The sequence below is a fragment of the Prinia subflava genome, chromosome 4, assembly GCF_021018805.1.
Source record: "Prinia subflava isolate CZ2003 ecotype Zambia chromosome 4, Cam_Psub_1.2, whole genome shotgun sequence".
In the NCBI taxonomy this organism is placed as follows: Eukaryota; Metazoa; Chordata; class Aves; order Passeriformes; family Cisticolidae; genus Prinia; species Prinia subflava.
Genome location: NC_086250.1, coordinates 26,725,426 through 26,780,918, shown reverse-complemented (window position 1 = coordinate 26,780,918; position 55,493 = coordinate 26,725,426). Strand labels below are relative to the sequence as shown.

The 55,493-nt window shown below is 37.3% G+C and overlaps 1 protein-coding gene across 1 annotated transcript; it reads right to left on the bottom strand.

Moving 5' to 3' along the window:
- Nucleotides 1-3,065: 3,065 nt before the first annotated feature.
- Nucleotides 3,066-54,167, bottom strand: BLTP3B (bridge-like lipid transfer protein family member 3B). The gene is made up of 21 exons (XM_063396240.1): nucleotides 53,604-54,167; nucleotides 40,506-40,668; nucleotides 39,289-39,327; nucleotides 36,700-36,791; nucleotides 35,041-35,230; nucleotides 31,996-32,136; nucleotides 31,316-31,486; nucleotides 29,879-30,059; nucleotides 28,448-28,531; nucleotides 26,130-26,312; nucleotides 25,909-26,027; nucleotides 20,201-20,342; nucleotides 19,276-19,469; nucleotides 15,897-17,389; nucleotides 15,231-15,406; nucleotides 13,800-13,936; nucleotides 12,991-13,141; nucleotides 9,121-9,377; nucleotides 6,853-6,961; nucleotides 5,790-5,959; nucleotides 3,066-5,091 (listed from the first exon to the last, which is right to left on the bottom strand). Exons 1-21 carry the CDS (start codon nucleotides 53,645-53,647, stop codon nucleotides 4,966-4,968), a joined length of 4,362 nt encoding a protein of 1,453 aa, XP_063252310.1. The 5' UTR covers nucleotides 53,648-54,167; the 3' UTR covers nucleotides 3,066-4,965.
- Nucleotides 54,168-55,493: the final 1,326 nt, after the last annotated feature.

Genomic DNA, 55,493 nt, shown 5'->3' with positions numbered 1-55,493 from the left:
AACCGACCAAAACCCAACGCCTTGATTTACAGTCATGTTAGGAACTGGAGCATCAGAAGCGGACGGAAGCTCCATCCAGGCTGTCCGGTGGCCCTTCCCGGTGCGGTGGCGCCCGTCCCGCCGCGCCCCCTGGCGGCAGCGCCGCTCAGCGCGGGGAGGCGCCGCCTCGCCCCGGCCTGCGCCGAAACACCCGCAGCTGAGCACGGCTGTTCTCACGGGCAGCAACACCGTCACTCTCCCTGCAAAAGCACTGTCCAGTGCTCAAAAACCCCACGGAACTACAACAACAGAATTACACTGACAGAAGTTGTTTCCGGCAGTTCCGGCACCGCCCGTGGAACGAGGTTTGCAGATTTGCCCCACAGGTAAGTTGCGTAGATGCTGCCTCTTTATTCAGAGCTTACTGCCTCAGACTACCACTTCCGAAGCGCTCATTTGTCCATGCCTCTGTCAAATGTTTAAAAGACTTACTAATTATGTAACTCAAATTAAATCATGGTGGTTTCAAACAGACTCTGTCCTAGGAAAACTGCATTAACCAGTTCATGCATTATGCTCCACACACTGCCGTCTTACAAAAAAGATAAAGCATAAGTTCATCTTATATTTATTTGCAAAACAATGCTCTCAGAGATTGTTAAGACAACATTAAGATTTAATACTGAGATTACATGGCAGAAAGCTTTAGGAAATAGATATATTCCAGTTCATCTCATACTAAAATGAGGGATGGCAACAAAAAGAAAGGCAGGAGATAGTGAAGGAATAATAAAATACGGATGCTTTAATGTAACTGCTTATGAATAACTTGGGCGTGGGCTAATGGCAGACAAAGCCAAAAAATGACCTTTTAAAAAAGTTATCTACCCATTTAATTAGGGGGCAATACAAAGATTCATCTCTTTGGGATGCAGAAGTTACCCCTTATTTTGGGAAAGAACAAGGCTATCAAGAGTTTAGTTGATTTTTGAAGATTTAAATCCTGCAACTTGTTTCAGCTAGCAAGTGGCATGACACATACTTGCAAGACATTCTACAGTATTTGAGAAGCTGAGAGTTGCAAAAAAGTTCTTGAAATAATAAAGTGTTCAAAAATATCTTCCATAAACTTTAAAATCAGAACAAGTTTAATTAAGTTTTTATATAAGCATGCTAAAAATACCTAAAACTGTAAACAACTGTAACTATAGAGCTTTTATTTACCAGCAATCTTTATGCTTTTTCCTAATTTTATTGAGAAACAAAGCTTTGCTCCTCCAGCAGAGACCACTATTCTATCCAAGTTCTGCATCCCTTAATGCAAATTAGCGATTAGCATGATCTTTGTGCTGCTTGTGCTCTCAGGTTTCCTGTTGTTACTAAGATGAGGAGGTCACTGCCAGAGAACTGAGTGTATTGAGCTGAGCATGCTGCTTAGTGCTGCACCACTGGGAGCCACTCATGAGCCTCAGCACTAGAGCTGTGCCTCAGCACTACAAAGCCTGCCACTGGGTTCACAATGAGGCACAGGAAATGTGGCTGCTATTCAAAAGCCAGTCAGCAGAAGTGAAGTAGCATGGGCTGGAATTAAAAAAAGATAAGGTTGTATTGCGGCTCTGTCAAAAAACTCATTTCCCTACTGGGAGGGGTGAATCAGTGGATTTCACAGCAAGTGCCCACAATTTCATTGCTACTTAACATATCAGCAAGGTGATGTTCTGTTACTACAGCAGAGAAAAAGACATTCATTTATTCCAGCTGAACTGGAATTTGATGTACTCTCTAAAATGTGCAGATGACAACAGTGAGCTGAAAATCCACTTGAAGCATTTTGTGATGAATGCTTTAAGAACTAGACCAATACGAGGCCATTATTTTATATAAAAACTATTGTGTCCATCTTTACTTACCTGAAATCTGGTCACTGTAGGGAGTTTGCTTCTGCAATACTTACATACATTTGGTACTCTTGGAACTGTAGATGCTTAATACAAGTTTTTACCTTTATTATCACATTATCCTTACATTTATTATAAAATTATTTTGAATAAAGGTATCCATTATCATGGCAGACATTGGAAGTTTTCTGCAGCTAGCAGTTACTCTTTAGAGATCACTTGTGATCCCAGATTAAGACACCCAAATAATTTCCTAAGTGAGACAGTGTACCAACAGACATGGCTAATGGAACTGGAAATAAAGGACTTGGGCAGAAGGGGCTCAAGCAGCTGTGACCTCTACAAAACTCCCTCTTCACCAGGCCTTTTATAAGTAATACTGTAGGGCCACAGAACTTTGATTTAAAACTGGTGCTTACCAACAAAGTTAGAGTTGCAGTAAGAACTGGAACAGCACACGCTAGAAAAGATTCAGTGACCAAGCCTGGGAAAGGGCACAGCCTCTTTCAGGTGAGCTGATGTGAAAGCTTGATTAGACATGAAACCAGCATTTCTAAACAAGATGAAGAGTGTTAAGCTAAACCATAGATCAGTTTAAATTTCCATAGAAAATGTAGAATAAAACATGGTAACAGTTTTCCTACCGGACTTCTGGAGTCAGTTTTCTATATGCAGTGAAGTTCTCCAAATTACCTTCCATATAGGTCTTTGCAGAATAAAAACAAGAAGCCCTACTGATAGTACAAACTTCCTGTCTAGGAGGTTATGGACACCAGCAGAGCCTTGAGGATAAATTAAGCCCTTTTTTTTAATTCTGAGGCTTTTCTTAACTATGTTTAGTATAACCTATTAGAGCTTAGTTTAACTTTGTACTTTCGAATATTAATAAGTGAACTCTCCCTCTGCAGTCTTTTTCCACAGCAAAACACATTTCAGAATACTCTCAGTATTGTCAAGCTCACAACCAAGCACATCTATCTCCTCTGAACTGTCCACAGGTGATGTTCATTACTGTACAACAGCCATGAAGCAGAAATGCTTTCAGTTATAATGAAGTGCTAGGAAGTGATACCCTGATTTTCAACAACTGTACTGAGAAGAGCTGGTTTGGATTGTTATTTTGGATTTGGTTTGCAACTGGTTTTTCTCAAAAAAAGGAAGTTTTAGTTTATGCAATAAAAAATCTCAGACATTTGATATTGCTATTTATTTCTTTTTAAAAATTAGATAATTCTCAATGTAATATTCTAGCAACATGCTACTAAGCACTCTATACATTCCTTCTTCAGAATACTTCCAACTAGATCTTCGCAAGGATAAACCAAATAAGAATTACTTTAATAGTACCAACTAGAGTTAAACCAAAGGAGAACTCCACCCCTGAATCTGACATTGTATTTATTGAAATTGCACCACTCATATTTAATACTGTGTTGTCTTCTATAACTATTCAAATACAAATGTTTCATTTCTCTAATAGAAACACTGTGTGTATATTTTTTCACCTAATTCAGAATAATAAAATAAAAATTTCCATAGGCATTAAGAAGTGTTTCAACTAGAATTTCATATGTCGGGCTTTAAAATAGTGCCTGAACCAGTTCTTCCACAGAGTTCTTGATTAAAATCTACACATTTTCAATAACTATTTCCAGCAGTGGAAATTATGTGTCCTCCAAAAAGTTTTAATGAAAACCATTTTAATTAAAACTGCTTTGACAACCTGAATATGCAAAGTCAAACTATAGGATACTAAATACTTTCTGAAATTTGTTTGTGTATCTACAAACAGAACTTCCCTCCAACATACCATGGAACAGAAACAATTGTGGCAGCAATTTAAAGACTTTCATTTGTCAGATTCAAGGTCACTAGTAAAATTATTCAGTCAGTTTTACTTCCAGCAACGACAATCTCTTACAGGCATGTATGGTTTTGTACGTTGTTTCCTAAGTTGTTTAGAAGCACACTTATAGTCACTATTTTACAGTGTTGTGCTTTTTTACTTTTTCATCTGTACCGGTTTTTAACTGAAAATTATTGTTCAATTTGTACAAATCACCCATAATTTAAACTGTATAATTACATTTCATGTAATCTCACAATTTCATTGGGTAATTAAGTGATTCTCTACAGCTTTTTTATCAAAAAAAAAGCAATATACAACTAATGAATCCCAGTAGGATTTTTCCCCCCTCAAAAGCACTGACGTTACTTATTTAAACACACTGAACCAAATCCTCGGGCATGTCTGATGAGTTGTGCAGGAATCAGACATGCATGCAAAATGACTCAAGGCTCACTTGTCACGAAGGGCCAGATCCTATATCAGGGCTATATCCTCTTTACAGAGAAAGGAAAAATAAAGTGAGAATGTCTAAATTACATCAGCTGTACAGATACAGTGGACCTTCACGCAGAAAGAAAGCCCAGTAGTATGCCCTCTTATTTAAATTCTCCAGCATTTACTGTTTTATTTTAGGAGTGCACATGGAAAGGATATATGGAACTCTATAGCACCAGAGGATTATACTTAAAATCCTCTCAGGGAAAATTACACTGAATTTAGGGCCAGTTTAGGGCTGGTATTTTAATTTTCAGTAGCTATACTATTCTAGAGGATCTAGCCTGTATCATCATAGTGCAAATGTAACCTCTTGTATAGATATGTTCTGGCAACAATCAAACATAACCTTAGAAAGAGAGGTACACCTTGTTAGTGAGGCATGGTACATGGACTCTGTTATGTACCCAGGCACCTTCTTTCATTGCTGAACCATCCACTTTTCAGAAAATATTTGAAAAATAACATTTCCTTTGATAATATTAAAAGCAGATGATTTTTTTCCTCAATAAATTAATAAAGTACAGCATAAACTGATTTTTCCAAAGTCATTTCAGTTTAAAATGGGTTGAGAAAAGTTACAGTGTTTAATGATAATTTCAGAATTTGGTTCACAGACTTTTTTTTTTGTAATGAGAAAACTTTGTCTGTAAGCAAGAAAATAACCACATTTTCAAGTGATTTACAGACAGTATTTTAGGTGCCACACCACCTGCAGCTATGATGATGATGCTCAGCACTGTCCTACGGATGATCAATGTTCATCTTCTTCATATGATGAAGCAGGGCATCTTTTTCCATTTGGACCTCAGCAAGAGCCATTTTGGCTTTGGCTAGTTCCTGTTTGAGACATTCATTTTCTTCAATAAGCTGAAATGATTGGATTAGAAAAGAAAGCTATTAGTATAACTCCACACTGATGACTTTTTCCATTACAGTAACTTTTAAAATACCAAATGCTCCCATTCATTCCTGGGCAGAGTAGGAATTTTTTTTGCTGAGGCTGAGTCTATTGCAACTGATTCTCAGTCAGTGAGTGTAGAACACAGACAGAGTATGATGCAATTAGCTCAGAAGGTGGGATAGCCAGGGTTTCAGCTATGCCCTTTCCATTCTGGAGTGGAATGGAAAGGAACCAGGATTCTGAGCTCTAGGCACAGATGCTTACCCAGTGATAAAAACAGCCAAACTGGGTTCTGTCATCACCCATTCAAAATCTGGATATGACTGATAGATCAGTAAGGGTCTGACCGAACAGTCAAGTCCCTTGTCTTTGGCAGTTGTGTTGTACAGGAATGAGGGAGATGGGGAGAAGAAAACTCCCTTATAAAACTCCCTCTGACATAAAGGAAAAGAATCAGTATGTAGTGTATTATTACATTATTGAGAAAGCAGTATTAAATTGCTGAACCACACTAAAATATCCACAATCCATATTTTCCATCTCAAACAGATTGCTAAACAGAAGTGTATCACAGGCTCACCCCCAGAGCCTGACAATTATGTTTAATAATTATTGTAACATAATTTTGAGGGGGTAAGGTGAAGTCAAAATGAGTTCTTAATACCTCATTTTTAAGGAAGTCAGATGAATCCCTGCTTGATTTAGAAGGTCTGGGCGTTTCCCAAGTAGTCTGAGTGGCTTGGTCCTGTGTTTTACAGTCAACAGATCCCACTGCTTGCTGCAATGTACCGCTTGAATTCTTCATCTTTGGCACATCATTTACTTTTTGATTGTCTGCATTACAGAAATAGTGTTTTTTCAAAATTTCTTAAAGCTTTTTTCTTATCAGTACAAAATTAAACCCACCAAAAACAAATATAATATTAAGTACATTGATATTTGCCTCTCAAAATTAAATTTAAGAATAAAAATTAATTAAAACTCAACCTTTTAGAGGAAGAAAGAAACAAAATGTAACTTCCAGCCTGAAGAAAATAAACACATTTTTATACCGACCTGTATCATCACCACAGAATATACACTCTGAATAATCAGAAAATTGAGAACTATTAATATTGCTATTAACATACTGTCTCTAGGTCTCTCTGAAGACTGCATTTACATTTAAAGACATAGTGAGATAAACCTGCAGAACCAAGATTTAAATTAGAAAATAACTTTAATTACTTGGCATTAAAGAAACTTTCTAGCATTTGTAACTGAAGTGCACTATAGCATTTGCTAAAATATACTGTTGTACATCAAGGGAAGAAGTCAGGGTCACGATTTTACAGTAATTTCTACTACTACTTGCAACACAAACCTACAAAGATGGTAACCACCTTGGTAATCTGTAAAGAAAGACAATTTTTTTGTTTGCTTTGTAGCAACAAAGGAACTCTAAACTTATCATGATGAAGTGATATGCACTGATGAAGCATATCCTGATGACATTATAAGCCTATTTTTACTTCTCCAGGTTGATTCAACTGTGGGTTGTCACAGCCAATACATTATTCAAAAATGTAATCTTCCATTTTGTAACTGCACTTAGAATTATGGCATATGGCAACACAGCTTACACAAATTGCCATCAGTTATCTTTTCATGATTAGTCACATGTACACACAAAGGAAAAAACAACAGGATTATAGAACTGAGATACCAAGGTGCAGGAACATACAAACCTCTAATGAGAAAAGTGCCATCATCATTTCTTTCTATCCAGAGTATGTCAATATGCAGTTTTATGGGTACCAGTTCAGACACCTTAACATTTTCACGTGGACTGTCATCCTAATAACACATAATAAAAAATTAGTTTACAAGGAAATCAAAATAGATAATTAGGATGTTATGTTAAACATAAGTGGATTTAATGAAACTTGAAAGGGAATGCTTCAGAGCAGAATTTCCTAACAGGATCTCCACTAAACTTTGGCTCCATTTTTTTACCCCCAGGGATCGTATTAAAGGCTCAAAATTATCTCTGAAGTAAGTCTGCTGAACTCGATATATAGTCCAACTAAAATACTTCAAAGTGTTTTTACAGACATCTCAATAAGATTATACCCCAACTCAAGACATTTGCTAGCTCAGGAGCTTTCTGAGTCACAGATAAGAAGCCTGTGCTATATAGTATCTGATTTTCTCTTGAACTATTTAAAGATTGAATGGGTAGAGCTATCATTCTTGAGCAGATTTTGTCTTTTCAGAATTTAGTTTGGGATGACATCAGCTGCAGTTTAGTTATACTACTGTATTAAACAGAAGAGAAACTTCACAAATTATTTCTTTGGGGTCTCTCCAGGAAGTCTTTATAGTTCATTATTCCTGTCAAACAGCATAACACAGCCAGTATAATCAGGAACTATACATATCAGCATTAAACTTGTACCAAGAAAACTGTTGAGATATAGCTTCCAAAGTTTCTTGAAACAGCATTGAGATTGCAGCAGAAAATGCAAACAATAAAATAATCTTTCTTCAATTCCTCCCTTGCCATGATACACACTGCACCAAATCTCATGCAGAAGAAATAAAAGAACATACTGCATTGAATAGGCAATGCAGCACACATTTGAACCACATCTTCTCACTCTATAATACCCAACAGCTCTATAGAAATGAACCGTCTCTATGTGAAATTTGCAGTTTGTCAACCATCATGAGTAACTTCACCATGACTTGTGTGCACTGCTGAGCGAGCACTTTGGTGCTTTTGCTGCCAAGTAGAATCTTGCTGCCAGTTTATTATTGTACATTCCCCATCTCAAGCAGCTGCTTTCTCAAGAACATTTTGCTTAAGTCTGCCTTCTTGCCAATAAACCAGCACAATCCTGGTTTTAAATGCAAATGACTGTACGTAAAGACTTTGCTATTTGCATTTGGGCGTCCATGTTTCTGATCCACTGAAATCTGAGGAACAGATCCACAGCTCTTACAGAAAATGCTTGTGCTAACCCTGTAGAGAAGGCACTTGAAAAAGTGCCCAAAGATGCTCAGGGGATATATAAGGGCTGTATCACTGAGGGAAAAATACTGATGCATTTTGAGTAGGACACAAGACAATTGCCTTTCCAATCAATAATGATCTTGGCAGAATTAAGACCTTAGCCCCAGATGTAGAACTGGAGCTGCACTTTCAATCCTCACATTGTTCAAAGTTTGTATGGGTGGATATTACTAACCAAAGCAATGTAATAATTATCTTTCTTTGTTTTTCTGTTGTTCTACACCCCTCAAAAGTGTCCTTATCTTTATATTCAGTGGTTGTGCAGCACAGAACTCACCATCTTCTTTAAATGTCTGAAAGAAAGTCCCCGAGGAGACTTGAGAAGAAGTGTCCTCTTAATGTTTTATTATTAATATTTTAAGATATGGTGGTGAAAAATGCTTGCATTGTTTAGTATCTGGTTCTAGTAGTAGAGCAGAAAATGAAATTTGGGTTGTAAGAAACAGTGTTCAAGTGGTTTGTACTGGAATTCAGTAACCTTTTCCTTATTTTGTACAGAACTTTCATTACAAGAACTATCCTCCAACTAGGAGAGATAAATAACCTTTAAAATTCGTGGTTTGTAATTAAAAAAACCCATATCTTTTGCTAAGCAAAAATGCCCAACCAGAAAAACCTGTATTGTGCCTCTAGAAGCTTGATCTGCCTTACATATAAAACTCCCAGACACTGTCACTCTACAAGATTTGGGAAAGAAGGAAAAAGCATAAAACATTAATTCATACAAATAGCTTGGTCATACAGATAATTTCCCTCTAGGCATACCACAGAGCTAACCAAATCTATGGATTTTAAAACTATTTTAGTGTTATCTAAAGACCTTTCAGAGTATGATAGAAGTTTCTTTGAACTTAACTGTATCCATATTAGTAGTTTATCATCAAAGAAACAAGAACACAGTCTTTTTTTAGAGCAGCCAAGTATCTCATTGTTAACATACTTTTAAATTAATCCTTGCATTAGAAACTTTTATCTTCATAGGCATCACTTCTGCAACAGTTTCATCTTCTAGAAAATGCTGAATGTTTGTGAGAGAAGATGTTAGAAATTCAGCACTGAAGTTCTCCACATGACACTGAAGAAACCCATTTTTTACAGCTAGCAGGGAATGTACAACAGCACTAGGCCCGCTTTCCCATCTCAGACTGATCTCAGGTGATGAATTAACAGGTCCAGCCACAGATTTACAGTCAGAACCTGTTGCAAAAAAGAAAACAAATTTGCTTTAAAGTTTTGCAGTGTACAAAAAAAATCAATCATGATGTAATTATTTCCACCTCTATTGTCCAACTGATTTTCCAAAAAGTACCATAGAGTTATTATTGATAAAAGGTAGTGTTGCAAATACAGAACTTCAGAGTAAATTTCTAAGTATCACTTCAAAGTACAAAATTAAAGAGTACATATAACGACTAGTACCTCACTGTGACAAGAGAAAGGACAACGCAGAAGTATCATCCACAAAAAAACAAACAAAAAAACCCCCACCAAAAAACCAACAAACAAAACAAAAAACCCCCACCAAAACAACAAAAAACCCCCAAAACAACAAAAAAACCAAAAAAACCCCAACAAACACCAAAAAAACCCACAAAAACCAAACAAACCAAACAAAACCAAACAAAAAAAACAACCACCAAAAAAAAACCAAAACAAACAAAACACAACCAAAAAACCCCGTGTTTCCTTGGTGCCTTGACAATGGAAAACCAATTCTTTTGCATACTTTTCCTCTAAGTCCTTGAATTTCAATTCAGAAAAACATTTAAGTCACTTCACTCTCTCAGGAGAGCAGGTATTTTCTTGGAAAGGCTGAAGTTCCCAACTTAGGAACCATGAACAGCAATGCAGTAAGATAAAGAGTATGACCACATATGCATTACTTGAGTACCAATAGACTTGAACATTAAAAAAATTCTGGCACTTTGTTGCTAATTTCAATATCTTTAATCAGAAAGGACAATGGCAACATTCAACCTAAAAAGTTCTAAAAACCATAATAAACTAAACTAAAGTAAACTAAAATAAAAATTTAAGGTAACCAGTTGGGGGATGGGGGGTTGACCAGTATCTATTTCTTGTACAAAATAGTTACCCCATGGGATTCTCAAGTCATCTCATCACTATGATGACTGACCTACAGAAACTATCTCTATGACAAGAAGCACAATCACAAGTAACTACAGAAAAAACAAGCACTGAAGCTTGAAAGATACCTCAAGAAAGAAACTCAAGAAAAATCAACCGAATTATGTCAATTCATCATGTAACAGACACTGCCTAGAGCTACAGCAGCCTGACAATGTAATTGCTTTGCTTTCCTATTTGTACATTAATTGGGTTCCTCTTCCTCTATAGTGTGCCACTTCATGGATGAGCTGGCTCAGGAGCAGTCAGGTCTTACGCAGTTACCTGCTGGCGCTAGAGTCAGGGTAAATGGACGCACTGTCGATCTGGGCCGACAAAGACCAATGGCAAGATGAACATGAGAATCTTCAGCCTCTGCTGAAGTACCAGAATCTCTTCCTTTTTTACCTTTGTGAATAGAGGTTTCCACAACAACAACAGCCATGACTCAAATCTTTCCCATGTTTAAGAAGTGCTACATCTCACGTTCCCTTTCCCCACAAAAACCTACCCCAAAAACCAAGCAACCAACCAAAACCATACTGCAAGTATCAACTATCTTTTTAGGCTCAATCCAGACAGAAGTGAATAAACTACCAGCAGCCCAGGAGAGAAGAGACACTCCAGTTGGAAAAACAATGACCACTCTGTTCAATTAATCTCTGCAACTGGTTCAGGAAACTTTTCTTCCCTCAAGGATCCATATACTTCCCACACATACAGATAAAGAAATAAGCAGTAGGTGCCCTAAGTATTTTTGCACCTGGAAAGAGTGTCTTCATCATTGCTGGAAGAATCCAAAGTACAGAAAAAGAGCAGAGGGAAAGACCACACATTTAGTCTCAGCCTTGAGTTAATTTTAGTTATCTTCCAGATACCTGGAAGGTGCAGTGTCAAGGGAAGATGGAGTAAAAATGCATTAAAAAATTTGGAACCTGCTGTGAGCTGCTGTTGCTGTCTCTCAAGCACGTTCAGCTTGGTAAGATCTCAGTAAAAGCACAGCCTTCCCACAAAACCTCTGCCATAAATTCACGCCGCCTTCTTTTGGTTTTGCTGACAGGCAAGATTGGATAAAGTTGCAGTCCTGCATCCAGCCCTGCAGGGAATTGCACAGCTATCATGTAGCCTTCAAGTTAGTCCAGCTTTTAGCCACATTCTTCCCTTTTTACATCTACTGCATTAACACTAGAGTAGATTTTAAATGGTTATTTTCATCCAGAACATCTTGTAGACTGTAATTACAACTTGAGTATTCACTGTGTTGCATGGTTCCTCAGGTTACTGGTTTCAACTGTTAATGTAGCACTTGAGAAAGTTTTTTGTAGATACACACAAGAGCAGGAAGGTGGCATGTTCATATTATTTACTCCCTCCAGCTTTTACATAGGATATGGCAGATAACCAGAAATCAATCTGCCTGCTGTAGGAACTAAAGGTCAGCCATGAGTCCTCCCTGCTGGACCTTCTCCTAGCCTTCAGATGCTTGAATACAACATCATGCAACAGCTGCTCAGGCAGCAGCTGCTGGCAACGGCTCAGCTTACCAGTACATGGGTTCTTTGGCCAGGGCATCAGAGGCTGTACCACCTCTGAAGCTGAAGCACCTCCTGAACAAAAGCCATGCTGATAGATGGCTGGAATACAAAAACGGCAATCAACAACTACTATAACTATTTCCTGGGAAAGGAGATGAACCAGAAGCAGGTGCATTAGGTATCTGCCCCAAAAATCCTACAGTGCAACAGAGCTTACAGCCAGCAATCCATGTAGAAGACAGAGGGGAGCAAAGCAGACTGTGACATGAGCTGCCACGCCAATACATCATGCCAAGGAAAACACCTCATCCATAAGAATTCGGTTTTCTGGCAAAGAATGTATACATTGTATTCATGCCTAAGAACAGCTCTGACAAGATACTGGTTGATCTAGCTGTGCAAATATCTGGCATGAAATGATACTCTTTGTATTAAGCTTACAAAAACCAAAAATCCACCAACCAACAAACCCCCCCAAAAAAACAAAACAAAAAACCCAACCCAAAACCAGTTGTCTGTCTTTAAAGCTCGTATTTACTGACAGAGGAAATTTATATAGTTTTCTTAAACCACCTATTATAAGCCTGTTTAAACTGTATGTGTCATTTAATCTAGAGAAACTGATCTTGAAAAAAAGAAATATTTCCTCAAAAGAAGGTACATTAAAGCAAAGTACTATTAGAGTCATCCACCCCACCAGCAGCCAGACCCCACGCAGTCTCTCTTGCTCACTCCCCCACCAGCGGGATAGGGGAGAGAACTGAAAGGGTAAAAGCCAGAAAACTCACGGCTTAAGATAAAGACAGTTTGACAAGAAAAACAAAATCCAAAAACATAGCCCCGTACTGTCACTATGAAGATAATAAATTCTACCCCAGAAAAAAAAACAGTACATAATGCAGCTTATTTCATTTTCAAAAAGCAACTAATGACCAGAATTCAATGCAATGCACCTTTTTACCCACATGATCATACCCAGTTCCATTTTTAATTCTTCCTTTTTAATGTATGGCAATGAAGAAAGAAATCAGAGTTCTAAACCAGCATAGAGGGGTGCTTGTCTAACATAAAACTGTGTTTGCATTTTTATTTACTTAGAACAAATATGTCTAGCTCCAATTTCACCACACTGAATTGCTAGTTCTTACCAACAGTTCTGTTGCACAGATAGTGTCGAACACCAATATTTCCTAGTTGGTTTGGTATCACTTGGTTGACCTGTAAGCATATTTCTGTGTCTTCTCCTCTGATGTCAATTTCACCATTAACACCAAATACTTGAAAAACCACAACAGACATCTGTCAACAAAACCCAGATAAAACAATGTAAGATTTTAAAATTAATTTACAGTGATTATTGTTTATAAGGTATGTCTCAACCTTTTCCATCACAAAAGGAAAAACCCCTTTGTATCCAAAATGCTTGCTCACAGAGAAGCACGAAGTTCTCTCATTTTCCCCTTCTTTTCTTTTTGTACGCATTGGCTTTATAATGGATTGCTCAACAGCCTGTCCAAAGACACTTACACCTCACTAACACCAATTCAGAACTGTCTAGAAAAGCCATGGAAGTGAGACAGAGTTTCCTTACTCTGAGAGAGAAGCACATGACCTATGTGATACCTGAAATATCAGGTATCAGACATTGCCTATAACTGCACTTGCAGTGCTGAATCAGACCATGTTAAAAAGATAGAATAGGCTACTAAACTTTGGCTATCTGCATAGCAGTCAGCCCTTTTTCTCTATTTACTGGGTTGAAGTATTTTTTAAAAAGAAGTAGAAGCCAGTTTTAAGTCAGCTTTGGTGACAGAAGATGTGTGTCTATCATCATTACTACTATTTTAGGTTCATTTTTCTATGACTTCAAAAATCACCTCTAAAAGGAGCCATTTTAGTTGTGTTTTAAGGTTTAATTTACAGAATCATGTATTTTAATGGAATACAATAATATTACCATTTCTTCACTACTCTCATGGGCATTTTCTGAAGCAGCACTCATGGCATCTGGAGATGAGCCATCGCAATTTTCAATCACTGTGCCTCCCTCGTGGACATTTTCCGATGGGCTTTGATAGTTTGTGGCTGTAATACCTTCCATATATACATCAGGAAAAATGCAAAGTTAGCACAGCATAACCTGAATCACTCCTACATTAACAATAAAGTCAGTGTCATTTTTTAACATGAGTTGAGTGGCTTATTAAAGAAATATTTATGATTGAACTGCCAAATCCATTCCTCTTGCAGAGGGTTCAAAGTTCTAGATGCTAATCAAAAGTAAAGCAGGAGACAGTAACAAAACCAAAACAGCACACTATACGCATTGTTAAAAAAAAACTGTGAAGGTATTTTTTAGTCTTCCAAATAAAATAATATAAATGTGATCTACCCAGAAAAAAAAATTCCAAGTTGTGTATCTAAAATACTGCATAGTGCATTTAGAGCAGATGCTTGTATGTTTAGAGAACTAAGCTACATATGTTTTCATTAGAGCAATCACGATAGTGTTTCCTTGACAACTGGAAAGCATAGATAGTTAACCTGCAGGTAAATACTGTTTACACATGCTAAAAAGACATATAAAGGTTATTCAAAATGGAAGATATATTTTATGGCATACACAAGCACATGAAGGAATACTCCTACAATTCAAATATATAACAGGCTTGCAAGTGAAGTAGTCTTCTCATTGTTGCTCTAGACTGAAGAGAAATCCTACCGAAAAAAATAGTCTTTATACAAATTAGGATTATCAGAAAAGAGGAAGCAGTAAGGTCTTCTTACTCTATTTCCTGACATGAGAAAATTATTTCATCAGTATATGCACAGATGTGCAAAAATTGGACAAATACTGGCATTAAGACAGTCGACAGCTGGGAACCACTCCTTAAGGGATGAGCTGCAAGGAGACTACCAAACCTATCTGCCTGGTAATTAGCACAATGAGCATTAGTGAAAACTCGTTTCTTTTTCATACACTTCTAAAATGAAAGCTTCTTTACCACTTCAAGTGTGTCACTGATTCAGGCTACAACCTCTAAGTACGTGCAGCCAAAGCAATTGCTTTTAAGCACAGCAAGGAACAAATTCTGCTTAATTCAGATTTGCAACACAGCACTTCAATGCTCTTATTTTCCTTAAGAGAGGAAAATTAAGCAGTGTTAAAATTAAATAGTGTTGCTTAAGTAGCGCACGTTATTGCTTTCCCCTGAAATGATATAGGGTGAATACATTTGGTATTACTGGTAATATTTGGTATTACTGGTAACAGAAATAGTCTTCTCAAGTATCCAGGATTTGCTGGACTAGGATCCTTTTGAGCACGATCTTAATAACAAACAACACTTCATGTATTGCTTAAAAATATTTTGTTAAACTTAGTTACCTTTCTCCAGAAAGCTTTGACTATCACTTCCATCACTCTCTATCAAATGATCCTCTAGCATCATACTATCAATAGAGATGGTATCCAGAGAGACTTGTGAAGGACTTCTTTTCATATTTTTGTAAGAAACAGAGAATGCAGGGAGGTTCGATGAGCAGCGTTCCTTAGGCTTAGCACTTTTAAAATATAAAGATATGAGGACATTATTATTTAAAATTAAAGGAAATACATAGAAGTTACTTTAAAAAATACTCTAAATACTCTAAACCAGGCAAGATATAAAAGAAAAAATCTGATTGTTCAATAATCCTTTGATAAGAAAAAGAGGTAAATGTAGAAACAATATACATTCATCTAGGTATTGGTGTCAATACTTCTCTCAATACGTATTTCCTAACATTTAAACTAAAAGTAAGTAGTCTAAATCAATTAACTAATACTTCATTTTAACTTTCACTGAATGCTAGATACTGCATAACTTCTTACATGCTTTAAAAATTTTCATCTACTGGAAGACAGAATCACACAACAGCCCGAGTTGGAAGGATCATCAAGTCTAACTCCTAAGATGTTTCCTTCCTGACTGCTAAATATTTTAGCATTTAAAAAGATTGCTAAATATTTTCAAAGAGTAGGAAAACTGATTTAGTATTAAATCTTCTATACCTTGAAGAAGATTGGGATGCAAACATTTTAAGTGAAGTCACTTTGTTGATTTCAAGCTCTTCAGATTCTAAGGCAGTTTCTGTTTCCATGTCAGCAACTTGGTTAGGACAGCCTTCAGTTGTGCCTTCCTGTTCATTTAACTTATTTGAGAATATGTTTCTGTCATCCTCTTTATCAATGAAAAATTCAGTAGAATCTTCTCTCTTATTTAGAATGGATACTGAATCCCTAGGATTCAAACTACTTTTCTCACTTAGAGGTCCACAGACCTCTTCTGAATCACTTCTACTAAAAAGTCCACTGCTTCCTCCTTCACTTGTATCTCCCAAACCTTTATCTGATGCATCATCGGAAAATGACAATGCTTTCTGAAAATCTGTATTACTGTCTGACTTAAACAAAAGAGGATCTATTAAAATTCCTTTATTAACTTCAGCACTCAGAGGCTTGCAGTCATTTACAAAACTAAAATTAGTAATACCAGCTTCCACTATCTTACTACCAACTAATTTACTCTCTGAAGTAAGAGTTTCCCTATTTCCCACAGGAGAGAGTTCTGATGCCATGGGACTTTCTTCCTCCTCAACAGGAGATTTACAAGGGTTATCCTGAGTCACTGGATGGAGCAATAAGGCTACTTCTGCACTTTTCAGTAGGAGCCCAATGCAGACATCTGTTTGCTTTGCAGGTTTTCCTGTCACTGCCTCTACGTCATTCCTTAAGTTTTCCAGGAGCAATACAAGAGATTCATGGAGAAACAGCAAAAAAAGATACTGGTAGTGATTGATCTGCACTCTTACATGTTTTTGAACATGGACAAGAACATGTACATCTGCATCAGAGGAAGAGCTTTCAGAAAGCACTCCGGAAGTCTCAGACAATTGAATGCCATTGGTTGAGGGCTCGGTCTCAGTGCTGTAGTACTCCTTTAGAAGTTTCTTACGTTGCAATCTATTAGAGAGATCACTAGATTCACTTTTTGGAATGTTCAAGCCTGTCTGATTATGGGATAGCAGCTCTTTTTGTGACTTTGCAAATCTTACTGGCTGGCAAATCCAAAGTGAAAGTGGGAAAGAGTCCACAAAGCTTATTGGTCGGCCTTTCCCACTTTTCGTTCCTTCGTAATCTATCCAAAACTGGGAAAAATGCATGGCCCAAACATCAGTTGCTGCAGATGTTTTTAATGCATATTTATTCAGTTCTGGGATGATATAACCTTTATAAACATCGTGCATTTTGGTATCTTGTTCATGAGCGTGTCTCTGGAAGATTGGATGTAAAAGATTAAAATTTTTAGGGGACTTAGGAAAATTGGTGAAAGTTCTACTGAAAAATTCGGAGTCCTTGAAGTTCTGGAACAAAGCTTCTAGATCAGAGTGTCTGCAGTTTGGTGAGCATCTGGTATTTGTAGCAATCATCTCTGAACTTTGAATTGAAAGTGCACGAGGTTGATCTTTATGAATTTCAGGTTTGTTTTCAAATGGGATAATGATCTGCAAGAAGAAATACATTTTTTCTAGTTAAAAATATGTAGATTAAGAAGGTATATAATTAAAGAAACAAAATAATAGCCATGACAGCTGATACAAAGGAATATAATTATAGTTTTATGAGAAATCAAGTACAGTGACACAATAGGGATAAGTCGGGCTCACAGACTATGATTTATGTTCCCTCTCATTTTTAGGATGGATGCTGTGGCATCAATATTTGTACAAAAACGTAAGGGTCTCAGGCTTTTCTTATCTGAAGGTCTTAAATTCAGTTCAGCTGTATTAGGCTGAAGTGGCTCATTTCTTCAACTCAAGCAGTTTGGTAGAACATTTCTTAGAGTGTTTCCAAAATTTACAGCTTTGAAAAACAGAGAATTATAGTTTCGAGTTCAATCTGGCATGTCAGATAGGGTTTTCATCATACCTAGTACTACAGTATTTTATTTCTATGTTAAGATACAAGCAAACAGATGTGCTAATGCAGCTAATATTCTTAACATTGCAGAATATAGATCAGGTATTTTTGATTATCTGATAATCATAATATGCTTGTTTTATCAGGAAAATAACAATATAGTTTGCATGCTGTATTTAACTTGCATATTTTTAGTGCACATTTTAAAGTAAACATATTTTATGCCAAATCCTGAATCTTAAATTGTTAACATGAACCTTGGCCACTCTAGTTTTGCTAATATTAGTGACACTGCCTTCTATCACAATATCTCCATTCTAGATCTAGAAAGTAGGAGTAAAAAAATCATCCTTAAAGACAGTTAAAAATAGGGGTAATGAAGCTCCTTCATTTAAATACCAGGATTCAGCAAAAAACTAACCAAATAAAATAATCAACTAAATGATATATAAATATCAATTATTTGCTAGAATAAAAATAATGCTGTTACTACAGGGGTGACATAACCAGTATGAATTAAGGTTTGAGGGATGTAAGAATACTTTTATCCTCTCATAGTTCAGTAGGCTATTCACATTTAATAATTCAATACCAGATCAATCTATATTTGCACATTTCCAGTTGTTTGCTCTTCATAACTATTTTTATTTAGTACAAACCAAGTCCTTGTGAAGTTCCACTAAGAATATAGCAAGAGCTTAGAAAGACAACCATCTCTCCATATGCTGACTTTTAGAACTCTTGAAACCTCCTGAGGGCACCACTGAAAAGACTCAATTTTGTTCACCTCTGAACCTTGGAAACCATACAATGAAATGCCCAGTGCAAACAGAGGATGGGTGGGAAATTTATCTGCTCAATAATCATTTTTTACAAAGAGGGAGAAGACAAGGGAAGCAAAAATTTGATGTTCAGCTGCATTAACAAGCACCACTCCTCTGGAATAAGCATACAGAGAAGTCATATACCTGAACTACACCAACAGCCAGCATGAAACAAATTGGTGAAAATGGGTTTTGGAGAAGGAAATAAACCTTCAGATGAACCGTTTACTTTACTCTAGGGCATTCACCAACAAGACAAAAGAGTTTCGATATAATACAACCAGAGAAACAAGGGAGGGCCCTTGCAATAATATAGAGTACAAACATTAATTTTTCACTAGTTATTTCTACTTTAGTGCTCAATTTCTTTTTAGTTCTGCTATGTCAAGTTCACCTTCCACAGGAAAATAATTTGTTAGTACTCCCATTCAGGTCTTCAATACAAAACCAAAATACCCTACCACCCAAACCAAAATACCAGGACACAGATGAAGGAATACAGGAAACAAGATGTCTGTCTTCAAACAATCATATTCTGCAGAGTTTTTTAGAGAAGTGTTTTGTCATTCATTTAGGTATTTGTAAGAGAATAACAGAAGAAACAGTCTTCCAAGGAATTACAAAACCCCTACTCAATGACAGTTTACCTTTAACATTAGTCCATCCACTCTCACATCAACATGTTCATCTGATTTTGAATTGTCATTTAACTTGTACATGGCCATGAACTGAATGAGACTCTGTTTCAAATCCAGCACAAACTGGTTTAGCCAAAGAATACTTCTCTGATCCAGGGTGAACTGTAAAGCATTCAGCTGGCCATACAAATTTGGACATGGAACTAAAAGAGAAAAGAAAACGAAACCATGAGAATAAGTAAAATGTTCATGGGTTGAGTTTTCTTTGTTTTTTAAACGATTGCAAATTTACATTTTCACCAGTACTTTTCATGTGAGAAAGAACAGAAACCTGGTCCTTTAGTCTCAAGGAAGAATTATTTGTTAGGGGATACATGAAGAGATGCTTCTTTCTCTCAGTCCAAGCAAGTAACTGAATTTTTGAGTGTAAAAAAACAAAGAATAGAATTAAGTCTGAAGAAATGGGAAGAATATTCTCATTACAAAGGAAGGGCAAGACCACAGAAATTTGCTGTTCTCAAGTTCCATCCCCAAAAAATCCACTAACATTTATGTATATTAAACAAGGCCAGTCACAGAACACATTCCTACAAATAACTCCAGCAGCTCTCCATTGCATTTTAGGTATTACTGCAATAGTTTGATTAGCTTTTATCTAGTCAAGACAGTGAAATGGAGAAACAATATGTGGATGTTGGAAAATGAATAATTCATGTGCCAGTAAAAATGCTGCAAGTGTTTTCAGACTAAAAAAACATGTTTTTAAAAAACAGTATTAATAAGAGTTTGCCAGGAGCAAGCGCTGTGGAAATGGAAGACTCTTGTGCTCTATCCATTTTAGAAAGCCATTACCTATTTCTGAGCTTTAAGCTTCATAAAGGTGAAAGTAACACACAAAATTTATGCTTCAGTACAGGAAAAAAAAAAGTCTTACTAGGAAAGTCCTTTCCATCTGGGTAGTAATATTCAGTGAATTCAATATGAATAGCTGGCATTTCTGGTGGAAGATAAAGTGACTTTTTATTGCAAGAGATCAGAGCTTTAGGGGAAGAACGACACTGGTCTGCTGTTGAAACCTGCAAATGATAAAAGATTATTTCACTAACACATTACATTTTTATTAATGATTAAGCATTTTTAGTTGCATGGTACTGTCCCTAGTAAGGTAACATTCCACTGTTCTTGGGTATAGGCTCCCAAACAACACAAGACAAAAGTACAAGACAAAGTGCTGACAAACAGTGGCAAACACTTAACTGCCTTGTAGCAGAAATAATCGCATAGAACAGTTTCAGAAGAAAACTGTTTTAAAGGTACCAAATCTCCTTCCTTCATACGAGGCAAGAGGCAGCAGGTCACTTCCAAAGGTGTTCAACAGAAGCCTAGAATGATCTGATTTTTTATTGCAAATACTACAGCTCCTTTTTAAGCATTTTGTAGCAGGAGCAGGATGTCTTATAAGGTAGAGCTATCCCAAACTGGACCTCAGACCAGGCCTTAGACCTGGGCCTGCTAGGCCTCAAACGTTTAACCTACGTAGGTCTAGATAAGCTTGGAGTGCTGTAGAAGCTGGGTTAAGGTATATCTATCCACAGAATAGAGTAATTACACTGAAACTCCGTAGCTGCCTTAACTCTAGATTGTTTGCATATTTCTTTACTCTCACTGCCTATCAGAATGCACCTGTTCTTGTAAACTATGCTGTCTGTATTTGACCCGCCATCTCAAGGAATAAAGCGAAGAACGTGTGATATACCCACATTGGGTCAGACCCCGTTCTTCAGTCCCCGATCTTTATCTGCTCCCAGCTACATATGGTGCCTCAACTGGGACAGTTTTTTTCTCTTCAATGAGGTTTTTGGGTTTTTTTCTCTTCAATGAGGTTTTTTATCGCTTAAATGCGTGGTTTTTGCTTAGATGCAGGAAGTCCTTGTGTTTGGAAAGTGAATTGTGTGCTTGCACACTCCTGTTCTGAACTAGCAAGGCAGATTGGGGAGCGGTTGCTGACTGGTTTCATTTGAAAGGTCTGCGGTGTCCCCCACTGCTGACGGAAAGAAGGTAAGCAGCGATCGCAGAAGGAGACAAAAAAGACTTTAAAAAGAAACGATGGCAAGAGATTACCCTGCTGTTTTTCAGCGTGTAGCCATCGGTGCCTCCCAGAGGGGCGAAAAGATAAGAACTAATATGGGACAGTTAACCCTATGGGTTCAAAAAAAACAAAGGCTAAATCAGCCATCGCTTCTTTTCAGTGAAGCAGGGTGGAAAGAGAAAGGTAGATTGTTATGGGACGTTGTAGTTTTACAAGGAGAAAGAGCAAAGAATCGTTCAGAGTTAAGTGTAATTTGGAAAAAAGCAATAAATACCTTGCAAATATTCGCTGCAAAATGCAAAGCTGCAATTTTAGCCACAGAAAAGACGTCTCCCATCTTTCTGGTTCAAAAACGTCCCTCTTCGAGCCAAAAGAGATGAAAAAGCTATCTAAAATAATGAGGTTCTTTGGTCTACATTCCGTGCATTCCGCGCATTCTGAGAGTGAGAACACAGCTTCCCTTTGTTTATCCCATGCGGGCAGAGCGCAGGAAATGCTCTCTGTAGCTCTCGGGGATAATGAAGGCAACCAGGAAGTGGCTCGGCCACCAGACCCGGGGGACATGGTGAAAAACAAGAAGGCAGGCGGGGCCGAAGGCAGAGCAGGGAGAGCGCAAGTGATGCACAAGGAGGCGGATCTCAGGGCAGTGCTGGAAGCAGGGCGGTGTTAGATTCCTCCTCACAGGAAAAGGAGCTGATGTCATCACACGTGATCACAACAAAGATGGCTGTGCCCATGCCAGCCCCTGAGAAACCGGACCCAGCTCGATTGAAAGCTCCCGCACTCCTGCCGTCTGCATCAACGAAATCTATCACTCTATCACTACTTTTCGACACGGGTGTGAGCAATCCTACTATAAATCAACTGCACTGGCCGACGGACTGGTGTTTGAGATCTCCTTACCCCCCTTCAGTGAGTGCAGAACCTGTCAGTATCGTCTTTGAAGACAAACAAAGCATCATAACTTGACTCTATGTCATGCCAATGCCCAAGGAGCTTCCAGGATTGTTAGGCAGAGATAGTGAAAACATACAATAAGTGAACATTGCAAGAAAACACCTGAAGAAGAAAAAATAGTCATCTGTTCCTCTGTTGTGAAGCAATCCATCATTATGTGAGAAATGCAATGTGAGAAAGGGACATCCTACCATAATGCAGATAAAATAGGAAGTTTAAATGTGTTGAGAATTGATTTTTGTGTGATTTGAGTTTGAGTTAATTATTGTTAAACATATAATTTTAAAGTTTATTTTTAAGATTTGGGCCCCGATAAGTTTAAGTTCAGTTTAAGTTTATATTTAAGTTTTAAGAAGTTTAATTAGTAATGAATTTATATTGATTTACTACATATAGATTTTATAAGGTTAATTCAAGTTGTAGTGTTTGTTAAGAGTTACTTATGATGGATTTAAGAGTTAGTTGATTTAAAGAGTGTTTCATAATTTATAAAAAGTATGGTTGTTTAATTTGTAAAGTTTAGATATAAAAAAAAAAGAGAGAGAGAAAGGAAGGAAACAGTTTTAACTGAAATGATGATGGTAGAACATTGATAAATAAGATTTAAGAAGATACAATCTGTCAGATCCTTGATTTTATTGTTAGTTGTTGTGAATTGTTCTAGTGTATGAGTTTTAAAATATAATTTGTTGACAGGTTAAGTACTGATATATTGATTTCATAGTATGAAAATATATGCATGCAAATTGATAGCATTTGTAATTTGATATTACAGTTAAGTTTTTATGCTTTGTCACTTGTTTAAAAGGTTTTCCAACAAGCATTTGTCATTTTAAATGATTCTATATATTTTTTAGCCATTTAAGTATTTTATAAATGTTTCTGTTAGAAAATGTAGCTGTATTGTTAAGTGCAGGTCAGTCATTTTTAGTACTTCTCTTATGTAATGATATTATGACAGTTGGTTGTATTTTAGGCATTTTGTGTTTATTGTTGTTAGAGATTGTCTTTAAAAGGTATATTAAAGAACATCACTCCAACTTAAGGTTTGAGTTCTGGCCAAACTCTAATTTTAACTTGGATGGATGTTGTTTGTCAACGAAGCCCAGAGGTTTCTGCTCCAAAAATAATATGCAAGTTATCTTAACTTGACAATTTGATCCAATTAGAATGACAGCTGAATCAGGTTTGAGGTGAAACTTGGTATCCCTGCCTGGGAAAGGGTATCAAGATTTTCACTAAAGAAAAGCGTTTCAGCAGTTTGCAGTCTCTGGGGTGACAGCAGAAATGATTTGATAATCACTTTTCACCTTCATTAGTATGCAAAAGTATCTATTTGCTCCCTTGCTGTTAAGAATGCCAACTCACATACCAGAGCTGTTTTAATGTTCTTTCTGCAAGCTGTAGAAATCAATAAGATACTAACGAAAGCTGCCAAAGCTGAACCAGACAACGAGACAGCAACACAGACGCATCATTGCAGCTGCGTCGACAGAAGTAACCCTGGCTACCCAGTAACAACAGAGAAGTCTGCAGCCATGATACATCACCAGGCAGTGAAGAAGAAGAGACTGCAAATGATTTTAAGACTTCAAATTCAGAATCTGTGTATGAATGAAGGGCAAGGACTGAATATAATGTGCTTTCATATTTTTGCTGTTAGTAGCTAAGATCTTAAGATTTTTCTGGGTAACTCAAGTAGTGCTTTGCTTGTAACAGTATATGCAAAAGTAGCCATCCGTGTCACAGACCCAGTTTGGATAGCTCTAAAGAAAAGAGGGGATTTGTAGCGGGAGCAGGATGTCTTATAAGGTAGAGCTATCCCAAACTGGACCTCAGACCAGGCCTTAGACCTGGGCCTGCTAGGCCTCAAACGTTTAACCTACGTAGGTCTAGATAAGCTTGGAGTGCTGTAGAAGCTGGGTTAAGGTATATCTATCCACAGAATAGAGTAATTACACTGAAACTCCGTAGCTGCCTTAACTCTAGATTGTTTGCATATTTCTTTACTCTCACTGCCTATCAGAATGCACCTGTTCTTGTAAACTATGCTGTCTGTATTTAACCCGCCATCTCAAGGAATAAAGGAAAGAACGTGTGATATACCCACATTGGGTCAGACCCCGTTCTTTAGTCCCCGATCTTTATCTGCTCCCAGCTACAGCATTTTGCTTGGATGGAGTGTATTGCCATACAGTCTGATCTAGATAAGGGATAGATAAGCTAGATAAGTTCATTATACACATTAGGTAGCTCTTGTGTTGTCTTAAGAACAAATTCCAGTACACAAGTCAACTCCCAAACTGTGAAGCAGTTACTTGTGAAGCAAGGTGTTCAGCATGCACCTAGCAGAGCTGTGTATGCTTGGATGTGCCTGAAGGTCTGCTTCACAGGAGAATCAAGATACTGTGGAACAGTAATCTCCATTTCAGTTTCCTTAGAATGAAAATTATGCAAGAAATAAGAAATCAACATTTGATATATATTTGACTTGAAATTTCATTGATTGTGTCCTGGTTTAAAAAGTATGTTGCCAAAACAAAGCTTTTCCATTCAACAGTTAGTAGGTCAAACCGCCAGCTTGAAATTACCCAATGTATTAATATTGAATATATGATGATGTCTACTAGAATGAGTTTCACTGGAAATAATGAATACATGACCTTTATAAGCCTGCTTCACTCTATGTAGCTGTTTTCAGGAGGCAAACATATCTGCATTAACACACACAAAAATTCAAGTAAAATGATCTATTGAGAAAAATAGCTTTTAGGAAATTGCATAGAAATAATGACAATTTTAAAACTAAAAATGTATTTGTGTACAGAGGAAGAGACAAGTGCAGAAGGCAAATGGAAACATGAACAGTACAAAACAATAGTATAAAACCACTTCAGATCCAGATGAAGGCTCCCAGCAGCAATCTGCAATTTCCCACAACACCAGAAGTGATATGGTAGAAAAGTGTTGGAAATTGGAAAAAAAGCAAGAAGAAATCCCAGTGATAAAGAACACACACTAAACATTTCTGTTAGGACCTGGAATTCAGAGTAGATCCTCCCATATCACTACCATTCTGCTAATGGAGAAACATTCCTTCTCTATTTCACTTGCCTCAAAACAGTCAATCCCGACCACAACCAGCCACTAAACTACTCATTCTAACAAAGGGGTGGGGAATGGAAATGTAAAAGCATCTGCTCAAAATATCACTGCAGAGAGAGTGGCTGGAAAAAAATTTTAAAAACTTAATAAAACCTCTTAACAGTTTTTAATGTACTTTGAAAAATATAACAACAAGAAAAGCATGATATACAAACCCACATATTAAAATACTGGGCACATAGCTTAGTACAATGAAAAGATTAAATTTTAATTCCAAATTCATAATTCAGAGAGCAATAGAACTTATATCCAACACATAACTGTGATAGAATCACAATTTTAACAGAGCAGAAGCAGGTCCATAAAGGTCTAATCCAATAATGAATGGAAAGACTCATTAATTTCAATGGGCTTCATACTATCCCTTAAAAACCACAGTCATACAGTCAAGGGTGGAGTAGCCCCAGTTTTACTAACTTACAGAAATGTACCTGATATATGTTGAAGTCTGCAAGTCTAACGACAATAGGACTAGACATCAGTTTGCCCTTTGGTTGTTGGGAAGATACAGAGGAAGCCCTAGATGTTCCTTTCAGCATCTGTTCCTTGCCTGTAAGAAAGAATAGTGATGGAATCATTGAAAAGAACAGTCGTTTTTTTCATAGTTTTAGTATTTCATGGAAGCAGAGAATTAATGATGTAAACAAAATACCTGTTTGTAGGTTCTGAGGAGATACAGCAGGTGGTGATTTGGGAGGAGAATCTATGACCTGATCCTTCACAGCCTGCTTAAGTAATTCAACGTTGCTTTTGAATTCATTTAATAATTCTTTGGCCCATCCACTTCTGGTTTTAGTGGCATCACTATAATACATCCAGTGATCACAGCTGTCTCCTGCAAATAAGAGAAATGGAGAAAATATTAGCCCATTTAAAATTTTGCTTTTAACAGGATAACAAGTTTCCACTATTTCACAAGTATTTTTTGAACTATAAGCTCATTGCATGCTGTAATTAGAGAACAACAGCAGTCATACCAGATATTAAAACAGAAGTTATATATTCCATAAACCAAATCTCAGCACTTCACGAAATCACTCAGAGTATCGCATTACCAGCTGCCTTGTAACACCACTAACACTCAAAACATCGTTGAGTATTTTCAGTTCAGAGAAATCTTATGACACATTAATGTCATATGTGAGAACATGCAAAAAAATGTTCAATTGAAAAAAAAAAGTGAGAGCAAGTAACAGAATGATGTTCTCATGCTCACTTTTTCCAAGCTTATCTTTCCTGCCAGAACTGTGTCCTAAGACGTTCCTGGTCCCTTTCCAGAAATGTATTCTTTCTGTCTTGGTTCTCTAGCACCTTTATGGCACACAAACAACAAGGTAAGTTCAAGAAGTGCTGCAGTACACACAGCCTTAAAAATCAATCCCACTGGAAATTCTTCCATCCTGTTTTCAATTCCAACATGTTTCTGTTGGTCAAGCACTCAAACCTCTGAAAGAAGTTGCAATATCTTCAAGTAGTCCCTGTAAAGACATGCTACTAACCTGTGCAATAATAAGGATACAATAACGAATAACTTCTATCATTTGGTACATCACTCTTTAAATACTACCATGTGAAAATCTACTTTATTTGGGACTTAATGAGTTTTTGGATACTTATAATGGGGATGAGCAACTATGTTTGCTATTAAAATAGGAAAATGATTTTGGAAAAAAATGCAATTTCAAGTCCAAATGCAAATATTGCAGAATTAAAGAAATTATTAGGGTGGGGCTTATCACAAGAGATGACATTTTTCCCCACCCTTCTTCTTCACAGTTATCTTTGGTGGTTATTCATATTTTTATAGCTAAGGAAGAAGATAAAGGAACAGGGAAGAAACCAGAAAGAGAACAAAAGGACAAAGATGCATGAGACTGAAGCCCATGAAACTGGGATTCTCCAAAACAGGGCTAACATGGGGTTCCTCCAAGCATATGCACACAGACTCTGAAGGACCTACTGGACTTTGTTAGTAACACCCTAGGGAAAGCTCTAACACCCCTTCTGGGAACACAGTTTGGGCAGCTGTCTCTCTGAAGCACGGGAACACTAACACATGCAGCAACAAATGGAAGCAGGGCAACCACAGCCCTGTATGCAGCTGCAAGGCTGTGATCTCATTAGGATCCCAGAGATGTGGTGAGGCAGCACACACAGGAAATGCTGCGAGGGATGAACGTGGGCTTTTGGGGAGCACAAGGGGGCACGCAGGGTGAGACTAGTGGGAACAGATGGAGCTCAGCCTTGGGATGGATCATCAACCAACTGCGTGTTCACAGGTTTGGAGTAGAGGACAGATCAATATGGATGATAATGGTGTGGATTTCTGCTCCAGATCATCTGATTAGGAAGATGATCAGACCCTTTTTCTTGTCACATGCTTTATAATGTATGCTCTTCTAAATTTTTTAGATTTCTACTAGAAATTATTTATGATAAATGTTTTCTTTGTAAAAAAAATTTCTTTGGAAGTTGCTAACATTTTTTAAATAACATTTCTTAACAAAAGGCTATGCAATTGAATATCAACACACTAAGATTCTTGTTCAGCAAAATAACATAAAAAGCAAAACACTGATTGGAAATAGACATAAAGTGATAGATTTCTATATATGAAACAAATCTAACAGATGGATTCTTGCACATATCCAATTACTGAATTTTAAATATGCAATACTGCCTTCCTCTGTCAACACAAAATTCTCTTCATGTTAGAAATGTGTAAACACTCTTTGGTTGACCAAACAAAACAGTGAAAAGCATTTGGCCTAAAACAGCTCATTTGCAGAAATTCAGTTGGTTCCTGGGTTGTTGCTTTTGTTGTTTTTGCATATAGAAGGAAGTAAAAAGATGCATTTCAAATGGCTTGAGCACAATTATCCAAGCTGTATACACATACACACAATTTTTTTAGCATTTAAGGAAGATATTTACAGTCACAGGTAATTCATAAAATGCTCACTTTCATACCTGCTTTGTGAAACGGATAATAGTCCACTGTTAAATAGCTGAAGGAAAGCTGCATGGCCCCTCCTGTGACACGTCTGTTTGGGTCTGTAAAACAAAACAATGCTTGGCTCTGTGGACATTGCATTTATCATGTTAATTCTCATGTTGCTGTAATCCTTTAAACACCTAACAGCTACTACTTTCCTCCCATTTACTATCTCTCCTTACAAACTCATTGTCTTCCCTCAAAAATTTAATTCAAATAGTCTTCTCTGGTTTTGAAACCAGAAATTTTGCAGAATTTTGCACTCAGTCACAAATTGCACATTGTTTTCAATGCTATTAAAAAGACAACACTTCGAAAACATATTACTGCAGTTTTTCTGAAACAAACTTTTTACACTGAATATATGATTATGATGAATCTTTGATGTCAGCATTTACTTTCAAGAATACTATACAATATAATTTTATTTGACAAATATTGCAGGAAAGGGGTCTTCTGAGAATCTTCTCTTCTGACTTTTTCCACTGTTGAATTTAAACTTCATGGCCAAAAATAAAGGACCAATAAAAAGATCTCACTAGCAGTGATAAATTCCAACAGCCATAGATACAGTCCATGTAAGGAAATATGTCTCTAGCCAGTGAACCTTATGCTCTCCTGCTCTGAAAGTGTCTTCCCCAATCAAGGAAATACATTTGATAAACCCTATGTTTTTCATATTCTTCTTCAGCAGACACTGTACGTTTCCATAAATTTTTCAGTGACTAGCCAGCTTCTTGGATATACACTAACATCTAAGTCTCCTATGATCACTTTTAAAAGGCATGAAAAAAGTGCCCTCATTTGTCTCCTTTTTTTACTGATTCTAAATGTGACTACATGCAATAGGCTTTTGTTAAAAAGAAGCAGTACAAGATTTACACACAAAATTTTAAGGTCACAGGACACTTGTTCCATTCTTTCCATGTGCTGCAGACCATACCAAATTGTCTAAATTAGTAACACAAAGAGGTCTGCTCTTTTATTACTCTGTATTTATAAGACTATTAAAGAAGCAGATTGTATAGTGACCCCTTCAAGCCACAAACATGTTGTCACTGCATTCTTCATAACCCAGTTAACTTATAAAAGAAAAAAACCCAATAGTAACAATCAGACTGGTAGAATCAATTCCTAGAAACAGAAAAAGCACAGAAGGTACTAGCACTTTTAGGCTTTGCACTTATTCTAAAATAATTATATTTAATAATGAAATGTTGTCCTAACAGAGCCACCTAAATAGTTTTACATGAGTCCACAGACACTGGAGACAATTCTAACTATTCCTCTGAACTAAAGTCTCTTAACTTTGTTGTATTATTATTGTCTCATTATTGTATTCCTCAAAACATCTCCCTTAAAGATAATTGTGATTCACAGACATGTTACTTGAAAAAAAAATTTACCTTTCTCTTTAGAATGAATATCATCACATATATGTAGGTCCAAGTGGGAAATTACTAAGTGATAAGATGTTTCCTTAACATCAAAATCATTAAACAATTTTACTATTGCATCGTTTTGATCAGGTGCTGCTGCTGTCTGGTGCGCTTTCACCTGCTGGGAGCTGGGTGCAGGGGCAGAGCTCTGAAAAAACATTTAGTAATCACTTCAATTTATAATGTTTATTGTTTCTTTCAATAAGTATCCATCTATTTATACAAAACAGGCATTTGAAACAAGGAAAATCTGCACGACATGCATTCCCCCTTGGATCATTACTGAGATTTAAGTGTACTGTTTTAGCATAAAGCTAAGCTGAGCTAATGGATGTGTGTGCTGTACTGCAGGGCCAGTGCATCTCCCATTCTCCCCATTCCTCATACTTCCTTACACTCCTGTCATTTCCAGCACTGGTATTTTTCTGACTTTTGTTGCAAGTTGTTCAGGGAACTAAGCCAACAGTGGGCTCCTTTCTGCTAATTTAGCTCCTCAAGCTACATCATGATAAGGTCAAACATGAGTTTGCCATTGTCAGAGAACAGGTGAGATGCAAGAACAGGGCACTGAAGAATCAGAACCTCCCTGCTCAAGAGCACGTAACCATTAGATTGCAGTGGCTAAACCTTCACACCACAGCATAAGGCATCAGGGCCAGCACAAGAACTGAACTCTCCATTACAGTACACTGGCTTTACTCTAAGAGATTCTTTATAATTAACTGTACTCAGTAAAAAATCACATTTTATTTTATAGCACTTATCTTCTATCAGTGTACTTGTCCTGCTTCTTTACAGACAAGAAGAGGTGCCTCCCCTCAACACCTACAAAGCCCAGTTGGTCTAGCCTGATCTATGTGCTGAAGAACACCAATATTAATGTGCAGCATCAACAGCAGATATGCCAGCAGAAATATATTTAAAGTAGAATTGGTTTTCGTTATATATTCCAACGAGAGCCGCATGAAGGTAAGCTCTTAATAAAACCTAATTTTTCAGTACCATGAGAACAAACTGGACAAGCACTTTAAATTATTATAGTAAGCATATCTACCCACACAGTAAATGTGCCTTAATTATTTAAATTCATAGCCAGAAAATATTTGGAGAACAAATTTACTAAATAGTCAATAAAGAGTTAAACAAATACAGAAGTCCAAACAGTCTGTACATGGATAAAGAAATAAAACTTCTTTTATTTTCTGCAGTTAACATCAAATACACAAAATCTTGCAAAATAAAGATTATTTAAAACTACGATTCATTCCCAGTGTAATTTAAGATATATAGCTGAATGAAAATGAGTAACTGAACACTCTCTAAAATAAATTGACACAACTAACCACACTGTGTTGTATTGTAGAATACCTGATAATGATACAGTGAGACAATCAAGTCTCATACCTGGGCTGTTTCAGAAGCCAAGCTTTTCCTCTGTTCTGCTGATTTCTCTATGGCTTCACTAAGAGATTTGGCATACTGCACCATGGCTTTCAATTGGGAATCAGTCAAAACCCACAGCAAATCATCCAGAATCAGAACCAGTTTGGATGCCACAACATTACAGTCTTTTAACTGTAAAAGAAAAATTTAACGTTGAACTAAGGACTTATATTTCTTATATTAAATACAAGGGGTAAAAAAAAGCTGCATGCAAAAAGCAATAACATGCATTTTTTATTTTAAATTTTATTCCTCTCATTAACTAAGAAGTACATAAGATACAGTATATTTATGCCTCATGCTATGTATTTGGCATGCACCAGATATTAAACTCCTGCATTTCTCTACATGTAAGTAGTGTAAATATTACCTGAATCTAGAGAGATAAAACAACAAACATCATCATAAACAAAGCTCTGCAGATCAAGCCATTTTATTAATAGGACCTGTGTAAGGTGTTCATTTTCAAAGTCTGCCTGTAGTATTTCTTGTAAACAGTTACATGTTATTATAAATTTAGTTCAGGGAATTCTACATTTATTATGGCCCAAATTAAAAATTTTTGCTATGTGCACGTATGCATTAAGAGCATGAGTTACAAATTAGAAAATAAAATAAGATTTCAAACTTTTCAAGTTTACCCTTCTTTTAAGTGTGACCCTAATTTTTGATTGGTTAGTAATCAGTCGAACTGGAGCACTCATAATTTCATGCTTAGAACTCTGGATTGCGTCAGCTTCTATTCTGATCATCTGCCAGTTGATCTCTTTAAAAGTCAAAACCTTTAAAGACAGAAAAAAAGAGAAAAAAACACCTTGATGCAATATATTGCACCAAAACCTGTGCATGTGTATGTATAAATTTATATATATGTACACACAAAGTCACGTGAGCCAAACAGAAAAAACACAACTCACTTGTTATTCCACCTAAAGGTGTCAGGAAGCCCTCGCCCTGCTTGTCACAGAAACATTAAGCTACTTCCAAGCAGGTTGAGGTAACAAGCAGCATTTAAAGTATTCAGAAGAAAATAAAGGTCACAACTATTGCATACTAGGCTGCTTTTGGGAGAGGAAAAAAGTGATTGTGTAGTTTAGTTTCAAAATGTTAAATAAGAAAAAAGCAGAGAGGGGAGCAAAGCTACAGGATAGGAGAGGGTTTTTTGGAATGTTTTATTTCTATTAAAAGATAAACATTGAGCACACTGTATGCCATGTAGACCCCACAAGCGTTGAATCTACTACATGGATTTCTAGAAGACACAGCAAGCAAATGTTAGAATATCAATGATAACAAGAGCATCAAGTACAGCTGGACATTGAAAATCAAATATGGAAAAATGAGTGACTGTCCAGCAGGAACATCATGGAGAACATCAAATAAACAGGATATCAATAGGGAAAAACAGTAATTCTAGTTTACCTCAAACTCCTTCCTACATGATTTGGATGATGGGATCAAATTCCCCTAGTAAGTTCACAGACAACACTAAGCTGTGACAGTACTGATCTGCTGGAGGGCAGGAAGATGCTGAAGAGGGATCTGGACTGTTTGGATTGATGGCCCAAGGGCAATTTTATGATGTTCAACAAGGACAATTTTATGATGTTCAACAACTGGGATCACAACAACTGCTGGTAGCACCACAGGCTGGGGGCAGAATGGCTGTTCAGTTCTGGGCCCCTCACTTCAGCACAGATAGAGAGGTGGCTGGAGCATGTCCAGAGAAAGTGAAGGGTCTGGAGCATAAGCCTTTTGAGGAGCATCTGAGGGAGATAGATGTGTTTAGCCTGGAGAAAAGGAGGAGACTGCAGAAAGGGGATTGCCTCAGGGGAGATTGCAGAAAGATGGCGGTTGGTCTCTTCTCCTAGACAGGAGACAAGACTAGCAACAGGACAAGAGGAAAGGGCCTCAAGCTGCACCAGGGGATGTTAAGGTAGGGGAATAAGGAAGAATTTATTCACTAGAAGGGTGGTTAATCATTGGAATGGGCTGCCTAGGGAAGCGGTAGAGTCACCATCCCTGGAGAGTTTCAAGAAATGACTGGACACGGCACTTAGTGCTATGGTTTAGTGGGCATGGCAACGTTTGGTCAAAAGTCAGACTCAAGAATCTTGCATCAACATTAGTGATTCCATGATTCTATGATTACTCTCTGAAGAAACCAGGATCAGCCATAAATAAAGAGCAAGATGGAAGAATTTGGTATGTGTCTTACTCTTCTTGTGTCATTCTCCTCTTGCCAATTTGAAAACCTTACAGCATATGTCCTTAGAACATCTGCAGAGAGTTAGGTAAAATATACTCAGGGTGGCTGGAAAGGAGGTACTCTCTGTCAGATGAGCAGTGCAAGATGGAAAGTGCAGTGCAAAGCATCCTGAAACGCTATTTGCAGAAAAGCAGAGTACCTATCCTCCTCATACAGGAGATGCAGTGTGATCGAAAGCTTCTAAAAGTATTCTAAAGAGACTCCTTATTATATTAAGAACATAGCTACAGCACAAAGCCAAATAATTATGCCCTAAATACATGGTTCAGCACACGTTATCTTCAAAGTACAGCACTGCTTTTGGTTTTTCACGTTTTCATGCAATTTGCTGCTAACAAATCATTCACTGTAATTTCTAGACATTTGTTTCTGTATTAATTGCACTAAAAGGAACACTCTCCCAAGGAAAGGACAGTTCACAATCAAATTCTTCCTAAAACCACAAAAAATCTACCAATAGAAAACTCTACCTAGTCAAACTTTAATTCTTCCCATCCAGATTTCATTAACATGGGAACATAAACATACAGATAAAGCTGAAGGAAAGGAAAACTGTAAGAAAAATAGTTTTCAGCTTCTTACTTTTGTGGTATTTTTTAACTGATATTTTCTTGGAGTTTCTTTCCCTACATAAATATCAACTACCAGACTCTTTAACTCTGGAGTAAGCTAGCCAGATTTATGATGCAAAAATAAGTCTTCTTGAATACAACATTTAGAATCAACCTTGCACTCAGTATACATTTAACTACTGTTAGCTGGGAGAAGGCAAATGAACGGTGTACATCAAACTAGCACTTCCATGTGCTATTCTCCGGGATAGTAGAAATATATACACTTTACTGCTATTACTTTTTTATATGTACATATTATTTAGGTATTCCATGAAAATAATTGCTCAATAACTTAACTAAATTTTATTTAAAACTGCTTTAGAAAAAGAAAATCCTTATCAGTCAAACCCTCACAACCAAATAAATAACCAGTTAAAACTTTGAAAAATATAATTCTCATCATTGTTGTTATTATTATTACTAATGACAACAACAATAACAAAACCAGCACAACTTCTTATCCTTCCATATTTAATATACTGTTCTTTGTTCTTTCAGTACTCTTCAAGTCTGGCTCACTTTTCATTTTAGAATAGTCACCCACTTGGAGAACGTAAGAGGGAAACCATACACCTGCTTGCCCTGGGCTTTGTTCTTGCCTAAGCATCCACGTTGGGCATTTGATGTGACTCACACCCACTAATTTTACATACTTGGGTTCCTAGAGGACAACTGAAATTACTGAGCAGAGAACCTCTTCATTCTTAGTAATGGCATGTTCTCTACCCTGTAAAAGGTTGCAATTCAACTTCCACCTTTACCACAAAAACACGGGAAAAAAGTTAGTAAAAGGTATTATTTACCTCTCCACGTTGAGCTTCTTGTATTCTGGTAAATCTAAGGTCAGCATGTTCCCAATTTGCATTTACACTATATATTCTCAGCTGGGAAAGTTCAAATGAAGCATTAAAGGCTTTTGCACCAATCCTTATTATAATGGAGTTCACAGAAACTGAAATGCCTTCTACCACTTTTTCAGCAAAGCCATATTCACTAAAAAGTGAAATGCCAACATATTAAATATAAACCGAGTGAAAAGGCACAAAATTTAACAGATGAAATATATTATGAAACAGACGTTAAAATAAATGAAGTTGCTAATGTATTCTACAGTTAGCAACTTTTGCTCAAAATATTTCATGTAGTTTACAATAATTTTCACTCTGTGATCCTCATCTCTACATAGTTAAAGAACATATATTTGACCAAGATCAACCTATACAAAGTATAACAGTTAATGCAACCCTTCCACGTTAAATTATATGGATGTACATATTACATGCTTTTTATACATACATTAAAAAAGCAGTCGACATCATTATGCAGAAAGTTTACTATACTTTATGCATACATAAGGAGTAATTCATGTCAAATTAATTACTTGACAATCCAGTCTTGTTAGTATTTATGTCTATAAGCCAAATTATTTTTGTCCATTAGAAATAGTAACTTCCAGATATTTAAAATAGTATAAAGTATTTTCTTTATTTCTTTCTGTAAAGAAAGGCATCCTAAATGGTGGCTACACTTCTACAGCAAATCAACATGCATTCCAGTATTTTAAAAGATTAGGCTGCTACAAATAATTTTTAAATAAAATTTTTATATGTTCTGAATGTTTTAGATTAGCGTATGGAAAATTGCATATTAAATATTATCTTAACATCTAAAAATTTCCACCCTTTTGTTTCCTTGGGTTTTTTCCTGCTTGTTTTAAACAAAAAACTTGTATGGTTTGTCATTGCTTTTCCAACTATCATTCTACACAAAATCTCTATGGCAGTGGTTTTTAAACTGTACCTTAGGAGAGACAGAGGCCCATGGACTACTTCTGCATATTGTGCAGAAGTAACAACAAGAAAAAAAAATGGTATCATCAAATTTATTTCTCTGTACATAGGTTCCTGCGACCACGGAAAAATGTTTTGAGTCCATGTAAAGGAAATGATTGAGGTGTGGAAAGATGAAAATCACTGATGTAATGTTGTACTGTTCCACCAAATGGCTTAAGTTTTGGGCTACACAGTGTGCATGAAATCTCTCAGTAACAATCAGCTCATTAAATTAAGCAAATAGAACTTTAAACTCTTTAGACAAAACAAATAAAGAAGAAAAAACTTTAAAAAGCCCATATGAACAATATATGTATTTTCCAAAAAGGATGAAGACAAGATATCATTTTTAAAAAACTTAGTATCAATTAAACTCAGTAAATATCTGACATAGCAATTGCACCCCTGTGAAATGAACCTTGCAAGCTCCATACCTAGTCCACATGTTCTCTTCAGGCATGGGTCTGGATAGCTCCATTATCACTACACTACTTCACACACAAGCAACAAAAAATTTTGGAGGTGATGGGAATGGCAAGCTGCAACCCTATATACTTCTGAAAATTTGCAATCTGTATTATATAATTTCAAACCTTTTTTGACCAATTATATGTAAGCACCATCACTGACCTCTGCCCGGATGCAGTTGCTATAGGAGAGGGTCCATTAGGGGCACGTGGCTCTTCACATGTGCTCATTTCCATTACAACTTTATCCAAGGACTTGAGAAGCAAAACAAAACGAAAAAAATTGGAGACCTTAGCGATAACAAATTAAATAGACTACATATGACGAACAAAAATCCAAATGAAAAAAGGTCACCTGAGAAGTTTTTCTGAAATATACACGAAACATTTCTTACCATGCCAATTTTCCCATAAACTTTTGTAACATACTAGAATTTTTTTAAAATGTTTTTCTTTTTTTTTAATTTTGTGAGTTCTAACACACATTTCCAGTCAAATATTGTATCACGAAATTCTTGACCCTGAATATTATTTATCCAACACATAAATTTTCAAAAATTGCATTTCAAAATGGAAATGCTTTAATGTGAAGTTACCTGAATTTTCTTTCTATATGGCTGTTCTTTCAATTAAATACTTAGTGCAAGTAAGCATGATTCAGAGCATGGGGGTTAAGATTTTTTTCCCTGTCTATCACCACTCCCGAATTCCCCGATTTATGCTCTTAAGTCAGACAATCACCAAAACCCCTTTGTCCTCAATTTTAGATTTTACATGATTCAACCTGCCTTAGCTACTAGATTATTATCATATTGTGTTAATCATGCCTGTTGTCATAATCTGCTTGCTCCACATTTTTCTGTGCTACTCTTATCCACGAAAACCTGACTACAACCAAAAATTAACGAACTGTCTAGTCTGGATTTATTTATACTTCACTGTATTTTGATGCTTAAAGGGAAGCAATAGCTGGTAACAGTAAATATGGACATTTTAAAATTATTTTTTAGCTGTGTCAAAGATTATCTTGCCTTGAAAACAACAGAGAAAAAAAGCCAAGAAAAACCCAATCCCTTAGTTTGAAGATGGTGGGGGGAAGCCAAGATTTCTCCTAATTATCCTAGCAGTTTTGGATGTTTGACCACTCTTTTAATAATTCCCTTTGCTATATGACCAGTGCACACAACAGTAGAACAGTGATTCCAAGAGATTGCACAGTATAAAAAAGTAGTAACAAAAAATGGAGCTGGATGCAGATCTATGTCTTTGCTCACTAGCAACTACTGTACTTGGATAGAGCAAAAACTGCTGCAGATTACCCTTGGGGTCCAAAATCACTCCTCAAAACTATCTTGTTTATCACATAAAACCAGAACTGGGTGAACAAAGATAACAGTATGTGCCACTGTGTTAACAGACTGATTCTTACAAAGGGCAACTCAGCTCCATGAAAGGCCCTTTGGCTAGACAAGTGGGTTCTACTTACCCAGTAAACTGTGCTAACAGAGGATGCTATTCCAACTTAATTCAACTCTCAGTAGCAAAAATATCCCTCCTCCCGTCCCTGCCAAAATACCAGAAGTTCAGTGATGTAATGAAGGGCTAAGGTTTGGCACTTGGGCCACTGAATTCACTTTCCTTTAGAAATCAAAAATGCTGTTGTACAATCCACCATTGAATAGTGAACTTATTGTTACCTATTTAATGCATTTGTTCAAGAAAACTTTTATGTATGAAAGGTAACCCTGAAAGTTGTCTTAGCCTCAAAAAGTGCTAATATAAGTTAAACAGGAGCAGAGCAAACAGTGCCTTGCTACCGTAGGTCAAAGTGTGTCATGTTTAAGAATAGCACAGCTTAAACTGATTTCCTAATTTGGCAGTTGTATCTCACAGCCAAGAGGTTGAATCATCCCACCTCGGCATTACCAGACTTTAAGTTCTGGGTATCAGGAAGAAGCAGTACAGACATCAGTACATTCCAACTGGGTCACTAGCAAATGCATCAATTATTTAAAACAACATGTCTTTCCCAAGTCTGACTCAGAACGAAGGAATTACAAGCACATTCACTGCAAGACTGGGAAACATGACAGCTACAGGAATATTCACTCTTAAGAAATGCAATTGAGAAAGTTTACTCGTCATCAAATAAGCTACTTCTGGTGCTACCGCAATTGTAGCATATTTAATAATATTTAAAAATAAATATTTAAAAATACAGAACAAAGGAAAACAAATGCAAGAATTAACATGACTTCTAATTGTTGTTGAGTCCTATTTACACATTTTACCTCTTATTTATATCCAGGCTGAATCCTAGCCAGTTACAAGAACCCTATAAATGCTATGTGTGTCAAACTTGCTATAACTGAGATTACTCTGTAAAAATGTAGAACTGAAAAGTCCCAGAAAAGACTGCTCCAAAAGAAAAGCAGGAACTTGTAAAAGGTGTTAGTTGGACAAATAACTACCCTTCAGGTAAACCCAAATGAACATGTAATGAATGACTAAAAACTTGACAGAAATGAGCTAACAGTCAAACATTACAGTGATTATACCACAGATGAAGAAAACAAACCTACCAAGAAAAACATTAAGGCATTTTGCCTTGATCTACTGCTACCCAGAGGATACTTAGTAAAGGCCTGTTGATGTTTCAGTTATTTCTAGAATCACATCAAGAAAACGATATAAATATTTCATATAGATTCTATTACACACAGTACATTTCAGAGTTTATTTTAGAACTCACCAAAGAGATGGGATGTGTTTTCAATTTTGTCCATGGTATCTGCAAGAGAAAACACTATTCTAAAGCAAATTAAATATTAAAAATACAGTAAAATAAATCACACAGAATGTGTTTTAGGCATACAAATTATATTTCTAACTTCTGAACTCAGCACAGTATTATTTTCAAAATATTAAGTTTATCTGAACATATATATGGTAACTTTATGCACACACTAGCTGTTAAAAACCTTGAACTTCAAAATCTACTCATCACTGAGCAAAAGAAACAGATAAACAAAGTAGAATCTGTCTCTTTAACATTGAGTTGTCAAGTATCAGAAAAAGCATCACTGCCTTACACATTCTTTCCTTTAAAAGGAAAAAAAATCTACATTTCCTTTATTGACCTAAAACTGATTGGATGCATGCAACAAAACATCAAGTTCACTGCATTCAGAAAAATCAGGACAATCTCCCATAGTGGAGGAAAAAAGCAAAGAAAGAACACCAAAAAACCATAAACAAAGCCCACAAAAAACAAAAACAAAACCAAACCAAAACAAAAAAAAAACAACCACCAAAAAAACACCCACCAACAACCACCAAAACCAAGAAAACCCCACCAGGTGCTAATGTTTAATCACACTGTTAACTTCAGTCAAGAACAAGCCAGCCTTCATTTCTTAATCCCACATTCTTAAAAATGTGGTACAGATGATATACCTTGTTTCAATTATTAGCAGCCACAATGACCAAAACCACAGTATCTACTAGATTTACTGTGTTTCCCACATTTCCCACAGTGATCAGAATCCCTCAGAAAGGTATTTTTGGAAATGGGAACACAAGAAGGAAAACAATAAATGAAGAGGAGCAAAGAGAGAACAAACAAAGAGAATAATAAATAATTATGATAGACTAATTACCATGGACAAATACAAACTTTTATTTCTACCTCATTTTCAAAACATGCAGGAATGAATTCTACTCCGAAAGAAAAAAAAATTAAAATATTTACTCTTATTTTCATTACTTTCAGATGCATTTTATGTCATCACATGAGAAACAAAAATAAGGAAGAAATTATTGCTGATAAAATCTCTGTTGTTCTTTAAAATTTAATCAAGCACTTATCACAATTTCCTGCTAATACAAAGTTGCTTGAAAGTTTACAAAGATAGAATGAAAAGAAAAAAGATTTGGTTTATTACCATTCCAGCACAACAAAACACTCACCCTAATGGATGCTTTATTACAAAACACCTTGTTTATAGCCAGCCATGTTGGAAGATCCAGCATATTCTGGAGTACCTCTTGATCCAGCTCTAAATTGGTCAGCTGACCTTCGCCCTTTAAGGTGCTCAGGTTGATCTTGTCAGGTGACAGATTTTTGGTGAACCTAAAAACAAACACATCTTAAGTAAACATATATAAAGCAATCAAAGCTATCCTGAATATCAGTGACAATTTAACTTAAAGCAATGGTCTGGGGGTTAAGAAATCTTAGATAAATTTCACCCTAGAAAGAAATGGTATAATGGAATTGATTTGTAATTTTCTCATCTCAGTAGCTTAATTTATAAACACATAAACAAAAATATATTGTGATATGTCTTCTAATTTTTGTGTCACCCAGAATACCAAACAATCCCTGACTCAAACTATTAATTTTAAACTATATAAAGTAGAATTGAATCTATTTCATGCTTTGAAATTTGACACATTTCATGTTTTGAAAGGAGAAAAAATCCCAAACCCTTAAAATTACTGTCATAAGAGTACCTTTCTATATATTTAGTTAAAATCTCACAATATAAAAGTTTTATTACAACATTAATTAAATTTAGTCATAGAATTTAATGACAAATTAGAAATACACATACACACACATAGCAGCAGGAGGTATATAAAATACTGGCTGAAAACTTGAAAGCTGAATACGATATCCATGTGGTAAAAAGTGTAACTATTTAAAAACATACATATAAATTATTTATATTTCCAATGCACTAGAATTTGCTGATACAATGAAACAATCTGTTGGACTGTGTCAAACGCTTCACCTCCTTGTACAAAAACATGACAGAGCCCACAGTTCTCCACCTTCAAAACAACAGCTGCAACATTCTATTTACCATAAGCTAAGAACAGGCTAAGCTTTACCACACTTTCACTAGGAAAAATTGTTTCTGCTCCTGAATTGATTCTAGTCTTACAAGATAAGGTAGTATAAAATACTGCTGTTGGCATTCTGCTTTGTGACTTTTCCTACCAAAATCTCCTGTGCTGCTATTCTCCAGGCAGAGAGCAAAGGGGTTCGTCTGTCCTCAACGATGCAACATCGAACTGAAGCAATGTCCCAGAAGGTGCAATTCCAGCATTTCCTTTGCATTCAAGAAACCAACTTCTAACTGAACTACAAGGTCCTCATTATATAATTGAGAGGGAGATGGTGGAAGATGAAGAAGGTCAGCAAGCTCTCTTAACAGTTAGCAAGTACAGCTTGAAAGAGAGCAGGCAGTTTTTGAGTCCAACTGCCCTACTCCATTTACGGGATGGTTAGCTTTGAAAATGCATTTACCTAGCCTGACAAAATGCAAGTAGTACATATTTGCAAATATTACTAGACAAGTTTCTTATGAAATGCTGCAGTTGTTACTGTATTGCTTTCAGTCATAAATTATCCTCAAGCAATGACATTTAATCTGTGAATATAGTTTCATAATTTCAGTACTAAAATATATTGATATTGATAAATGTATTTTCCTTGGTAACTAATGTACTTCTAAATGCTCTGTTTAGAAACATTATGAGGGGAATAAAGGACATGAATTATTTTGTTTCCTGGTTACCCTTTTTTCTTGCCTTCCACAACAAAGAATAATGAGAAGAACTAAGTAACTTTCCTCATTACAACAACTATCAGTAACTGCAACATATGAAACTTCCTACATCGGAAACCATTGCAAAGTCTTATCTGACTCAGGTTGTACAAAATTCCTAGAAGAAAAAAAGCAGCCATTGAGTGTTTTCAGTCACCTGCTAGTACCTCTCACTCTTCACTTTCTAGATAAGGGTCAACGTAAGAATTACAAACTTGTGTCATTTTAAAGTCACATTGATACAGCAAACGCAAAATCATTCTGCCATTACACAGACACAGGTACACACAGGTCCCCTGAGACTCATGCTCTGTGAAAGAAGTCCCCCTCAGAGTTCCCTGTTGCTCAGCCACACCAGAAATGTCTCTCAGCTCGGAGACAGATCTAAGATTTATCCTGATCACAGCTGCACACACATCACAGTGAAACACACAGGACCTACAGAAAGAAGTTTTCAAACTTCAGAGCAAGAAAGATATCAAAATACCACTAAGGAGGAGAATGGCAACAGTAAAGCCATTTTTGAGTTACTTTCAATATGCTTCAAACAAACTGAAGTCAGTCTCTCTCAACAGGGAGCAGAAGGACCATCACTTTTTCTATATACACTTCTTTAATTCTTCCAAGAGTGTTGCTTTGAATTTATTTCCTCTCCTGTAGCCAGTGAAAGGAAAAATGCTTTAAGTGCTGGTTCATTCAGAAGAGAAAGACATAAGAGAATCTCTATCTGTTAAGACTGCACCCTTCATGTCAAAAGTCACAGAAGAAAACTCTCAACAGGTGAGCTGCGAGAAGATACTCTTAGCAAAGCTGTTTTCACAGCCTGAGTTTCAATTTCACAAACTACACTTCCCTTCTCAAAACATATCTGAGGTTTGAGTTACTATGTGATAGTATGAGTTTCAATACAGTTTTATTATTGAATTTTGTAAGTCAAATAATGCTGTAAAATATTTATAATTTAAATGCAAGGATCCAGTAATATGAATTTTTCAATATCATAAGCTGCCTGACATAGGTCCTTTGGGTACATCTACACATACATGCAACTAAATATTCCTATGCAGTTACAGATAGGTGGTTCAACTTTAATTTACGAAGTACAGACTAAGAGTTTAGAGAAAAGCATAAAAGACTGTACAGTAACAGTATTACAGTGCAGTATTAAGAATCAAAGAGGAGTAAGTTATAATCAATGTATTTTGTCAGGACCAAAACAGTTCTTCCAGTTCTCTCCCTCTAAAATAATGCAAAACCTACATAAAAGATGCACTTATTTCCTTGCCTAAAATGTTTATTTTCTAAATGTTTGTTTGTAACATCACAAGTTTGGAGCCCTGAACTGAGCAGAGAAGATGGCCAAGCAGTTGAAAACAGAAACAAAAAATCCCCCAGAACAGGTAGAGAAGATGGGAAAATACTTTTCTGAAGTCACAAGCTTATGGTTCATATACAAAAGGCCACAAACCACACGAAGCTTACAAGAGTGTTCCCCAAAGGTTTGGAGCAAATACCAGCTGCCTTGTCAAGTCTGACAAGAAACTCCAACCTCTGGATTTAGTAGAGAAATAAGAGAAGTGTAGATCACATTTGGACACAGATTCTCAGCTATTTTGCACATCTCCTGAATATACAACTGGTTTCCCCAGCTCTACCATGTGCCTTCCTGTTTTTAGATAACATTTCCTCAGTGATATGATGCTAAATGTATGCTCAAATCATAACAAATTATTAAATCACAGTATGTTCTGAAAGTGTTGTTTATCTCCGTGTTACGAACTCAAACTGCTTAGGCAACAGGCTCTGAAAAAGGGAAGCATGACCTACTACGCACTGGCAACTGGATCAATAATAGAACAGCAGAAATGGAACACGAAGATAACTGGGTTTTTTTTACTGTTTCACCTGATGAAACATGTTATTTGATCACTAAGGAATATTACACTATTTCTGAAACAAGAAAAATGGTCTTTTTCCATTGAGTTTCTCAGGAAGATGTTTCCTTCCCATGACTCTAAGTAACAGAGTGAAGGAGGTCTACTACCATTCAGCTCACTGTATCACTTCAAATTTTAAGACTTCACAAAGAGGAACAGAACTCTGTCAAATTTGCCACAGAAACATAGTATTGGGATCAACACTGTATATTGTTACAATTGAGTTCCTCTCATCCAGCCTAGCACCACAAAACAAAGCTAATTTAAAGTAACTGGCTTGCTCAAGTACACCCCTCACTATCTATGACACCCAACTGGCACCCTCTCCCACCCTCTAAAATCATTTTGTACACAAGAAAGGTATCTCCCCTTTACCTATCAGTATTGTGGCCACTCTACATAAATGGCTAAGTGCTTTACATAATCTCACCTTGAACATTTGCAGAATTGTCAGGTGCGCATTTGGTGTCTGAGTGCAAGATAGAGAACCCTCCATGGCCTGTTGGATGTCCAGCATGGAGAGGATCTGCATTATCTGCTGCAAAGCACTTTGTGAAGGTGCTCGTTGCCCAACCCTCTGAAGCAGGACAGGGCATTTCCTTGTTTACACTCTCAGCCTGGACCTACTGCTCTCAGACTGGCCACTAGGTATAGCACACTACAAAATACCACCTACAACCCTACAGCTTCAGGTGGGACTTTTCAGGCTACTATATAGGACCTCAAGCACCTATCACTTATCACGCTTGACCTATCATAGTCTAAAACCAGATCTTCCTCTCCAGGGAAATCACTAATTAGGACCTTGGCTCAACAAGCAACCTGTATTTGTGTAACACACCTGGTACAGTGTCACACCATCCCCTTATCCATCCCACTGTAGAAGCCCTGAATGATACATCTGCGTTACTGACACTTTCCAAATAATTGCTCACATTTCATCACAATACAGAAGGACTTCAGCACTGACTCTCACTCCAGGTGACTTCCTAAAGACATCTTAGTACACTCCCACTAGCTTCAAGACTCATTCCACAGTTTCTCAAATAATGACATCCCCACCAAGTCTCTTGACAGTACATAATGCTTCCCCTAGTTAATTCTATAATAACACATATAGGAAATTATTCTCTTTCCATTTAGAAAAGCTGTATTGCTTGCTTTTTGGGTACAGGCAGAACTGAGACAGCTGCTGTCATCAATGATTATTATCTAATTATGTGTCATGAAGCAGATCTGTGCAGACACAGCCAAGCACTTTGCATAAATGAGGAGCTTGCACTGCATGAATGATAATCACGTTGCAAGTAAAACATTGCTTAAGCAATTCACCTTTCATTTATGATAAACCCTCTCACAGACAACATTAAGCTTTTCTATTCCATGAGTCTTTTCATAGCAAGCAGAGAAATGGCCAATATGATCAAACCTAAAGAACTTTATTCAAACGTGACAATCCTATACATGTCAGGGCTTAATGATATGAATATCAAACATATATATGTTTAATATATCAAACAATATGTGGCAATGTATTACACCTTCCCCACTGCAGGCAGCAATAAAACCACCTTTATTTGATTATAGTCGATAACTATTAAATTCCACTTAAAATCCAACATTCTGTACCCCATGCAAAAAAAAGCCATTTGATGAAAAATAACTTCAAAATTTAAAATCATGAGATAGTGATATAGTGTAAAGGCGAAATAGTGATATAGTGTAAAGGCGTAACAAAACCTGTTTTTTGGAAACTGCATCATTTATTTATATGACATTAGCAGGCATCTGTTTTAATGCTAACTGATCAGACCTCACAACAAAATAAGATCTTTTGATAAGATATTAACTATAAGAACTCTTTTATTAAAAAAAAAAGAAATAAAATCAGTCACTTTCTTCTGTAAACTAATTAAACAGCTGACCAATCCTTCAAATATGTCAATACCGAGGTAATACACAATAAGTAATGAAAAGGAATTATGCAGATGCAAATAATAAACAGTAAATGTCATATAGCCTAAAGATATTAGGAAATACCCAGATTACATATAGAAAATACACATAAAGGTATGTTTGTAATGGGATTGCTGATTTGGTTCACAAATTTGTTTTACAAATTTAGTTTAGGATTTACAAAAACTCCAAAGAAGCCAAAACACACAGCTGCATAGCAAACAATTATTTTTTGTAGAATTTTAAAATTACAAAAAGAAACAGAAGTGGAAACTCAAGTAGCATTTATAGAGCTCACTTCACTCCTAAATTTATGTAAATACATACCACCTCTTACATTTACTCTACAAAGGTGGGAGAGGGGAAGTTACCTGAGGGCAAGGTATTCAGACATAAGGCCCCTATTCCTGGTGAGAGCAAGTGGTCAGTTGCCATGGCTTCTGAGAAGCTTCTGGTACTCATTTTGGTAGTAAGGATATTCACAGCAAACCAATCTCCACCAGAGCCAGCTGGGATCGCTGCAGGGAGCGGGACACAGGGGACATACAAGGGATCAAGTTCAAAGGGAAAAAGGAGTGATACAATAACGTAAGAGAGTTTTAGCTGAAGATAACTGCAGTTACAACAGTTTGTTACACATCACGACACTACAGAATTCAAAAGGAAACAGACCTGTGTAAAACACTAGATTCCCATGAGAATGTCCCTTGCTATCTGATACTACAGTACTGGAGCCCTGTTTAAATGAACAGCTTATGAAGAAAAGTTTAATCACGCAGGAAAGATCTATATAATGTAGCCAAGTCATTTCAGAGAGACCCAGTAAGTACATTTGGAAGATGAGAAGAAAGCCCAAAGATGCAGCATAAGAGGATTTTATTTTATTTTTAAATGGGAGACAACTTTTCAGTTTTGTTTTGCTTAGCCTGAGATTTCTCACATTATTTGTTCCTAATTTCAGTGTCCCAACCTCAGCTATTCAAAATTCCCACTAAAGAAATCTGACTCTAGAGATGTAGGGGAATGGAACTTCTGGGTTTGTTTTTGTATTTGAGGTGTTGCTACAAAGACTTGCACACATCTGAAAGTCTGATTTTGCAGGCTATGAAATTTTGTTACAATAAGCTCCTCAAAAAAAAAAAAAAAGTTCTCTCCTAACTGTCTTCATTTCAAAGAGATGCATCAAATATAATTAATTCCTACACTTTTACCCTTTTAGGTGCAACAAAACCCAAACATTCGGACAGTGACCTTGGTAGGCAGTTTGTTGGGATATCAGGCCAGCATTTAAGAGATTTATCACTAAAGTCAATTACAGATACCTAGTTTCAAATTATTCTTCTCAAGTCTTCAGACTCCCAGCAATGGAAGAAACTACAACATGAAAACTGTTTCAGAAGTAGACAACCACAACTTTCAGATTCCTGGGTAGCTGGATCCAGGTGTTGCTTCCTTCAGAGTCAGAAGGAGCAAGTGTCTCTGAAGAAAGAAAAAAACCCTCTGGTATTCTCAAACTAAATGGTGAAGATGCATGGCAGAGCTGCTACAAAATCTGTGCTGGGGATGTTCTTCCAGCAAGGCCTGTACATTCATCTGTGAGAGGCTGGAAACACTAAAAAGCACAGCCTAGCTGGAACTCTTTCCTTTCCTGTGTTTCCTTATTGAAAATGAAGACAATGAAGAGATATGATCGATGGTTAGCACCAGCTCCACAAAGGTGTACTCCAACAGTAGTTACTGGATTGAGAAACTTGGGTTGTTGTGCTAGTGGCCAAACCCAAGATACTATTGATATAAGTGAGTAATTTACTTGTTAGCAATTATTCCCATGATTCTCAAAAAACCTGTGAAATAAATCACTTCGCGTAAGCTTTTATAATTCCATTAATGTCTCATCAGAAATTATCTGATCTCCTTCATCCAATCTTCTTGTAGAAAAAAAAAAAGAAAAAATAAGACACTTTAAAAAGCACCTCTCATTCTTGGAGTTATTTAGTACAGACTTTTATTCTGCTTCAATATTAAAAAAACCCCTCAAAACACTAAGGCTTTGGCAAGAGAAATAACAAATTTAAAAAAAATGTAACTCTGGGCTAGTTTTACATACTCCATAGTAAAAGACAGTTGTATTCCTTACAGGCTTTATTTAAAAATCCTTTTTTCCCAGGGAATACCTCATATTAGTGTGTTGGACACTTGAACACAGCAAGCTTCAAGATCATTTTCTTTGTGAAACTTACTAGTATTCTGAGAACTCTAAAGAAAATGATCACATACAACTAAAACACTGCTGATTATTTCCTCTTGATTGTGCAAATGTATTAGCTTTTATTATGTATCCACAAGAGTTGTCCGACTTCAACAAAGCTTCAGCAGAACTTGAATTGTACAAATACGTGCACATTTCCAAAATCATAGAACAAACTGAAAAGGAGAAGTCAAATTCTGTGAGTTTATTTTATTAACCCAAACACTACTGAAAGCTTAAATTATCTTTCTGAGATGTAACGCAAGACTTAATATCAAATCTTAATAAAGGTAACAATTAAGAATTTTACCAGAAAATGCATTATTGCTTGTTTGTCTGCAAAATACATGTATAATTTCATAAAGCACCACAGCAATTTCAGTTCGAAGTTTGGAAGACGTTCTGTTACAGAATCTTAAAATGCAATATGATGAATGAAGCTACTAACAAAAACAGAAGTGAAGGTTCTTTACTTTTGTTGAAAAAAGCATTTATTGATTCCTTCATGTTCATTGGAACACTACCAACACATTCACATAAAAGAAATTATTGGCATGAAGCCTCTGCTTAAATACTAAAGTATTGATTTTCAAACATAAAGGAATTTAAGAAAACAGGATTACAGTGAAACTTTACATTGCTCTTTCTCCTCCTCCTCCTTGTCTGCTGTCTCAAGCAGTTCTGCTTCACTACCTTTATTTTTTTAAGGCTTATTCTTTCCCTAGGTGCAGCATTTAAGACAGACAAAATGCTAACACTTTCTGCAAGCATACAGACTCATTCAGAACAACAGAGATTGTTATGTCTACATAGTGTTTTGCAATTTTATCACATACTACACAAGCCAATAAAGTCAGTAACCTAGAATACACTCTGCAAAATTAGTACAAGCAAAGAGAAAAGTGGAAAAGTACACGTTTTGTGTTCTTTGGAGCTGGCTAAAGGAATTGACTAACCTTCACAAAACCAAAGTGACACAGAAGTGGGATTCACAAAATTAAAAAAGCAAAAAGCTACTTATTTTGCTACTAGCAGAATTTTCAAAGTTCATCCAAACAATTTTGGTCATTTACTTACAGGAAGTAAATGGCCCATTCTAGCCCAATGAAGCTGTTACATCACTTTACTCTAAAAGGAGTCACCTCAGATCTCTTGAGGACAACATTCCTCACCAGTCAGGCATGTCTGACTGGCATAAAAGCAGGTCAATACGCAGGGCAAGTACTTCAGTAGGATGCGTATCAGTGAAGTTGTACCAGATGATGTAGGTTTACACCAGGACCAACTGATTCCTGATATCCATACAATTAGGATGCCTCTCTTTGTACAACCATTCTTCATATGAGCTTTAGAATGACTTCCAAACTATGAGATAAAAACAACTACCACAAAACTCCCTGCAATTTTCTTGTATTGAAATCTTAGTATGTTCACATCTATTGATTCTGATAAGCAAAAGCAAAGGTCTAAGTTCATACAGGACATTAACTTATGACACATCTGAAAACAATTTCTGCCATACCAAACACTTTAGAACCTCTTAATGTTTTCTTTGTGAAAAATACTGAGTAAGACACAAACTGTACCTTTTCAAGTTGAACTACATGTTGTCATTGATAAACTTAAGAGTTAATATCAATTGAGGTGAAGACTGTCATATTCAGTGTGGCTACTTATCAGACAGGCAAAGTTTATAAGCCTGCCTTCATGCTTCTTTTACACATATCTTGATAAACAAAACTGTTATTCACAGAAAGGCATGGATCATACAGATGCATAGAAGAGACAGACTGCTCATTAACTAGAAAGGGAATTTTAATGAGACTAAAAGCCAAAACCATGAAACACCTGGAAATACAGGTGTTTATTTATACAAGTCTGAGTTAGTAATATCCAATCTCTGTATGTACCTCCCATCCAAAAAAAACAAGATTGAAACCCCTGCCATGGAGACGATCCCTTCACAACCAGAGAAAGTATTGCAGTAACGCCACAGTGAACTCGCACAGGACAATCTAGATTCCTACTGGAAATCTTTAGCACCATTGTTTCATACGCTTGTCCACCAAATCTGAGAAAAAAGAAGGAATGCTCAAGGACATCTGCAATCATCATAGCAGAGCACTGAACAGAAAATCTTGTGATAAAAAGGTGCTGTTCAACAAGAAATCTCTCACCCACTGAAAATACATAACAGCACAAATGATGACTCAACACAAGTTTCAGTTCACTGGGGAAGACCTTTACAGTATGAATAAGTGATCCCAACACTACAAAGAAGACTTGTCCTAGGGATGGTGCATCTTTCCTACCTTTGTAAAGGAAGATGCTGTTATCCAGACACTTGTTTCATTTTAGGGTACATATGAAATAAAGATACTCCATCAATTGCATTCAGTAAAACCACACCTAATCCAACATAGAGATGACAAAAATTCAAGTCTCCAAATGGCAAACTCATCTCTTCAGTTTAGTTAATACATTTCGTTTCATATCCCACACCAAGCACCATATAATGTGAAGTATAAGAAAAACACACATAGTTTGTTCCTACCCCTTCCCTCCTTCTTATTTTCTACCACAGCCTTAGGAAAGAACAATACATGTTGAAGATAGAGGACATTTTTTTAAAATGTTAAAAGACTGAAAAAGCAAAAAACTCATTACCACATCCTGACATGAGATACAGACTTGTTACAAGCTGAATAAAATAAGCTTGATTATCTTCACTGCTCTTAAACTGTAACATAGCAATAAGAAAAATTACAAAGGTAAAAAGTAATTTAGATATCAAGAACTTTTCAAAATGCAGTTTGGGTCATCTTCTTGTTCTCAGACCTTAGAGACTTGTAACTATGTAAAATTTTAGCTGTCTAACACATGTAGAATGGCAAGGCTTCTACACCAGTGTCCATTATCAGTTCATTTAATAAAAGCACTGTGAGCTGCTAAATGGAAACTGCACTGCTGAATGACACAATGCTTTCAAATTTGCAAATACACTACCTCGATACGTAAAAGAGTAAACATATGATTAACAGATACTGCAGTAATCTTCATGGCAAACATTGTCAAATCAATGATGACTGGGGGAGCTGGACAAGATATCCACTAAAGATCCCTTCCAACCTCAACTGTTCTGTGGTTTGTGGCAAAAAATCAAAGTACTTCTCTGTAACGTAAGGTACCAATTCATATCTTTGTTCAAACATAAAGGGAAATAAAACATTAAAAAATGAAAATAAATTGAGATAAGAGGGTAATTCTTTCCATTATTGCTTTATTATATGTGCACCTCTTCCAATAAGTTTTAATCCTGCCACTAATACCTGCTTAGCTGAAGATGACAAGCAGGCAGCAGTTTCAAGAAACTACGAAAACTGCAGAACAGCAACTAAGTAAGAGTAAAAAGTGAAAGTGTCCTTTGGCACTTTCTCTATTACAGGAAATTCCTTATGTATTTGGCTCCTTAGTGACATTCTCAGAAAACTTATTAAAGAAAATCTTGAATTAGAAATGTTATAATTTTTGCTGAAAAATCAAGGTCTTGAAATTTAAGCTCATGTCACTTGAGTTCCGTTTTCCTGAGTAACCAACTTCTGAAACCACTGAAACACCTGTTCTGCAGGAAGTAAAGATATTATTTGAAGATGTAATGAAGAACACCCACACCAAGGAGCTTAATAATACTGCCTACGTTTTACGTAGCAAACATACTCTTTGAACAGTATGGATTATGAGCATTAAGTTCAACTTGCAAGCCTCAGATCACTGGATACATCCCATAAGCTTTCCAGAAGTGATGAAATTTGTCATAATCATTTGACAGAGCCTTGTTGAGTAAGCATTATCACAACACACGAGAGGAATCACAAATTTACCAACACGACAAAGTACTTAGTTCTAATCTATTCAGCTATTCATTTGAAAAACTAGAAAAAAATTGATTCATCCTACTCATGCCTAGCTTCCAGACACATTTTAGAGTGAACCTGTAGCACAGACTTGAGCTCACCTCTCTTTCCATACAGCTTGCTAGATACCACTGCAGGAAACAAGCTGCTAAATCCAGCTATTCCAAGCTCACTGCTGACTAGAAAACTGACTCAAGGGTGACGACATCTTCTCCCTGCATTTCCATTCACACAGTGCTCTGTCATTTTCATGTGAAGAAAAGATTTCTTTGTCAGCATTCCCTGCTACATAACTCATGAGCAGGGCGGAGATGAAAAATTATTCTACTACATTTAGCATCAAAGTATCAAAGGATTTGGAATGAGAATTATGTTTTTCATGTGCATCAACAACAGATTAGTCAAATAACAATCTGTCACTTCATTTTGTTTCATTTTCTCTATAAACACTTTTCAGAAATACCACGCAAAAGTGGAATAGAACATTTTGGAAAAAAAAAACAACTAAAAAACTGAAGTATTTCAGGTTATATTTTTTAAGATATAAAAGTAAGCTCTGAAGAAGTAGCAACAGTGTGGTATTAGGACAGATCAAGTACCTAACAGGTTTTTGCCTCTCTTTAGAAAATGGGAGAAACCTGATGCAGCTTTCTAAAACTGTATGAATCAGATTGTGTACTTTCTGGGATTTCTCCATCTTTCAAGTCCACGACATTGACAGACAAGACATTTGCAGTGGGTTGGTTTGTTTGTTTCATTTTAGGCCGCGAGGCCCCGCAGACATTATTTCAGCCACCCAGAAACCCACGCACTTATTTTCATCTCTCTGCGTGCACCTTTTTGTTGCCCGGCCTCACCTGTGTCTCAAAAGCTCGGAATTCGCGAGCTGAGCTGCAAGGACACAGGCCAAGCTGCCCCAGCCCCGGCCCGCCAGCGCACCGCGGCCGCGGCTCCTCGCCCCCGCAGCCCGGGGATCACGAGGGTCGGGGTCTCCCCCGCTCCTCTCCCCCCGCACACCTCGAGCAGCGGGGGCGGGCACCGTCTGCCCGGCGAGGAGGCGGCCGGAGCCCGCCGGTGACTCACTCGGTGACTCCCTCTGCGCCAGGCAGACCGAGCCCCCTCCCCGCCTGCGCCGCCGGGCACCGGGCGAAGGAGCCGGGGGGCCAGGGACCAGCTAAGCGGCTGTGATCGCCGGACAGCCCCACACGAGCACTCGGCCACCCCCTCCGCCTCCAAATCACTACGAAGAGGCAGCTTCAGTTCCCCCCTTCTGCGGGCAGGATGGATCCGGTCCTCCTGCCCAGAGCCCAGAGTGGGGGTCGCTCTCCAGGACAGGGACCCGCTGTCGACCCGCCCCGCCTCGCCTCAGCCTGCCCGGTGCACCGCGCCCCACTGACCTGGAGAGATGCTTCAGGATCTGCTTCTTGATAATCCCCGCCATGGTGTCTGCCTGCCCGCGCCCCTCACGACGACCAGCCGGGACCAGGAACGCGCCTCATCCCTGCGCCCGCCCCTGCCCGAGGTGGGGAGAGCGCCGGGAGCGGAGCCGCTATCCCCACTCGCGCTTACGCGACGCCCGGCGCCATCTTGGCCGCAGCATCGCCTGGCGACGGGGGCGGGACGGGCGCGGGCCCCCGCCCCCCCGGAGAGCGGCGGCCCCGGGCGGGCAGAGCGGGGCAGGGGCAGGGCCGGGGCAGGGCACAGGTACAGGGACACCGCGGGGGACACGTAGTGCCACGGGTAAGGGCAGAGGCGACTCCGCCCTTCGCTTGCTCGCAGAACCTCTGCCCACCTGCTCAGCATCTCTGTCCCCATTCAGCGCCCAAAGCCTCTGCCCGCCTCAGCCGCACCGCTCGCCTTTTCCCCGCTCTCTTCCGCCAGCTGTTTTTTTAATCCCTCTTCAGCCTTCCCATCTCCAGAACTCTGGAAGCGTGTCTCTGCATCCCCGCCTGCCGCTCCATCCCCCCTCCCACCTGTGAGCGTGTCCCAACACCATCACATCTTTGCCTGGGCCTGACCTCGGCCAAGCCAAAAGACAGGACAGCTGCAGCTTCTACAGCACCACACAAAAGGAACGAGGCTAGATAAGAGCTCACTGATAGATACTTACAATGCTATGGCAAGAAAATTACATACAGACACACAGAGATATATATCCCATACCCGAATTGCTCAAAACCAGAGACTTGTAAAATCAGGTTGTTCCTCAAATGCTTACATTTTGCTGGGTATCTGTGGCAAGTATACAGCCTATGAGTTATTTTACTTTCGAGAGAAGAGCCTCTCATGCTGTAGCAAAATCTCCAAGTCAGTTAAGAAATTAATGGCTTGTATTAGTTTTGCTCATCCAGTAACCCTTTTCCTCTGGCACTCCCTCATTCATAAAAGGCATCTTGAAGAATTTCAGTGGTGGGTAACCAAGTACCCTAAAAATATTAACTAGAAGAAGAAGAAGAAAAAAAAAAAAAGTCAGAAAACTAAAAATTTTTTCAGATGTGACCCCCATATTCAGGATGGCCTCTGTAATGGAGTCTTGAGCTGCAGAGGAAAGATGTCAGATACTATTTTCTCTGCTTCTCATATACATAACATTAATAATTTACAAGCAATGAACCAAAACCCTAAGGACCTTTAAGTCAGAAATATGAAGCAGTAATAGAAAAAATAGGTCAGGAGATTAACATTTTCAATTGATTTTTTCAGACATTTAAAAATCAGTCAGTTGTGTAATACTGACCTCATTATATTCTTAAGGAGATTTATAAAGTAGGAATGAGCTGTGTGTGAAGCTAACACTTTTATGCCTGTTTTACTTTCAGTTTTCTCAACTAGCAAAAAGTACCAGTATCATGGAGAAACAACATTCATCATCATGATGGGTCAAGAGAGAAAATATAAGGGGCGAAGAAAGCAGGACCCATGCCATGTGTTCTCTTTCAAGTGTCCCACATGCATAGCTCTGGAAGGACAGAGGAAGTCCTGAGGCTCTTCAATGATGTCAGAACTGCAAACCAGAAATATTTCTGTCCAGCAGGATTGATCTGAATTGGGACCTCATGTTGCCCATGTTCCTTTAGCATACTGTGTGGAGGAATGGAGGAAAGTGCACAGATCGGCACACACCACACCCCACACCCTCCTCACACAGAAGGAAGTTAGAAGGGCACCAACTTTCCATGTTGATTTCAGACCATCCCAGTAATGATGGACCTGCATGATGACCCCTGGACTATGTCTGGCCCTTGCTAATCCCACCAGTCCTGATCCTTATCATGACTTGGGATTGT

Coding starts and splice junctions, on each gene's coding strand:
- BLTP3B (XM_063396240.1), bottom strand. CDS start 53,647: ATGGCGGGGATTATCAAGAAGCAGATCCTGAAGCATCTCTCCAG. Junction 26,313..28,447: donor TTATCCGTTTCACAAAGCAG/GTATGAAAGTGA, acceptor TCTTATTTGCAG/GAGACAGCTGTGATCACTGG. Junction 26,028..26,129: donor TCCTCAGAACCTACAAACAG/GTATTTTGTTTA, acceptor TCTTTCTTACAG/GCAAGGAACAGATGCTGAAA.